At 45.8% G+C, this 70,927-nt stretch overlaps 4 protein-coding genes across 5 annotated transcripts in view; 2 read left to right on the top strand and 2 right to left on the bottom strand.

The window, feature by feature from the left end:
* LOC129157358 (spectrin alpha chain, non-erythrocytic 1-like) overlaps positions 1 to 1,452 on the top strand; it is a 1,547-nt gene extending 95 nt beyond the window's left edge. The window contains exons 1-4 of the mRNA XM_070551495.1: positions 1 to 560; positions 673 to 768; positions 849 to 1,113; positions 1,254 to 1,452. The exon at positions 1 to 560 is cut by the window's left edge and continues 95 nt beyond it. Of these exons, the coding sequence (XP_070407596.1) occupies positions 731 to 768; positions 849 to 1,113; positions 1,254 to 1,337 (387 nt within the window). The 5' untranslated portion in view covers positions 1 to 560; positions 673 to 730 and the 3' untranslated portion in view covers positions 1,338 to 1,452. The remainder of the gene's footprint in view (positions 561 to 672; positions 769 to 848; positions 1,114 to 1,253) is intronic.
* A 23,212-nt stretch (positions 1,453 to 24,664) lies between these two features.
* LOC107395922 (zinc finger protein 271) lies at positions 24,665 to 28,365 on the bottom strand. Its single transcript, XM_054736672.2, has 2 exons — positions 28,102 to 28,365; positions 24,665 to 27,194 (listed from the first exon to the last, which is right to left on the bottom strand). Exons 1-2 carry the CDS (start codon positions 28,262 to 28,264, stop codon positions 25,312 to 25,314), a joined length of 2,046 nt encoding a protein of 681 aa, XP_054592647.2. The 5' UTR covers positions 28,265 to 28,365; the 3' UTR covers positions 24,665 to 25,311.
* Positions 28,358 to 32,655, top strand: LOC107395925 (uncharacterized). Its single transcript, XM_070551492.1, has 8 exons — positions 28,358 to 29,341; positions 29,671 to 29,716; positions 30,418 to 31,103; positions 31,248 to 31,293; positions 31,373 to 31,464; positions 31,598 to 31,708; positions 31,821 to 32,094; positions 32,303 to 32,655. Exons 2-8 carry the CDS (start codon positions 29,705 to 29,707, stop codon positions 32,510 to 32,512), a joined length of 1,431 nt encoding a protein of 476 aa, XP_070407593.1. The 5' UTR covers positions 28,358 to 29,341; positions 29,671 to 29,704; the 3' UTR covers positions 32,513 to 32,655.
* Positions 32,648 to 67,483, bottom strand: LOC129157355 (G2/M phase-specific E3 ubiquitin-protein ligase). Of its 2 annotated transcripts, none has more exons than XM_070551493.1 (13): positions 67,129 to 67,483; positions 65,895 to 66,114; positions 65,701 to 65,776; positions 65,319 to 65,611; positions 43,465 to 43,563; positions 42,597 to 42,662; positions 42,036 to 42,241; positions 41,821 to 41,920; positions 41,568 to 41,724; positions 40,775 to 40,872; positions 39,870 to 40,014; positions 34,093 to 34,213; positions 32,648 to 33,112 (listed from the first exon to the last, which is right to left on the bottom strand). In XM_070551493.1, exons 5-13 carry the CDS (start codon positions 43,500 to 43,502, stop codon positions 32,829 to 32,831), a joined length of 1,215 nt encoding a protein of 404 aa, XP_070407594.1. In that variant the 5' UTR covers positions 43,503 to 43,563; positions 65,319 to 65,611; positions 65,701 to 65,776; positions 65,895 to 66,114; positions 67,129 to 67,483; the 3' UTR covers positions 32,648 to 32,828. The 2 variants fall into 2 exon arrangements, with proteins under 2 accessions (XP_070407594.1, XP_070407595.1); XM_070551494.1 differs by having other exon boundaries at positions 32,846 to 33,112; positions 34,139 to 34,213.
* Positions 67,484 to 70,927: the final 3,444 nt, after the last annotated feature.

The raw sequence follows: 70,927 nt of genomic DNA, 5'->3' as shown, positions 1-70,927 counted from the left end.
CGGCCCCGTGAGAAGTTATCACCTAGCTAGCGGTCTCTTTTGTTTTTCAGGTCTGTATTGGCGATTATAAAACGGACAGAACATAAAACAAACCATGTTGTAATTTTCTCCTGCTTGTTGTTGTGTTTACTGACAAAGTCACTCGTGTGACTTCGTGCTCGGTCGGTGACAGCTGCTCCCCTGCTGCTTCGCGTCTCGTGGGAAGGGCCAAGCAGCAGCTTACGCGAGCAAGACGTGCTGCTGCAGTAACGTGCTGCTGACGGCTCCCGTGGAAACCCGGGGTAAGACGGCGTCACCCTAGAAGGTGAGTTCATTCAGCTGATCAGAGGTCACCTCTGATGGCCGCAGTCACGGCCGACCGTGCTGACATCACACAGGAATTCAGGTGACCCGGCAGGCACCAGGTGCTGGTGAAAGTGGGGACATGTCAGCTGGTTGCCATGGCTACAGTTATCTTTATGCATCTGTATGACTGCTGACTGGTGTGTGTTTCCTGTGACCTTTGACCTCAGACCGTACGGTTGGGCGTTCAGACGACGGCTAACTTTAATTCCATCAAGGTAAGAGGAAGCTCTTCCCTTCCTGTCTGAGCGATCCGTCTCCAGGTTTCCTCGTCCGGCGTCCAGCCCGCTGGCGTCCACCTTCATCTCACTGGGTTTGGTTTCTCTCCAGGAGCTGAACAACCAACCGCTGGCGCTCGCTGCAGCAGCTGGCTGAAGACCGGAGCAACATGCTGGGCAGCGCCCATGAGGTGCAGCGCTTCCACAGGTACCCCGCACACTTATGCGCCGCTTACGGGTCAGTAGAGTTTGGACCCACACTCAGACGGAGTTCTGATGTCTTCTCAGAGACGCTGATGAGACCAAAGAGTGGATCGAGGAGAAGAACCAGGCCCTGAACACAGACAACTACGGCCACGACCTGGCCAGCGTTCAGGCTCTGCAGCGTGAACATGAAGGCTTTGAGCATGACCTGGCAGCTCTGGGTGATAAGGTCCGCTTCCTGATCGGTACCAGGACCCGGGTTGTCTCTGGAGACACGTTCTTCATGGTTCTGGTGACTCCACCCCAGCCGTTCCTGATCAGCGATCAGCGGGGTGCTTTCCTATTTAAGGTGGATGGAGGACACAATTTGACGCCAGAAGATTGCCTCAGTTTTGGTAGTAACCAGCCACTCGTGTTACCTCTAGTGTTCCTAGGATTAATGTTATGTCGCAGTGTTTTTGCTCTTATATTGGATTTACCATTCTTCAGGATTCCTGTCGACCTCATTGGATACTGACCTCTGCTCCAGGATTTGGATATTCAACACACGGACCTTATCACCACCCTCCATAACCCACCTCTCATCTCACCCAGTGCCCCATCCACCAGGACGCCCCGCTTCTCTCCACCTCTGCTCCCTCTCCTGCGCTTCCCCCGGCTCTCTACCTCTCCCTCCTCCAGCCAACATATACACGCCCCACAGTAAGTTCAGCTGAACACCTCTGCCTGCCTACATTGGATTTTGAAATCAGAACCTATGCTCACCTGTGTTCTCCCTCCTCCAGACGCTGAGCTGTTGTTGCAGTTCCAACCACAGACTTATCTGTGCACCTTAAGTTCCTCCTTATAAATAAATCATTTTTTCCATCAGTTTTTGGTCAGTGTTGTATTCTGCATGTCTTGGGTTAAGTACCTTCCTCCAAACATGACACTCCTCTTCAAAGAGCAAATCTGTTCAGCACATTCTGACAGACAGACCACCATTCTTCTGTCATGATGCTGTACAGGACATTTTTAGAGTTTTTCTTTTTAAAGATAAATAGGGTTACATTTAAAGAGCAATACTTGCACATTATCATTTTCCCACACTTCTGTATAACTGTATTTTGTTGTTTTTCAATAAAGAATGACAAATTATTTAAGTTTGGTTTGTGTTGCACACAAATATATATCTGTAAAAAATATCTAAAAAGCTAATGTTTACATAAGTATGATTGGGTTTTGCAATACGGCACTATTTTAGTAAGATTTTTAAACCAAGTAAAGTTAGTAAAGAACACATTTCTATTGTCTGCTAAGAAACTGTTGGGATTTAAAATGGGCCTGTTGTACAAATAACTTGTAAATGATTATTCCTCACTTTTGTCTTAACCAAAGAAATTCCAGTAATTGAGCAAAAACATTTATTTTTAACACTACAGTTTATAAAACAGGGCGCAAAGTGTCGGCACATGTATGTATGTCGATGGTCCACCCCAACCGAACCAGGAGACACAGACGTCAGGGAGGCCAAGGTTGTCTCCGGTCTCTGCAGCTCTCTGGGCACCACGCCTCACTCAGCTGTCTCCAATGATTCAAATGGCTGTGGAGAAAAAATAACAGGTTTGTCATAATTGTTTAAAGTACAAAACCATACATGAAGTGGTGAGACAGGTATGTGGAACTTACACTTGCTGCTTTGTGTAGCTGATGTTGGAGACACACAGGCTGCCATGGTGACATTTAAACAGATCTAAGAAAAAAATAAAAATGAAAATTAAAAACTCCCAGACCTCATGTCATATTTACTAATCAGCTATGGCTGATTTATTGTTTGGATCACAGTGAGTTACACTAATTCTAATATATTTTTATTTCTATTATACATACATACTTTTTAACTTATTTTCACATGACTGTTATCAGGCTCTCTTGTTCTGGTTCTGATGATAATTCCGTGTCTTCCAGTAAGTTATCTTGTGCTTACTTCATCTGTAGAATGTCTCTTTACTTTTGGTAAATTGTACTGAGTCCAGAATAAAGACTAGTTGGCTGTACAAGATACAAACAAGTATCACATTTTGGAAATATATGAAATGTATTTAGGCTGCATATTTAGCTCGAATACTAATAACTGCCATACTTTCCGGACTATAACTCGCACTTTTTTACATATTCTGGCTGGTCCTGCTACTTATACTCCAGAGCGACTTATATAACAAAATATGTAGGCTACGGCTACACCGCGATGCTGCGGGTCTGCTGCGGGCCGACTCCGACCCGCCCAAGAATGAGTTCACCTGTCCCGCTGGAAGGGTTTCAAACACCGCCAGCATCTGTTAGAGCCTGTGGCGGGGTGCTGAGGGCCGGCTCCAGCCCAGGAATGAGCTCTCCTCGCTGGCCGGGAGGGTTTGAAACACTGCCATCCTCTCCTCTGCTGGCTGTTGTTCATTCTGTTATGGTTACCGGTGCTTGTGTTGCAATGTGAAACGCTTGGTCTCAGATTTTGTAAGAAAGATAATAAAATGTCCCCCCAAAATACGACTTAAATATATTTTCTCTTCTTCATTATACATTTAATGGCTGGTGCGACTCAGGAGCGATAGCCCGGAAGATACGGTACTGAAAACTTGCTCACAGCAAAATGTTTTCATTACGGAAATAAATTATAAACTTACCGATTCAATACTTTTTTAATCAGGTACTTGTCACTAACAGGCGCCGAAAACCTCCACCTAAACTCCGTGTGAGGTTCAGGTCGATGGGTGTTCCAGTTAGCTCCGGTTGGGTTGAAGCTAGGTGGCTACATCCGTTAGCTCGGATCCCACCTCCGCGTTAGCTTTGGGTTAGCCAGGGTTAGCTTCAGGTTAGCTCGTAGCTAGTTCGCACGGGTGTCGTCACTCGAGCCCAGCCTTACAGCCCCACCCTCAGCTCCTCCTCTCTTCCCTTTTATGGAATTGTCTGGGCTGGACGGGACCTGTGACACGGTCAAAATGGCGGTGGTGGCCACCTCCCATTATAGACAAAAAACGTGTTATTGGAGTCTATCGAATCCGTTTGTCCAGTATGTACAGTCTATGGTATTAATACCTCCCCAGTGGACCAAAGCAGTGCATCTGAGTCTTTAAATGTGTTGGCTTTCCAGGCAGGAAAAGGTGATTTAAACCTCAATCAACAAGCCTGCATAAAACATATGCAACAAAATTATAATAATGTCACTGTCTGTTTTCTATTATCTTCCAAACTCACAAAATAACTATACTTGGAAAAGTAGATTTCAGTAACAAAATAAATATAAAAGCAAAACAAATCACCTTATCTTAACAGGAAATTTGTGTACAATTCATTTTCTCAACAGTTTAACACATCTACTCACAGAAACTGAGCCGCTGACGTCGTTAGGTCCGTTTTAGGGGGGCTTCAGCCCCCCTAAAATAATCACAAGCCCCCCTATCTTTGAGTTTTTTAGGGCTGGGACCTTAACGCGTTATTTTGATTAATTAGAAAAAAAAACGACACGCTAAAAAAATTTCACGCATTTAATCGCAGCTTGCATTTCGAGCACGACGGAACCTTTGTCATTGCACGACTTCCTCGTAGACAGAATATCACTGACGCACACAACAATGCACAGTGCTAATGGCTACTAAAATGGAATAGTTGCCTTGCTTGGACTGATGCAGGATTTAGGAAACACGTCCGCCTCTTTTCTTAACTTGAAAAAAACAACTTCCAGACAACAACGGAGTCCGTGTCGCGGACATTTTTCAGAGATTGTCTCTTCTTTGGCTGCCCGATGGCACAGGAAACTTTACAAAAGTTGCGGTAAGCTATATTTTTAACATTTACGTAACATCTGTGCAGCGCTGAAAGCACCAGACAGAATAATTCTGTGCCTTAACAGTAGTTCATGAAAGTAGTTAAACAAACGAGAGGCTGCCGCTGGGAGAACGCTCCGTGTTCTCACTACTCTAAACAATCACAAACAACGTGAAAGTTAAAGTTGAACACAGAAGTTTAAGTTAAAACAGAAACACTCTAAAACTTTTCTGATGATTTTCTAAACAATTGTGTCGGGGAGTTATACGTTTCTGAGACGAGTCTCTGTCTAAACATCACATGCATTACTATCATTAAGCAGCGAGGTGTGTTGAAGCTGTCATCAGCTAAGGGGCGGATGCTTGAGTGTATCAGGGGCAGAGAGGAACGAGGAAGTTGTGATCAGGCTGGAGATCACACCAGATTCGCTGCTGCAGGCGTGAATCTGCGGGTCTGCAGTATCCCCGTATTAACGTGACAGCAGAACTTCCCATGTAAGGAAGGTCCGCTCACCTGTTCGTCAGATCATTATTTCCTCGCCATGATCTTTTATCTTCCTATCATCCTCCAGTCATCCAACTGGAACCAGCTGGTGTTTCTGATCATTCTCAGAATATGTCATACCTGCTCTGGTGTTAAAAGTTAGCACATTTAAGTCCTAGTCAGGGGTGTCAAACATGTGGCCCGCGAGATGGTTGTGTAAACTTTATTTTCATACTTTACAGTGTAGAGTGAAAATAAACTTATCATTGTGTCACGAGCGTGTGGCGAGGTGAGCTGAGGTGAGGCAAGGATCCACACGCGGGGAGGAAAACAGGCAGGCAGGTGAGAACTTCTAACAATGATTTATTAGAGTCACACGCTGGAACACTGAAACAATGACACGACAGGGAACACAGAACAGAAGGGGTTTAAATACAAGAGGAGCGGGAGCTATGGTGATTGGGAAACAAGAGGCAGGTGGGAGCAATTAACGGAGAACAGACAAAACCTAAGAGTAGACAGGACAGGGCGTGACAGTACCCCCCCCTCAAAGGGCGGATCCCAGACGCCCACAGGAACAAGGAGCAGGGCGGGAGGAGGGGGACCCGGAGGGAGGGCCCAGAGGAACCGAGGGACCACAGGAGAGGCGGCAGGGATCAGCAGAGTCAGGAGGCCTGCGCCTGCTGCAGATGAGGAGGCGACGGGCCCTTGGAGGTCGGCGCCTGCTGCAGATGAGGAGGCGACGGGCCCTTGGAGGCCGGCGCCTGGGGCAGATGAGGAGGCGACGGGCCCTTGGAGGCCGGCGCCTGGGGCAGATGAGGAGACGAGGACGAACCCTAGGGGGCCTGCGTCTGGGGCAGATGAGGAGGCGACAGTCCCTTGGAGGCCGGCGCCTGGGGCAGATGAGGAGGCGAGGACAGGCCCTTGGAGGCCTGTGCCAGGGGCAGATGAGGAGATGGGGACGGACCCTTGGGGGCCTGCGCCTGGGGCAGAAGAGGAGGCGACGGGCCCTGGGAGGGCGGCGCCTGCGGTAGAGGAGCCCTGCAGGCTGGGCCGGGGACACAGGCAGGACCGGCGACAAAGTCCCTGCAGGCTGGACCGGAGCGACCTTCAGAGTCACCATCAGAACCGGACACGGAGGAGACGTCAGACCAGACGCGACGTCATCGGACGAGCCGACTTCAGGAGTGGAGGCGGCGACGTCATCGGACGAGCCGACTTCAGGAGTGGTGGCGGCGACGTCATCGGACGAGCCGACTTCAAGAGTGGAGGCGGCAACGTCATCAGACGAGCCGACTTCAGGAGTGGAGGCGGCGACGTCATCAGACGAGCCGACTTCAGGAGTGGAGGCGGCGACGTCATCAGACGAGCCAACTTCAGGAGTGGAGGCGGCGACGTCATCAGACGGGCCAACTTCAGGAGTGGAGGCGGCGACGTCATCAGACGAGCCAACTTCAGGAGTGGAGGCGGCGACATCATCAGACGAGCCAACTTCAGGAGTGGAGGCGGCGACGTCATCAGACGAGCCAACGACCCTTGGAATGGAGGCGTCGACCCTTGGAATGGAGGCGTCGACCCTTGGAATGGAGGCGTCGACCCTTGGAATGGAGGCGTCGACCCTTGGAATGGAGGCGTCGACCCTTGGAATGGAGGCGTCGACCCTTGAAATGGAGGCGTCGACCCTTGGAATGGAGGCGTCGACCCTTGGAATGGAGGCGTCGACCCTTGGAATGGAGGCGTCGACCCTTGGAATGGAGGCGGTGTTGACTTTCATCCGCTTCTGGTCCTCTGGCTTCTGGACCGCCGGTCCCCGATCCGCCGATCTCTGGGCTGGTAACGTCTGCTTCTGGGCCTGCACCGGACCCATCTGCTTCTGGGCTGGTACCGTCTGCTTCTGGGCCCGCATTGTCTGCTTCTGGGCCGGAACCGGAACCGTCTGCTTCTGGGCCTGCACCGTCTGCTTCTGGACCCCCCCTGGAACAGGCCTTGAGTGAACGAGCAGTGCTAGTGCTGAAGACAGGGAGCGCAGAGCGTCGAGTCGGAGCTGATTAGAATGGGCGCTCTGTTGAAGCCGGACCAGCTCAGCCCGTTGACTGGCCAGTTCAGTTGGCTGGATTGTGGGTGTGGCTCCACCTCCCACAGATGACAGATGAGCCGAGTGGACCGGAGGCGGGACAGCTGGTTCAGCCGGAGCCGCGAACAGTTCGTCCAGCTGGAGCTCAGCGAGCAGGTGGTCCAGCTGGAGCTCAGCGAGCAGATAGTCCAGCTGGAGCCCGCGGAGTTCAGCGAGCAGATCATCTAGCTGGAGGACTTGGAGTTCGATGGTCTGACGAACCTGGGCTGTTTCAACCTGTAGACTGGCGTGCTCCGCCCACAGGGCTGCGAGCGCAGCTCCTCCTCCTGCAGACGCCAATTCGGCCGGAGACGGGACAGCTGGTCTGACCGGGGGCGTGTCCGAACTGGCTCGCCGAGCACGGCCAGCGGTGGGCTCGCAGCTCCGTCCTGAAGCGCAGGGCTGCGGTGGATTCCGGCGTCTCTCCCCACACCGTGGACCAACCCCGGGGGAGCAGAAAGCCAGCCTCGTGCCCTCGAAGCTGGAGCGATCCCGGAGCATCTCTCCCTCCAACGTCCCGTCCGGTTCCGGAAGGGCGGCGAGGAACGCCGAGGCAGAAGGTCGGGGACGCCGTCTGCGGCGAGGCGGAGCTGGAGCTGGGGAAGGAGAAGCCGGTTGATAGTCGGCGGAGAAGAACTGGAATAAATACTTCCATGGGAGGATCTCCCCGCTGGACCCTTCAGGGGTTCGTGTCATTCTGTCACGAGCGTGTGGCGAGGTGAGCTGAGGTGAGGCAAGGATCCACACGCGGGGAGGAAAACAGGCAGGCAGGTGAGAACTTCTAACATTGATTTATTAGAGTCACACGCTGGAACACTGAAACAATGACACGACAGGGAACACAGAACAGAAGGGGTTTAAATACAAGAGGAGCGGGAGCTATGGTGATTGGGAAACAAGAGGCAGGTGGGAGCAATTAACGGAGAACAGACAAAACCTAAGAGTAGACAGGACAGGGCGTGACACATTGTGAGCAAGTTTTCTCTGTAATGAGTATAAATAAAACAAAGCTGCGCTCAAGGCTCACACAAGAACTTGAATCCCATCCTGAAGTTGGCCGCCACTCAGGATGTGACTTCTGATATTGATGTTCTGGTGAAAGCTAAAAGATGTAAAGTAAAATGAGTCAAATATACTTTAAGTGCTGCATGAAACTGATCTAGCCATGTGATCTGTAAGCTCTGTGAATCGCTAAGGAATGCTTTTTATTTTATTTACTTTTCAAATTTTCAAGTACACTTCAGGTGTTGTACTTGTAATATTTTGGATACACTGTCCTCAGGCTCCAACTTTGTTTTATATTGACTGTATTAAAACAAAGAAACCAATCTGAAGTTGTTTTTAATTTACCGGTCCAGCCAACTTGGGACTAGATTTCCCTCAATATGGCCCCTGAGCTAAAATGAGTTTGACACCCCTGTCCTAGATCATATTTGTGCCTGTTCTACTGTCATTTTGAAGGATTATTATTTATGTGTTTTTACTACATTATGAGTAGAAATGCTAATAAAAACTCCCAATTATACAAACAAGTAGAACTGGAAAAATTAGAATCTGGTGCAAAGTCAAATTTATTTCAGTAATTCAACTAGACAGAGAGACTATTTAAAGGCTCAGGAACCCTTTGCAGGCGTTTTCTATTTGTAATTATAAATTTTAGTTGATTTGGGTCTTGTTTCAAATCACACAGTGACATTTGATTAATTAAAATGCATTTTTTATTAAAAGCTTTAGTTTTACAGTAATAACTATGTCTAATGTTTAATTCTCTGTCTCGTAATTTTAATTAAGTTTTGCTTTGAGAGCACATTTTCCTGAACAATTAAAATGCAATTAATTTAGATTAATTAATTACAAAGCCTCTAATTAATTAGATTAAAAATTTTAATTAAGTCCCAGGCCTAATTTTTATATATACTGTTATTTTGTCTTGTAATTGTTAATTACATACTCCTTTATTCCATATCATATCAGTGTTATTCATATATTACAACTGTCAACTGCACACTCATTTGGCAGAATAAAAATTTGACAATTATTCATTTGTTCTTTGTCATATTTCAGTAACATTTATAATCAAGCAAGTTGTAATTAAACAAATTAAACAAATGACTGCAACATTTCCCCCTGTTAAGTGCAGTAGACTGAAATGAATAGCTTTATTTGGAAATATAACATATCTAATTTTTAATGGACTTATATAAAATCTTTCTTCAACATAGACCCCACTAATGAACTGATGAAGTGTTTTTTTATAAAAAGAAGAGAGAAAATGCACAAAGGTAGGAAAGGAAAAGAAAGTGGTAAAAAAGTAGGTTTTGTTAAATGTTCTTCATGTAATGAATTAATTGACAAAGTTTTTGCAGGGTGTGAAAAAAATGTTCAAGGTCAACCTCCTGGGGCTAAGCCCCCCCTATATCTCAATCCTAGTGACGTCCATGAACTGAGCTAACAGCTAGCCGGGTGGCTTGAAAATGTGGCTACACGAGACCGTCACAAATGCTCAAAAACATACATATATTTCACAGAACATAGCTTAGCATAGTTTACATCAACGTTTTTTTCTACTTTGTTTCACATCTACATATACATTCATGAAACATTAGATTAACTCACCAAAGGGTTTCTTCAAAAAACAAATCAAGGTCTACTTCTAACGGCTCCTCCTTCAGTAGCGAACATACTCTATAATCATAAAACACTTTTGTTTCAATAAAAACTTCTCACAAATGATCTTAAACCCTTCTTAAGTGATGAACCTTACATTTCTAGAAGCTTCCAGTCACCTATTACTTCGCTGACGGCAGTTAGCTGAACTTCTGCTCACCTGTTCAGCCTAATGGACAAAAACGTTTTTTTCTCCGGTGTGGGGAGGGCTGCGCAGCTCAGCTCCATGCTGCGTTCAAGTAACCCTCGTAATTTTTTATACTACCGAAAAATGGTTCCTAACAATGGAGAATTTTTTTAAAGGAATTTATGCTCAATAATCCTGGAAGATAACCTGGGTTACATTTACATCATTTCCGTGCTTGATTCTGTATGTCTTGGGTTAGACATCTTCCTCAAAACATGACAGAATCATCCGGCCAAAACGCTAACCCTACAGAATCAGCACTCATTAACATTTCACAGAAATTGACCCAACAGGAACAGACCCTTCCGCTATTAATGGAACAACTCTCAGCATCTAATCAACGCTATACACAGTTGGAAGCCCTGGTCTGCCAGATACATGAATCTCTTTCCCAGCCTCACCAACCACCTCCACCAGTAGGACCTTCTTCTGCCGTCTCGGAAGCCACTGGACCTCCGCGATCGGAGGGGGCTCCCCCCATGGAGAACACCCATTTCCGTGTCGCTCCTTCACCACCGTCTGTGACCTTTGGGGGTGAGTTCGAGGAATGTTATAGCTTCCTTTTGCAATGTAAATTGGCTTTCGAACGTTGCCCTGCAGCCTTCTCCTCAGATTCAGCCAAGATTTCATATGTTGTGGGTCTTCTGCGTGGAAGGGCTCTTAGGTGGGCTGAAGCAAGGAGCCATAATGACTTGTTCTTAAATGGGTCATTTAATGACTTCCTAACGGAACTAAAACTCACGTTTGGCTGTTATGAGTCCTCCTCGGATATCAATAAAAAACTTTTGAAGCTTTCTCAGGGAAGAAAAACAGTGGCGAACTTGGCGGTGGACTTCCGTATTTTGGCAGCCCGGACCACCTGGAATGATGACGCCCTCATTGGAGCCTTCACCGAGGCACTAAATGATAAGGTGAGGGACCAGTTGGCCTTATGTCCTGAACCTAGCTCTCTGGACGAACTCATCAGGCTGGCCATATCAATTGACAAACGCCAACGGGAGTTAAGGAGACATGAGCCCGAGCCCCCAGTCTTTCCTGCTCGAGAACGTCATTCTAAGACTTCTGGACGACCTGGTTCGGAACCCCCTTCCTCTGAGGAACCCATGCAGATGGGAAGGACACGTCTCACCCCAGAGGAGAGGGAGTACCGACAGAAGTCGGGTTTATGCATGTACTGTGGAACCGCTGGACATTTTGTCAATGGCTGTCCTGCTCTGTTAAAAGGCAGAGCCCGCCATTTACGATGGGACTAATGGTGGGCAGTAACTCTTCTATCGGTTCCCGATGTTTCTTTCCCTGTGTGTTATCTGTTCCTTCCAGACAGATTACCGTTGAGGCCCTGTTGGATTCTGGATGTGAACAATCTCCCCACCTCGTGGAACGATGGAAAATACCCACCACCAAGCTGTCTACACCTCTCTCAGTGTCTTCACTCGATAACCGTAATCTGTCCACTATCACCCACCAGACTGTTCCACTTCACCTGCGAGTTTCAGGTAACCACACAGAGACATTAACTTTTTATGTGTTCCCCTCTCCTCAGTCCCCCTTAGTATTGGGTCATTCCTGGTTGGTTCGTCATAATCCCACAATGGACTGGAAGGAGAACAAGATTCTTGGGTGGAGCCCGGAGTGTTCTCTACTCTGCCTGCGCTCGGCCTCACCTACCGCTCGTGATCACCCTCCTCCTCCCTTGGAAAATATAGACCTGTCTACGGTTCCACCGGTTTACCACGACCTTAAGCAGGTATTCAGTAAAGACCGTGCTTCTTCTCTGCCTCCCCATAGGCCATTCGACTGTGCAATATATCTCCTGCCTGGAGCTCCCTTACCATCAAGTCGTCTGTACCACCTGTCAAAACCTGAAAGTGAGAGTATGGAGCAGTACATACAAGACTGTCTAGCAGCAGGCACCATTCGTCCTTCTTCATCTCCTCTGGGTGCAGGGTTCTTCTTCGTTCCTAAAAAAGAAGGCACCCTCAGGCCATGCATTGATTACAGGGGTTTAAACCAGATCACAGTCCGTAATAAATATCCTCTGCCATTACTCTCCTCCACCTTTGAACCCATCCAGGACTCTACCATTTTCAGCTGTCTGGACCTCCGTAACGCCTATCACCTGGTGAGGATAAGAGAAGGAGATGAGTGGAAGACAGCATTCAAGACACCCCTTGGTCACTTCGAATATCTGGTAATGCCTTTTGGACTCACTAATGCCCCCGCTGTCTTCCAGTCCCTGGTGAACTCAGTACTTGGTGACTTTCTAAACCGGTTCGTGACAGTGTATCTAGATGATATATTTATCTTCTCTCAGAACCAGGATCAGCACATCCAACATGTGAGGGCTGTGTTACAACGATTGCTGGAGAACCGTCTCTACGTTAAGGCGGAAAAATGTGAGTTTCATGTCTTCACAGTAAAGTTCTTAGGATTCATTATTGAGAGCGGGCGGCTAAAGGCAGATCCAGAAAAGGTGCAGGCAGTCACCGAATGGCCCACACCCACCACCAGAAAGCAACTGCAGCGGTTCCTTGGTTTTTCTAATTTCTACCGTCGCTTTATCAAAAACTACAGTCAGACTGCAGCTCCTCTAACCAATCTGACCTCCATTAACAAACCCTTTGTGTGGTCCCCCAAGGCTGAGTCAGCATTCAAAGAACTCAAGAACAAATTCACTAACGCCCCTGTTCTACACCGTCCTGACCCGCAGCGCCAGTTCATTTTGGAAGTTGATGCCTCTGACACCGGGGTCGGGGCAGTTCTCTCACAAGTGGCGGAGGGAGATAAGAAGCTTCACCCTTGCGCCTACTTTTCCCGTCGTCTAACCCCGGCTGAGAGTAGATATGACGTTGGCGACCGCGAACTACTTGCAGTAAAACTAGCGATCGAAGAGTGGAGACATTGGTTGGAGGGAGCAGAGAAACCCTTTCTCATATGGACAGACCATAAGAACCTCATCTACCTGGAAGAGGCCAAACAGTTGAACCCCTGTCAGTACCGTTGGTCCCTTTTCTTCTCTCGCTTTAACTTCCAACTATCATACAGACCTGGTTCCAAAAACACCAAACCCGATGCCCTCTCCAGGCAATACGCTTCAGATCGAGAGGTTGAACCTGCCACTGTTCTTCCTCCAAACCGTATCATAGGTGGAGTCATGTGGGAGATACGCGATCAGGTCCTGGAGGCCCTCAAAACCGACCCTGGACCAAATACCGCCCCCCCAGGAAGATTGTACGTACCCCAACCACTCAGAGGCAAGGTAATCCACTGGGCGCATACAGGCAGGTTCTCCCTGCATCCAGGGGTGGGGAGGACGGTGGCCCTCATTAAGAGATTGTTCTGGTGGCCATCCATGTACAGAGATACTAAAGACTATGTTTCTGGATGTCATACCTGTTCTCAACAGAAGGGGGACCATCGTCCTCCGGCAGGGCTTTTGCAACCTCTGCCCATCCCTTCACGTCCCTGGTCCCACATCGCCCTGGATTTCATTTGTGGTCTTCCCAGTTCTCGTGGCTTCACGGTGGTTCTCACAATTATTGATCGTTTCTCCAAAGCATGTCACCTTGTACCACTTAAATCTCTCCCTTCCTCTGCAGACACAGCGCAGCTCCTGGTTAAACATGTCTTTCGCCTCCATGGAATTCCTGAAGAGATCCTGTCAGATCGTGGCCCGCAGTTTGTATCTCGTGTATGGAAGGAGTTCGCAGAGACCCTTGGAGCTCGGGTGGCGCTTACCTCTGGACACCACCCTCAAACAAATGGTCAATGCGAGCGCATGAACCAGGAGCTCGGTGCCATGCTGCTCTGTGTCTGCTCTACACACCCTTCCTCCTGGAGCACGCATCTGCCATGGGTCGAATACGCACACAACAGCCACGTTTCCACCGCTACAGGTCAGTCACCTTTTGAGTCTTCCCTTGGCTATCAACCCTCACTATTTCCCCAGCAGTCCCCGGTGTCCTCCTCTGTTCCCCATTTTCTTCGTGGGGCTCGTAGGGCCTGGGTCTCTACCAGAGCGGCTCTTGACCGCACGGCCAGACGCAACAAACAACTGGCGGATCGCCGGCGGCGTCCGGCACCCGTCTACCTGCCTGGTCAGTCTGTGTGGTTGTCCTCCAAGGACATACCTCTTAAAGCCTCTACCCGCAAGCTGTCTCCTCGATTCATAGAACCGTTTAAAATCCTCGACGTCCCTTCATCCACCACAGTTCGTCTGGACCTTCCCTCTTCTCTCCGTGTTCACACTGTGTTCCATGTTTCCATGGTGAAACCTGTTGTTTCCAGTCCCCTCTGTCCTTCTCCTCCCCCTCCTCCTCCTGCTCGCCTCTACAAGGGGGGCTTGGTTTACACAGTCCGCGAGATCCTGGCCTCTCGTCGTCGGGGGGCGTGGGATCCAGTACCTCATCGACTGGGAGGGGTACGGTCCGGAGGAGCGTTCCTGGGTGCCTGGTTCCTTCATTGAGGATCCTTCCCTCATCCGGGAGTTTGAGGCTGCCTCCGCTGGGCCGCCGGGTGGCGTCCGTTGAGGGGGGGGGTACTGTCATGAGCCGGGGTGAGTACTCTGCCCATCATCTCATCATCTCTGAGTTTTGCCTGCAGGAGAGGGAGCGCAGCTGATCCGCATCAGACTGATCAGTGGGGCGGCTTTAAAAGGAGGAGGAATATCCTCATTCGACGCCGGATGATTATCTACTGCCTGGTAGACTCTAGCCTCTCGTAGTTTTTGAACCACGTCTTATTTTTGAACCTTTGAGACTTTGGAACCCGTTTTAACCTGTGCTCGTTTTTTCTCTGCTTGGACATACACCTACAGACTTACCATCGCTGGATCCGTTCCCGTCTCCAAGCCATAGGATTATTCTCCGGTTCGCTGCCTGGATTACGACTCCACCCAGCCGCCCCGCTCTCCACCGATTACGCTCTCTCTCCTCTGCCTCATCTTCATCCACCTCGTCCGTTCCGCTCACCCACCCCGATATCACAAGTCTTCTCTGGATTTCACCCCGGCTCATCTCCCCTCTGCATTCGTCCTGAACTTCCTCATTGTAAGTTCCGCCCACAAACATTTCCTCAGAACTACAACTCCCATTACTCATCTCTGGTCTTCCCCCTAGTTACCGCTTCCGGACTCGTCCTCCCGTTGGATCTCCAGAACGCCTTCAGTTCACCTCCACATTTAAATAAATTATTGTTCTTCCTTTACATCATCTCCGTGCTTGATTCTGTATGTCTTGGGTTAGACATCTTCCTCAAAACATGACAGCGTCATATTTTAGCTACTCAACCACACATCTATGGGTGCACTAAGATTTGTCTCATGGAACGTACATGGAGCTGGCTCTAGAGAGAAAAGATTAAAGATTTTTGATCAGCTAAAAACAGTGCAAGCAGACGTAATATTGTTACAAGAGACTCATAGATTTGCCACATCCGCAGATGAACTTAAAACACCTGAGTTTCCCAGCATGTTCTCTGCCTGCTATAACTCTAGGCAAAGAGGTGTAGCTATTTTAATACACAAAAACATCAATTTCACAGTATTGGACACAGTCTCTGATCCAGAGGGTAGATTTATAATGTTAAAAATATCTGTACAGAACCAAAGCTTATGTATTGTCAGCATATACTGTCCAAATATTGATGACCCTCCATTCTTTCATAATTTTTTCTCTGTAATCTCCGAACACTTGGACTGTCCACTTATACTTGGAGGTGATTTTCATTTTTGGATGAATTCCTTAACAGACAGGCTCAGTACAGCTGGGACTCAGTGCAATTGGCAATCCACTAATATAGTTAAACAGTACATGAGTGATTATGGGCTTTGTGATGCATGGCGATCTCTTCATCCTAACCGTAGAGTATACTTTTTTCTCACACGTCCATCACTCTCATTCACATTTGGATTATTTTCTAGTCAGCAGCTCATTGTTGGCTGACATTTCAGACACTGAGATACACCCCATAGCTGTCAGCAACCATGCTCCGGTTTCATTAACTCTGGTAAATAAGAAGACAATCCCACCAAGCAAAAACTGGAGGTTTAATACATCACTGCTCAAAGACGAAGGTTTTATAGATTTTTTTAAAAAGGAGTGGGCTTTATATTTAGAACATAATGACCTGCCTGGAACATCAGCATCTATTCTCTGGAAGGCAGGAAAGGCAGTGATGGAAGGTAAAATAATCTCTTTCTCATCACATAAGAAAAAAACGGAAAACAAACATATTCAGGAGTTAGAAGAAATCATTAAGTCTTTAGAGGCATCCACAGAAGAAGAGTTAATGAGCTAATTACGTAAAGCTAAATTAGAACTTAATGGAATTATTGACAAAAAGACACAATTTTTAGCACAAAGACTACGAATAGAAAACTTTGCAAGAGGACAGGAAAATAGTTAAATAAAAACTAGAAAACAAAACAAAACACATCAGGTAAATTTTTGGCTAGCCAGTTAAAAATTAATAAAGAGAAAACTACCATATCTGCTGTTAAAGACTCAACCGGGAATATAGTTTATGACCCTGAAAGCATAAACAACACTTTCAGAGACTTTTACCAAACTTTGTACTCACCACAGATAAACCCATCAGATAACGAGATCAATGAGTTCCTTGACAGGATAAAACTTCCTAAATTATCAGACAGCCAAGTTACAGTCCTGGACTCGCCACTAACATCAACAGAGCTCCAGGAAGTCCTTAAATCCATGACGAATAGGAAAGCTCCAGGCCCAGACGGGTTCCCAGTAGAGTTCTACAAAGAATTCTGGATCATTCTGGCTCCAATATTTTTCAGAATGGTGAGGGAAATCGAAGAAAGCGGCAGATTACAGCCAAACATGAACTCAGCCAATATTAGTCTCTTGTTAAAACCAGGCAAACACCCTGCATTTCCTACCAGCTATCGCCCAATTTCCCTTATTAATGTTGATCTCAAAATAATTTGTAAAGCCCTGGCAAAAAGATTAGAGAAGGTAACCCCCTTCATAATACACCCTGACCAAACTGGTTTCATTAAGGGTAGACAGTCATCCACAAACTCACGTAGATTACTTAATTTGATAGATTTCTCTTACAGTAGAAACATAGAAACTAGTATATTATCTTTAGATGCAGAAAAGGCCTTTGATAGAGTTAACTGGAAGTTCTTATTTGCAACTTTACATAAACTTGGCTTTGGGAACTTCTTCATAAACTGGCTACAAACATTATACAGTTCGCCAACTGCACGTGTCAGGGCGAACGACCAAAGGACTGGATTTACGCAACTTTTATTATTATTTCTTAGCCAACAGGCTGCAATATATACCAAGATCGTTGCAAGATAACCCACTAGATGAGTCCTGGTTAGATATAGAACAGACACTTTGCAATACGATAGAGCTTTCAGACTTACCATTTATTAGCTCAAGCATAAGGAAACATGAAGGCTTCAAAAGTATTAGTAACAGCACCTCTCTGACAGCATGGTGGGAGTATCTTAAAATGACAGAGTCTTCACTAGTACCATGCAGATGCACACCTATCTGGAATAATCCTGATATTTTGCAAAAGAATAAAATGATGAACCTTCCGGACTGGAAAAATAAAGGAATCCTATACCTGGAACACATATATGAAGGATTGGACTTCATCCCATTTAATAGAATAGTCTCCCAATTTGGAATAGACAAGAATAGCTTTTTAGAATACCACCAAATTAAATCTGTAGTAAAACAAAAATTTAAGCTCAATAAAATAGAATTACAAACACCACCAAGGGTATTAGACTTCTATAATCTCAACCCCCCCCCCCCCCCGAAACTACTGTCTAAAGTATATAAGACACTGTCCAAAATAGACGATAGAATAGTAATCCCTATTGAAAAATGGGAGGTGGATCTATCAGTCAGCTTTGACCAGAACTTCTGGTCCCAAACTTGTTTAAAACGTTTAAAATGATCAGACACTCCAATTTACAATTAATTCATGACAAAATTCTACACAGAGTACACTATACAGGTCATCGGATGTTCAAGATGGGGTTTGTGTCATCTGACAACTGTACACACAGCACAAACAACGTTCCTGACAATTGCATTCATGCACTGTGGTCCTGTCCACCTGTCCAGGAATTTTGGGGTAGAGTGTGTGAAGACCTGTCAAAGTATCTGAAATGTCATATCCCAACCACCCCCTCTCTTTGTTTACTGGGAAACCTGGATGATGTCCCGATTGAAACATCTGTGGTTCACGTGGTTCTGACTGCCATATGCATCGCTAAGAAAACTATCCTCTTGAATTGGAAAAATAGAGAAACTCTCTGCATTAACCAGTATAGAAATCTTTTGTTAGATCATATTGCACTTGATATAGCCTCTGATTCCACTTCAGATGAATCTCTCTGGGCTCCTTTGATCGGTTCCATTACATAGCGAGGGTGGGGGGCCATTGATGTTGTCCTGCGGGATGGTGTGGGGGGGGGGGGGTCTGAGTTTGGAGTATCCGGATGTTCCCTGGAGGTGGGTTCACTGGGGGTGTCTGGGACTGGGGGGCCGTTGCCCCCCTCTGGAGGTGCTTGGGTTGCCTCGGGGGGTGGATTGCTGGCGGTTGTGAGTGGGGCCCCTCGGGGGTCTTGGCAGCGGCCATGGGTCACTGCCTGGCAGCTGCAATGGGTGGGGGCCTGGGGGTGGCCAGCCCCGTGTGGGGATCTGGGCGGGGCCTTGGGGGTCGGGTCCTGACATGTATGCTGCCGGGAAGAAGGCAGGAACACGCAGCAGTGCCTGGCCCGGGTTCAGGGGCCTCAGGTAGACCTTAGCTCCTCTGCCATTCCATCACAGGGGAGGGGGAGGTCCAGGAGGGGGAGGACCCAACCCTACCTGGATGTCCCATGTCTTATATATTCTGGAAGTTGTGCAAATGCAGGGATGGGCATAGATATTCTGCTGGGGTGGGGCTGGGTTGGTGCCCTCGGACTCCGTAGGGCTCTGTAATGCTGCTGCTTTGGGCCCTGGCAGGATGGGCTGGGGTCTCCATGCCCTGGGTGGCAGTTTGACAACGGAGGTGCCTATTGGGGACAGTAGGGGAGGTGGCTCCCTGGAGGGCTAAGCCCAACCAGCCATTCCTCCCCATCCCCGCATATTTCTCTCCTCCTGCTCCCTCACATCATCACACAAACATACATATAGGACCTTGGGGGGTGGGCAAGTCAGGGAGTGCGGGTATGGACCCCATTTCCGCATTCCTGTGGCAATCTGCCCCCCAATTTTATTTGCACCTTATACACTTCCACTGACGACATTCCACACAAACACACACTTAGGGCCTTGGGAGTGAGCACATTCAACAGCATTTGGCAGGGGGATATCTCAGCCTCCTCCTGGGTGCCGGTGCCCACTTCCAATTTTAAACCGCACTTAGACACTGATGGCTGAGGGTGTAAGTGGGGTGGGGTGGTTGGCATCAGCTGGCATAGGCCGGATGATGCCCGCACTGCCCACTCACCACAGCCATGGAATACACCTCATGATCACACAACACTATATTGGAGCAGGCGGAGGGAGACTAGGGGTTTTAGCCACCTCTGTTGTTAATTGGCTTCCTGGGACTGGAGACTAGGAGGGAGATCTGGCCGTCTGGTTGGGGTCTGGGGTGGTAGGTTGCTGTGCTTAGTGTTGGGCGGGGAAGCCTGCTCATCAGCACCCCAGCAGAAAGGGTCAAACTCTGGTTACCGGTGATGGTTGTACCCAATGTGCAGCAGTACCGAGACCAGAGTGAATAGGGTGTGTATGGGGAGCATGAGTCGGTGTCCGGCGTGCATTTTTGTAAGTCTTGGGTTGTATGTGCATGTGTGAGCATGAGGGAGGGAGTGTGTGACTGTGTTTGTGTATGACTGTATATGTCAGGTGGGGCCTTTGACTCCTCCCCTCTCCTGGAACTTCTCTTGATGATATAGATCTTCGTCCCCCCTCCCCCTGCCACACCTGGTGTGAGGGGTTGTGCCTTGGTCTGCCTGAGTGTTCGTGGCAACCGGGTCTGGGGGTTTAAGATTTTGGCATCTGCCTGATAGATCCCGGTGGCTGCCTGGTGGGGTCTGGGTCCCTGGACTCTGCTGGGTCCCCGGCAGGGGTGGTCGCCCCTGGGTCCCGGGTCGCTGGATCCCGGGCTCGGCTGGCTAGGGGGTGGGAGGTTGCGGGCGGGCCTGTGGGCTTGCCGCTGATGTCTCCCGGGACTCTGCCGGCTGCTGGTTGTGGCCCCCCGGGGCGATCCTCTGTGCCTCTCGAGGGGGGCGGGGGCCTTTCTGGTTGCAGTCTCCTTGGGGTTCCTGTGTTCTGGGGCAGCGCCTGGATCTCTGGGACTTGGAGCTCCCCCCGTCTCCTGCGCATCTTTGGGGGGCGGATCTGTGGTCCCTCACACTCTCTGTTGGACGCTCCTATAGAGAAACCTTAAATAAACAAGCGCGTGTACTAGGGCTGCAACAAACGATTATTTGGATAATCGATTAATCGGATGGGGTCTCGACACGATTAATCGATTAATCGGATTACATGGGGAAATTTTTAAAAACTGCTAGGGAAACGTTATTTCTCTCCTTCCTTCACTTTATTTAACATAACATTATTAGAAAACAGTTCAATAGCAGAAAAACAGCATGCCATCACCTAAATTGACTTATAAGGTGTATAGACAGAGACCCTAAGCTACATCTATCTGTGACCTAAATTGCTTGGTCCAAGTTAAACAGCTTAAGGGCAATTCTCATCTGTTTTGTTTGATCTCATCTGTTGACATTTATTTTAAATGTAATTAAACATAGGCTGTGAATTAATCAAAATTGATCACTATTTCCAAAACTGACTGAAAAAATACCAAATAAAACAAAAGTAAATGAATGCCATCCTCCTTGCGATGATGCCCTGGGCAACTGCCATAAAGTCACATCAAGAAATGCTGCTGATCATTCCAATGATCCCAAATAGACTCACATTAGGCCACATGAAAGCAACTGAACCCAAAAATATATTAACCAGTATATAACTGCACTCTCACACAACACGCCTGCAGCAACAGTTAGGACTCCTCCCTCCCTTTTAAAAGCGTTTTTGCTTCTGAGGACATTGTGGTTGTAAAACCACATGCTAGTAGTCTGGCCCCGGTGTGATCAACCAGTTTCTGCGGGAATGTGACGGCGGAACCAGGGCCAGATTAACACTTTGTTGTACCCTGGGCAACAATATTCAAGGGCTCCATCATCACGACCCAAGGATCACCATAATGTGGTCACATACAGAATATTTTACTGTAATATGCAGTAAATATACTCAATACTTGAATGCCTGACAACACGTAACCCGCCCAGAGTAACCTTTGACCCACCTCGTGTGGACTGACCAATGAGGAGAGGGTCTTAACTTGAGGCCCTCTCTTCATTGGTCAGTCTGCATGAGACTGACTCTCAACTGACATTCAGTCGTAGGCAGCGAAGCGTCTCTGTGCAGCGCAAAAGCCCGGGTGGACAGTTTGTTTAATATAGGGTGACCATATTTCCATTTCCAAACAAGAGGACAGGGGATCTGTGCCTATGACGTCACACTATGGCAACGCCACACAAACCATGTTGGGACCCATTTTTTGTAAGAACTAAATTAATATCAGATTCTGCCAATTAAAGGGCTCTAAAACAATTCATATGTAAATATTTTGCATATTTAATGCAAAATCTCATTTTTATGCTTTAGTGCTGCAACAAGGTTTTAGTAATAATAAATTATTATACCTTTTGTTTTACTACAGCATCGGTAAGCTTCCTGTGCACAGATTATTAAGGATGCTTGTTTCAGCTGTGAGATTAGACGATAGGATCAATGAAAAAATAAGTTGTCACACACTCCATGGAAACTTTCTGAGAATCCACAAATAGTGGCTTTCAAATAGTTTTGTTACGTTTTGCAAGTTTTTAAAAGAAGCAGATGAGACAGCATGTCTGATAATTTAGTTTTTCATCTGATCATATTAGAACATGTCAGTAATGTCTGAGGGGCTTTTATAAACACTGTATAACTAACACTCCTGGAGAGGGCATGAATTACACAGAGGCTTCTGGGGAGCCCAGTTATGGGGGGGGGGGGGGCGGCATTTTGCCTTGGCCCCAAAATGTCTTGAAACGGCCCTGGGTGTGTGACTGAGTTTTGAAGGTGATCTGAATTGTATCAGATGTATAAATATGACATGTGTATAACTTATTGTTTTTTACTGGTAAAAACGTGTAGTGGAGATAAATCTACCTACATTTGACTTTTCAACACTTTGTTTTGTTTTCTTGTTTTTATTGAACTATTTTCCTGTCCTGTCTGTCTCTCATCTTCCTGCATCTCCTCATAATTCTCCAGAAAATCTGTTGCCTGGATTCTTACCTTTTCACCTCATCAGTTACTTTTGAGCAGATCAAAGATCTCCTGACCGAAAAGCGCAGAGCGCGTTTTCGATGCTGCGTGAGGTGAAATCACCACAGCACAGGTGATGAGCTCCGCAGTAGCGAGCTTCAGGCACAAATAAGACAGAAAATAGAGAACATGTGCGGACATGAACGATCGTGTGCTAATTATAGTTTTTTGGTTGCGCCACTTTGAGAATGGACCGTGCGCTGGAAGCAGCTGCCTGGATCGCTGCGCGACAATGCGGAACCGGTTCGCAGCAGCGCAAGTCTGCCGGCTCTCCCTCGCGCTGATCTGCCGGTACCGGCTCTCCCTCGCGCTGATCTGCGGCTCTCCCTCGCGCTGATCTGCCGGCTCTCCCTCGCGCTGATCTGCGGCTCTCCCTCACGCTGATCTGCGGCTCTACCTCGCGCTGATCTGACTTGCTCTGGTCTGCGCGCAACGGCGGGCGGGGGGGGGGGGGGGGGGGGGGCGCTTTTGGAAGAGTTGTGCGACACAACGAATGGATGACGCAATTCGTTGCCAACGCTTTTAGTAATCGATTTTCATCGAATTTATCGATTCGTTGTTGCAGCCCTAGCGTGTACACACACAGGTGCTCACATGGTGCTCTCAAAAGTATGGGCTTGGGCACGTTAAACACAGGTCTTAAGACTATGGTGGGCACTTAATGCACTGTGATTTATTATCGTGATTCTTCAGTTAAGCAATATTGATTATATATTTTTTCATCAAGTTGACGCAGTGATAGCTAGATCTTGTTGTATTGTTGTTGTGTCCCTTTATTTTTTTTGTCCTTCTGCTTTTTTTTGTTTTTTCTCTGCAGGTCTAGAAGCAGACTCTTGTTCATTGTTTATTTTTGTGGACCCCCCCTCCCCACCTTTTCTTTTCCTTTCTGTTTCACCTCTGTCTCCGTGTCTGGTCGCAAAGCATTCAACAACAATAACAATAAAGTTTTAAGTATCAGGCGTGACATTAAAAGCAGACGCTTTGATGCTCCACCTGAGAGTAAATCTGTAAGGCTTGTCATCAGCATTCAGACATCAATTCTGCTTGCTTCACAGCCAGACAGGACACGGTAAAAAAAAAAAAAGTTAAATATTGATGTTTTAATTTCATGTCATTTCAGAGGGAGATTTTTAACATGTAGAGAGTGCATTTCATATTACAAACATAAATTTAATACACTTTTTTTTTGACATTTTGCGCCCTAATCCATCAGATGGCGCCCCAGGCGGCCGCCTGTGTCGCCTGTCGGCAAAGCCGGCCCTGTGTGACGTCATAGGCACAGATCCCCTGTCCTCGTTTGGAAATGGAAATATGATCACCCTATATTAAACAAACTGTCCACCCGGGCTTTTGCACTGCACAGAGACGCTTCGCTGCCTATGACTTTGAATGTCGGTTGAGAGTCAGTCTCATGCAGACTGACAAATGAAGAGAGGGCCTCAAGTTAAGACCCTCTCCTCATTGGTCAGTCCACACGAGGTGGGTCAAAGGTTACCCTGAGCGGGTTACGTGATGTCAGGCATTCAAGTATTGAGTATTTACTGCATATTACAGTAAAATATTCTGTATGTGACCATATTATGGTGATCCTTGGGTCGTGATGATGGGGTCCTTGAATATTGTTGCCCAGGGTACAACAAAGTGTTAATCTGGCCCTGCCACTTGGGTGTTTAGTTCAAGAATCCATCTTTGATCTGATCAATATTCAGGATTCCTATAGATGCATAAAGTCATATTTCAGAATCACTTTATTGATCCTGGAGGATTTAAAATAGAAGTGCTTGAATTTTTATAAATCTACAGCTGACATCGATCGTAGCACAAACACTTTCACTTATTTGGGTCAAGGAAGTGAAAGAATCATATTGAGCTTTTATTAGCTGTTTGTGTAAGGAAATAATCGCCAATGTAAGGTCCTGGATTATCTTGAAAGCGTCCCTTGAAAGTAGCTACTTCAATTTGATTTATGGAAGTGTGTAATGATCCTGAATATTAAACAAAAAATAATCAATTTTAGCAAACATTTTAATAACCTTTCACACTTGAAACATTTAGATTTTTCAGCGGGGTTTGCCTCTAAAACTAAAATATTCCAGCAAAAAAGCCATAACCAATCAGACAGGCTTTCACGTGATTCATTTTCTTTTTCTTCATTTGTATTTTGTCTTTGAATTTTTTTACTTTCATTTTTATTATCTTTTGAATAAAAAAAAAAGCATTGTGCTTGTGATTTTTATCCTGAAATAAGAAAACATTTCAGAACTGATTTATTTCTTCCACATGGATTAACGATACATAAAGCATTTTGCGTTGACATTGTTTTCTTATACGTTTATCAGAAAAGTTAACGGGCACACCATGAGTCAAAAACAACGATGATCTCTTAAAAACACATTTCTAGACTAAATAATGCAATGGTACGCCATAAAAATGAGGAATTAGGTTCACTATTTAGAAAAGCACCTATTCTGGTTTTGGGGGGCCAATACAGATTTCTGAGTACTAATTTGACTTGCAGATTTGACAAATTCAAACTTTTCCACAAAGAACTAATAACAAATTACATTTTTTTATTACCTAAAAAAATTATTTTGGGAAATAAAGACTGCTATTGCTAGCATGATTTAGCAGTGCATTAGCAACGGTGCATTCAAAGACCAGGACACACAACTTCTTCATTTTAAGTTTCAGATCAGCCAATCACGGATTTGAGTTAGTAGCCAATGTTTGGTGCATCACTGATGTCTTATAGTTTCATATTTACAAAAAATATATATTAAAGCTAATCAGTGTAGTTATGGGATAATGCTGTTAAAACTTCTCCCAGTTTCAGACATCACACTGTTTAATTTTCCAGACTCTTTAAAGTAATCATTTCTTCGTGGTGTGGATCTTCATGTGAAGCCTGACGTACGTCTTCCGATGGAATACTTTACCGCACACCTCACAGCGATGGCGTTTCTCTCCGGTGTGCATGCTGCGGTGCTGCTTCATTGAGCCGAGGTCGCTGAAGGCGCGTCCACAGATGGCGCATTGGTACGGCTTCTCACCTGTGTGCACCCTGACGTGTCTCTTCATGTTGGCTTGGAACCTGAAGGACTTCCCGCAGAAGCTGCAGACAAAAGGCTTCTCGCCCGTGTGGATTCTCATGTGTGAATTCAGGTTTGCCTGATAGTCAAAACTCTTCCCACACACATCGCACACTTTGCCATTTTTGTGAGTTTTGAGGTGACGTTTGAGGTTTTCCACTGAATCAAACTGAGTTCCACAGATGTTGCAGAGGTCCGTGGTGTGAGTTTTAGCGTGGTTCACCAGTGAGAACGTGGAGCGGAACACCACCCCACACACCTCACACACAACATGTGACTGTTTGCCAGGGGAATTCTTCTTCTTTTCAACGCTTTTATTTGCAGACGGGTTTTGTGGACTGAAGCTCTTCTTACCTGTGTGAATCAGCTGGTGGCGTTTGTGAGTGGAGTAGTCACTGAAACATTTGCCACAGACCGAGCAGGTATACGGCTTCTCACCAGTGTGGATCCTGACATGTCGCATCATGTTGGCTTGGGTGTTGAAGGACTTGCCACACTCGCTGCAGGGAAACGGCTTTTCACCTGTGTGGATCCTCTTATGTATCTCCAGGTGTCCCTGACTGTCAAAACACTTCCCGCACACCTCGCACGCCTTCCCATTTTTATGCATTTTTAAATGAATTTTTAGGCTTTCTTCTGAGTCAAAGTGTGTCCCACAAATGCCACAAAGGTCTGTAGCGTGGCTTTTGGTGTGATTTATCAGAGAAACCACAGAGCAACATATCTTTCCACACACCACACATACAGCCTGTGCCCTTTTTGCCGACAAACTCTTCTTGCTGCCTTTTTCATTTTCAGATGCGTTGTCTGTACTGCTGTTCTTCTTGCCTGTATGAAGCAGCAGGTGGCGTTTCAGGGTGGTGTAATCATTGAAGCATTTCCCACAGACCGTGCACAAATACGGTTTTTCGTCCGTGTGGATCCTGATGTGTCGTACCAGGTTGGGTCGACTTTTGAATGATTTCCCACACTCGCTGCAAGCGAATGGCTTCTCTCCTGTATGGATCCTCATATGTATCTCCAAAGCGCTGGTGGTCCCAAAGCATTTGCCACAAAAGCTGCAGGTTTCTGCTTTCACGTGCGTTTTCAGGTGAACGTCAAAGCTTTCTTTGCTGTCAAAGCGTTCTCCGCACACGCCGCAGACATCCTTTGGGTGAGCTTGCGTGTGATTCACCAATGGAATGCGAGTGTGGAAGGATTTCCCACAGACTTTGCAGCAGATCAGAGGCTTGTTCTTTTTGGTTGGGAACAGTTTTGGAGCCAGTGGTAGACGAGGTCCCTTCTTCCTCTTTTTCTTCTTCTGTGACTTCTTTCCATTGTCAGCACTCCACTCTTCTTCACTGTCAGCTTTGGAACAGCTGGTGGAAGTCCCATCATCACCTTTTGTCCAATCCTGTTGCTTGGAAGTGCTTGGCTGAGGATCTCCTTCCTCCTCTTCAGCCTTTGGTTCATTAGACTGGTTGTCCTTGCCATGTGACGGCATGAAAATGAATTTAATGGTACTGCTCTCCTCCAGTTCCTCATGCTGCTCCTTCAGGCTGCTCATTGTTTGCTTTGGAGGATCCTGATGGATCTTTGAGCTCCAGACTGGCTCACTCTGCTCCTCTTCTTGTTGGTGATCAGAGAACTCTTCATCCCAAACAGACAAGGCCAAGTGAACTTGTTCTGGAGAAAAAAACAGGAATATTAGACAGAACATAACTACCACTGTTGTAACAAAGACCTGTGTTGTGTCTTAAATCTAACTGAAACCAAATTTAAAATATAAAAAACCTTTAATAATTATTTAGCCACATTTGGCATTAAGAATTTAGAACAAGGGCGTCCTTGGCGATTTTCAAGAAACTCCAGAAGACCCAGCTCTTCAGAGCATCTTCAAAACTAGCACCCTCCCAGCACCCGTCCCCCACTCTACTGCACACTCCATGTTCACTTCCCTCTATGATTTATTATGCTGCCTCACTGCCACCTAGGATGGACTGTGGTTAAGCCTCAAGGGCAACCTGCTGGCTTGATTATCTCTTGTAAGTCGCTTTGGACAAAAGTACATAAACTAAAACATGAAATTGATTTTATTTAAATATTTTTGGAAGACAAAAAAAATCTGAGATTAACTTTTGACTGTTAACTTACATTTAATACAAGACATAAGACAACAGAAATACAGAAAGTTTAAATCTTACACAAAACACCTTTTTAAACTCACATTTTGGAACAAATAATCCTAAATGAATCAACAGTAGTTAGAAAAAAGTCGGTCAAATAAGCATAATTGTTTAGTTGGAGGCGTGTGAGTCCTTACATGTTGCTTGTTACAGTAAACAGCGCGCTCAGTCTCATTCTTGCAGCTTAAAGTAATGTATTATTCATTTGATCAGTTAGATTACACAACTCTAGTAAATCGATGTTGTGTTGAATTTGCTCAGCGGAGTAAGTTTGCAATCCGGTGGGGTGTGTCTGCGCACGCGCGACTCTTATCGGGCACTGACCGTCAACAAGACCGTAGCGATCCAGGGGATAGTCGGAACCGGAAGTACAATATAAAAATGAAAGACGCCAACAGCCCACACACCTGAGTGATCGTCCTGGTTGGAGATTTTCTGCAGCATCCTTCGTTGTCGTTGGATCTCCTCATCATAGCCTGTTAAGGTTCTTTTCACGGCCTCGAAGATCTCCTCTGCGGCTGCGGAGAGCCGCTCGTTAACGAGCACCTTGAGGAGCTGAATGCTGGACATGGTCCAGGCTTCCAGTGGATCAGCAAACCTAACGCGTGGCCTTTAGACTAACGGCGATTTTAATGGCTGTAAAACCAAAACACGTGACGTTGATGCTTCGAGTCCAGTGTGCGCATGCGCTCAGTGGACATTAACTGCATCCGTCACGTTTATTTTCCAAAATAAAAGCTCAAATTTAAAACAGGCAAAATGGCAACAAATGATCATTTCCCTTGCCAAAAATTGATCACAGTGTCCTGGTCACGTGTAAAGGGTTAAATTTACCTAAATATTACTTTATTTATTATCTCTTGATGTTATTAGTCCCATCACAGGATGCTGGGTGTCTTTCACATTCATAAACACCTCAAAAATGGTGTTGTACCATAAATCGACTGGCTGCCAAAAAATGATTAGCCACCGCGGGATCGCGCACGGTTAGGGTAACTGCATTTCTAGACGAAATTCCCCGGGATTTCACCTTAAAACTCAGCAATCTAGCAATATGTACATTGAGAAAGCAGAGATAACCTCGTCCGGTACGTAAACAGATATTTATCGCGTATATTTGTTTTTTCCAGTTCGGAAGTTGTTTTAAGTGTTGCTATTTTATGGGACTAGATTTGGGCCAATAATTTCAAGAAAAACTCTTAGAAGGTCAAACAAAAATTAAGAATGTGCGAGAAAAAAAATAAATTGCAAAAAAAAAGTAGTTTCACAAGTGAACCTTACTATACAAATCAACTTATTAAAATGAGTAATAAAAGTATTTGTATTTATTATGTTTGACTCCACGTATTTTTCTTTTCATTTTCCTTTGTTTCATTCTCACTGCTCAGATTTTTGCTCTCGCTACCAGATTTGCAGTTTCACTTCTCGGCTTTCTCCTTTTCGCTGCGTGAGGTTTTGATTGCAATTCTGGCCCAACCCTCTCGGGTGGGTGGGACATAAGAGAAGTGCTCTCCCATTGGACAGTGTGATCCTGAATGACAGTTTGTGACCCGGAACCAGAAGTGACGCTGTCCCGCGATTTTACTTGTTCCTCACGGGTCTTAGCGCCACCCACGTTCATGTTTCCCCTGTGTACTGTGGATCAAAGTGAGTATTGATCGTTTATTTGATATTTTCTTGGAAACCCTGAGTTAAAACCCTTAAGTAAAGCCAAGTCAGGCATTAACCAGACGTTAGATCGCTAGCTACCTAGCCAAAGTGCTAGCCAGTACCCGAATGCTCTAGCAGGGCTTTGCTTGGTCACCTGCCAGTCTAAGCGAGGAACGGTATCATAACTAAACCAGCGCATATCACCCACCCCCACCCCTGCGTGTGCAGCCTACATTAATAATCTTGTTGATTAGCCATAGGAATCAGTGCAAAGTCAGAGAGTTTGTAGCTACTGGAGCTAACCTGTGTTTTAACTCTGCCAACAGAGGGTGTTATATGTGTTAGCAGGACTCTGCTGACATGCAATCACAGGTAAGAGTTAATTTTTATTTTTTTATCAGAATCTAAATCAAACTTTCTGAACTGTGGCAGGGGTGGTGGTGAATGGATTTTCAAGTTGCATAATTTTGTGTCAAACTGCAGATTTTTAATGGAATAACTCAGACAAAATCAACATAAGATATTATGGGAAGACACTTAAACTACACTTACAACTTTTACCTAGTAACAGATGTCACATAAGCACCAGAGGTCTCATTTATAAAGCTTGCTTACGCACAAAACGGAAAACTGCATAAGCAACTTTCCACACAAACTTTGGGATTTATAAAAGAAAGCGTAGCAGAAAAATGTGCACAACTTTAAGTTGACTAAGGACCTGGCTTACGCACATTTTTGACATGAAGAGCACCTGCAGTGCTGCTGAGAAGGATAAAATTATGAAGTCCAGCAGCATTGTCGCTTGTACCGCTTCATGCGCACACAGGACAAGCCCCCCAAAGCATTGACAGCTTCAGCAATGCTGTGCCACTCCATGGATTTTCGCTTATTTGTTAAGCAAAATCGCACGCCAGCTCATTTATTGACTTTGCTGAAACTTGATAGTTGACCATTAATTTGTGTTGTGTGTTGAATATGGAAACATCTGAAACATATTGAGAATTGTTTTCCCAGGATCATTAAGCAGTGTATTAGTGTTTATTTTGTTTACTTTGCCATGTTTGTGCCTGCAGGAGCAAGTGCGAGAGGAACTCCTCCAGAGGATTCGGACAAGATTTAGCTTGGTTCTCAGAAACGAATCTCTCGATTTGGATTACCTTTTGGATGTTACTCAGCAAGAGTATTCTTTGGCGTCAATGGCATCTCATCATCTCAATATCCCAACAGAACTTTTGAACGGTCTCTGGGACTTGATCAACATTCTCAGCTTGCCTGTTCAATCATTGGGAGGAGACTCAACTAATGCATTGGACATTGTTTCTGTTGCTGTGGGAAATCTGGGACGCCCTCGTCTTGAAATACAGTCTGATGATCTTAAACATCTACTTTCCACTGCACTTCCTTTAGAACATTTGGCCCAATTGTATGGTGTTTCAAGAAGAACACTTAACAGGCGGATGAAAGAGCATGGCCTGTCTGTTCATGGGTGCTATTCCAAAATATCTGACGATGAACTTGATGTTCTTGTGAGGTCCATAAAAAGTAGAATGCCTCATGCTGGGTTTAGGCTGATGAAAGGTGAGCTGTTAGCCAGAGGACACCGGGTGCAGTGGCATAGGGTTCAGGCTGTGATGCACCGGGTAGATGGAGCTGGAATTTTGGCTAGAATGATACAACTTGGATTTGTAGCTCGTAGAAGTTACTGTGTTCCTGCGCCATTGTCCTTGGTTCACATTGATACCAACCACAAATTAATCAGGTGAGTGTTTCATTGTCTATTTTCTTCAGGACTTTTCTCTCTTAACATAGAAAAAAAAAACAATAGATTCTTGATCCAAGTGATTCAGCATTTTCAAACCTAACAACAAGACAGATTTAATTTTTATTTGTCCTGTGTTTGCAGATATAACATTGTGATATTTGGTGGGATTGACGACTTCTCAAGAAAAGTATGAGTTCTGTTGAATGATAATTTAAACAGCTATTGAATTAAAATAAACTATTCTGCCTCTACCATCCTTTTTACAGATCATGTATCTCAATGCTGCCGCAGACAACAAAGCCTCAACTGCTTTTTCTTTCTTCTTGGATGGTGTTGGAAAACATGGATGGCCCTCGAGGTACAATGCATATTGTCATATTACTGTTAAATGTTCTATATTCTTTCAGTGTACTGTAGACCGTTCCACATATCGACTTTCGTCATATGTAGTCAAATGATAACACAATACATAAAAAAACAAATACTTTCAGAGTTCGAGGCGATCAGGGGGTGGAAAATGTGGACATTGCCCGATGCATGTTTTCTGTTCGAGGCTTTGGGCGTGGCAGCTTCATTGCTGGCAAAAGTGTCCACAATCAAAGGTAAAGGACAACGAATTGAGTGAGCAGAAAGTGAAATAACACTGTAGGGAGAATATGTATTTGTTTTTTATTCAATTTATTTCCTCAAATCTTTGTTTATTCATATTTCCAGGATCGAGAGGCTGTGGCGTGATGTGTGGTCAGCTGTCACCTGCAAATACTACAATGTACTGCACACAATGGAAGAAGGGCAACTGATTGATCTATCAGACGAGATACACCATTTTTGTATCCATTATGTGTTCCTGCCACGGCTGAAATCCGACTTACAGTGCTTCCTGCACAGCTGGAACTTCCACCCTATCAAAACTGAAGGCAACCTTTCTCCAGAGCAGCTGTGGCACATTGGGATGCTCCAAACGCCTGTTGAGGAGCCAAATGTAGAGGTGCACTTCACTTTCTTTATGAAGCACTGTTCTGTTTTCATCGTTAGCATAATTCTAATAACATTTAGTCCATCAAAAAAACACAGATAAGCCACTGTTGGCTTAAAATAATTCTGGATAAAAAGGGGAGCAGGAAAAATGAAACCTGCAGTTTTGGGTTGTCAATATAAGGCTTGGATGTTTATCAAAGCCAACTTCTGTCTTTCAGGCAGTGGAGCATCTTTTCCAGGATTACAGCTTTTATGCTGACCTAGTGGATGGAGGGGTTGTGGTGTCAGAGATCCCTTCTCCTCTCTCAGAAGAGAACCTTGCTGTCCTTCAGGGATTAGTAAATCCAACCACATCTCCTCTGAGTGACCAAGAGCTTTATGTCCAGACACTTCAACTGGTGCAAATTCTGCATTCAGTAAATAGATAATAAGTCCTTCATAATGTTTGATTCCACTAAAATGCTGTTAGAATATTGGATTAATTGTTGTTGGCTTGTATTTTGTGTTTTTAATTAACTGAGCTGTTCAAACATAATGACTGCGCATTAAATGTGAAAATACCATTGAAAAATGTAAACCTTTATTTCTTATTTCAACTTTGAAACTGTAACATTGTAAACGTAACGAAGGTATTCTTTTCACAGTTAATCTAAAATAAAATGTTTCAGTGGATGGGTTTACATTAACGGATGAGAAAACAGACCTACATAAGTAGAGTAACAACAGTAGTAATGGAATCTTATGTTAGATCAAGTGGAAGCCTGCACCGCTCTTGACTGCCATTTCCATTTTTTCCTTAAAGTCATTCTTATTGACGAAATGCACACTTGGAAATGTTATTGTTTGTGTGCACGCACTAACAACTGGGTAGCAGGTGGTGTGCTGTGGAATTTGCTCCATGCATGTGTGGTCAAAATTGACATGTATCTTAAAAGTTTCTCTCTCTGAGAGTAGCAAACGCCGGTGCGCCTGGCCAGTTAACCACTGCATCACATCTGGAACTGACAGTCCATCTTCTGCAGAACCATCTGGGGAAACATTAAAATGAAGAAATTAACTCCTGAACAGCAAGATCTTCACATTTACTATTCAAATTCTGTGTTATTTTACATAAATTGAAATGAGTAACAAGAAAAGCTTCGAAATATATTGGTAGTTTATTTACGAAATCGCATGCAAACTCTGCAATAAAACATACATAGGAGAAACCGGACGCCGACTCAACACACGAACAATAGAACACAGAAAGGAGTGCGAGAAAGAGGCAAGTCGAAAACACACAAGAGCAGCAAAACATGAAGCAGAAAGTACAATAAAGAAGTCTGCCGTAACAGATCAGTGCACAAGAGAAAACCATATAATGGACTGGGACAACACAAGGATCATAAACACTGAACAACAAAAATACAAAAGATGGATAAAAGAAGCAATTGAGATAAGGAGACGTGGATGTGGGACCATGAACAGAGACGATGGATTTACTCGGATCGTGCATGGGACTGCATCATCGGAGAGGGGAGAGCGGGCATCATCAGGCTGACGCCACCATCAGCGTCAGCCTGATGATGTTTGCAGCCGCAAACGAAATGTTGCAGGTAAATAAACCTTTTCTGTGTTTTAAAAAGAACTGAAAGATGGAATTTGAAACTAAACACAGCAAGAACACACCAAAGACGTGAACTAAAAAGGTTTGGAAAATTGTTACTGTCAACTATCAAAGAAGAGGAAAAAAAATTTAAATGTCTAATTATGTCTTATGGACAATAATTTGTTATAAGAAATTAATACTGTTGTTAACTAAAGGTAGACCAAATCACCTTATGTATGAAATGCGATACAAAAAATACATCATGAAAAACATGATCTAGGAAACAAACATTTGTGCATTTTCTTAGAAAGTCTAATAAACATCTCAGTTCCCAAAAATTAGAATTTTCTGTATTTTTGGGATGGGTTGGGTCTTACAGGGCGAAAGCTTATTACTACTTAAAATTAATCTATAACTTGCCTTCAAGCTCCTGCAGGAAGTCTTGGAAATTATTAAGGATTTGTACCTCTGTTGCATGTCTTTGTGTTCCTTTTTCACTCATCTTTGGGCACAGATGTGACACAATGTAAAACGAGTCAACCTAAAGAAAAGCAAAAAATGTTAAATTTCTTTGACAAAGATTATATTTTGAGACTTTTACCAAACAATTCTCAGTTAACATATATCTACTATTGAACTGTTTATATATATCAAGATTCCTATCCACAAAACAATGATGAACAAGTTCTGAAAGTAAAAGTGAAATCTTCACAATTTCTATGTGACTTAATGAAGAGAGAACAGTGTGTGTTTAGTAGGAGGCTTCCATTGCAAGACAGAAAAGTAACACTAATCAATCCTGCGAACAGCCATCATCCTCCACAAAATTTTATTATGTTACATGCGCTTCCCCTTTTCAGCCACAAGATGGCCTCAGCAGCAACATCCTCACCTGGCTCCATCCTCCAGTTGCCCAGCTGTGTAAGGTCTAACTCAGACCTGGGCATTTTACGGCCCACGGGCCACATCCGGCCCTTTGGTTGACTTTGACCGGCCCGCGTAAGGTTAATTGGAAATTACAAAATAAATGTATTTTCTCATTTTACCTCATGCATGGGCTAAGGCTGCATTGCTTTTATTTTGAAGTTGTTTTTTACGTGCACAATGATGCAATACGTATAGCAACAGGTGCCCGCGGTTGACATGGTGATTGTAGCCTGAGAAATGTCCGCTCATGCAAAAAAAAAGAAAGATGCCGAATGCAGGATTTTCAACAAAAATTGGACTGCTAAGTATTTTTTTTACTGAAGTCGGAGGTAAAGCCGTGTGTTTGGTTTGCGGGGAGGAGATTGCCGTGTTTAAGGACTACAATTTGAGTCGGCATTACGACAAGAAACACTCGGAAAAATACAAGAACTTGTCTGATGCTGAGAGGGCACGGACATCCGAAGCTTTGCTAGCAAAGTTGCAAAAGCAGCAAGGCTTTTTTTTAAATAAGCTTCACACATCCAGGGATGCAGCAACCAGGACCAGCTTTGTGATATCCCACAAAACAGCTAAAAACAGCAAGCCGTTTTCGGAGGGAGAGTTTGTCAAAGAGTGCATGGTGGACTCTGCCGCACTAATATGCCCTGAAAAAAAGGCGCATTTGAGCAAATCCCGCTGTCCAGGCGAACCGTGACCAGGAGGATCGAGGACATTGCGGGGAACCTGGAGCTCCAGCTGCAACGTGAAGTGGCAAGTTTTGACTTTTTCTCATTAGACGGGAGCTGTGATGTCCGGGACACAGCCCAGCTGCTCGTATTTGTCCGGGGATAACGGACTTCAAGCTCAGAGGAGCGGGCAGCAATGCGGTCGATGAAAGGGACAACGACAGGGAGTGATCTTTTTACAGAGGTAAATGCGTGCACGGACACTCTGGGATTGAAATGGGAGAGACTGTCAGGTGTCACAACAGACGGTTGTCCAAATCTTAAGCCGGGCGTACACTGTGCGACTTTTTCACTTTTTTGAGCCGATTTTCCAGTCGTGCGAGAAGCCACGACATCGGGGCGAGTTTTGCGCCGAGCGGTCGTGTAGTGTACAGGGGGTTACGAGAGGCGATTAACACCACGTGACCAGCCGCCGATCAGCAGTCGTGAGGTCGCACGGACTTCTGGTGTGTTTCGCTCGTCCCTCGTGAGGGTATCGCACTGATGAAGCGGCGCTGCGAGCAGCTGCGACCCAAAAAGTATCAGAACCGCTCACGGCGCATGCGCGCGCAATCCTGCATCAACGCCGGTCGCTCGCTATTTCCCTAATAACACACGCTGTTCGTTTTTGTTTCTACACGTTTTTTTTACTCACAAAGATTGTCAAGAAAGCGTGTTTGTCGTGTTCATGTCAAATTAAACTGATCACAAAACACAGATTTACTGTCTTTATTTCGTTTTCCTCATCCAACCCCCATAAATCCCTGTGTGTCCTGCAGCACTCCCGAAGGACAACAGGCAAGACAAGACAAAAAAGTCTGACGTGTTGAGTAAAAACTGCTATTTTTAGCACATTTTTAGGGCCGACGTGTTGCTACCAGACGTACAGTGTGAGCAGTCAGGTCGCATACGAGAACTGGGTCGTACAGTGTGAGCGCATGACTCGTGAGATCTGCTCTGCGAGGAAGTCGTACAGTTTGAGCTGAAGCTGAGTGCTGCGAGTGAAAAAGTCGCACAGTGTACGCCCGGCTTTACAGGGAAAAATGTCGGACTTTTGAAACGCATGCAAGATAAAGTGACAGAAATCGATGCAGATCAAAAATGGGTGTTTTTGCATTGAATTATACACCAACATGTGTTGTGCAAGTCAGTGCTAAAAAAATCAACCATGTTACTGATGTTGTTACTAAAATAATAAACTTCATCAGGGCGCGGGCGATGAATCACAGACAGTTTGTGGCTCTTTTGGAGGACTCCACACAGCTGTCAGATGGCTCAGCCTGGGGAAAGTGCTGAAGAGGGTTTGGGACTTGAAAGCAGAGATTCAGGATCCCTGCTGGATTTCTACTCTTCTCTTAAGGAGGACTTTCCAAACCTGAGGAGACATGCTCAGAAGATGTTGGTTATCTTCAGCTCTACCTACATTTGTGAACAAACATTTTCAATGATGAAGTTTACAAAATCCAGGTATAGATCCTCTCTTACTGATGATCATTTGTCAGCTGTGCTTCGCTTCTCCACCTCAGACATTCAACCTGACTTTGATGCACTCGTTAAAGCCCAGCAGAGACTAGATTTCTCTCACTGAATAAGAAAAAAATTGCTTAAAAACACAAAATAAGGTGTTTGGACCACAAATATAGGCAACTAGCAGTGAACTGGGACACTTTTTTTAAACCTCTTTCTCAAGATCACAGTTCAGTGATTTTATTTTACAGACGATACTGTGTCTGTAGAATGCTAAGAACCTCTTTCCAACAATATTTGAAACTCAGAATGTGTTTTGGAGTGAATGTGACTGAAAATGTTAACTAATATAAGTCACAAATGCTTAACAAAAACCAAATGTGCACATTTTGTTTACCATTGCCTTGGGAAATTTGAATAAATCACATTTTTGTAAGACAACCTCACTTTTTCCTTTTTGCTCATTTATAACATATAGTCTACTCTTACCAGCTTGAAGAAACAATGGTATTTACTGCTTTTTATAAAGAAATACCATTAATATTATGCATAATTGACTTCAGCCTTTTGGCCTGGCCCTCCACAATATTTTCTATTTCTCATGTGTCCCCATGGAAAAAATAATTGCCCACCCCTGGTCTAACTGTAGCCCCGGCCAAACACGCCCCCCGTCCAAACACGCCCCTATGTACAAAACACGCGTGCATGTACGAAGACGAGAACTTGCATGCGTGTTGCAAGAGATGGAAATGACGGTTCAGGTAAAGATAGATTTATATTTTTACAACTTGCGAAGATTTTGTACTAGAAATTTGAACGTTTAAGACATAGTTTGATAGATAGCGCAATCGTAATTTTTTTCTGAAACACTTTTATATAAAATTAAGCATTATTGGCAGTGGGGGAAGACGTCATGGACGCAAATTTTTTAATATAATTTTTAATTTTATTGCATTTAAAATAAACACTTGCACATACATAACTCACCTGCTAACTTCAGTAAGCATAGGTATGTTGTGCCTATTGTCCGGCAACTGATTATTTGTTGGTGGTATCTGTGTTTTATAATCTCACTGGGGATGGCCATAAAGTGTGTAAGCAAGAAACAAAAATAATCTCACTGGGGATGGCCAAAAAATCCATACATTCATATTTAAACCTGGAGTCCTGTCTGTTTAATTACATTATTACTATTTCTTTATTTATTTTCTTTCAATTGTGTTGTTCGCTGGGAGGGCCGCCGTTATTGAGCTCGGGGATAGCTCAACGGGGGGCGTGTTTTGTCGGGGGGTGGGGGGTGTTTGGCCGGGGCTACATCCGCAGCTAGGTATTATTGAGCTGTGATTCCAATCACACCACTGCTGGTAAAAGGCTGTCACTGACACATAATCGGGGAGAAGGTTCAGGATAGATTGGACACGGAGGTGTTCAGTCTGTTCTCTTCTCCTCGCGTGCTTAGCACTTGTTAGCTTTGTATATAGACTCATCTTCAGAGATTACCTCGTACCGTAAATCCTCTAATATTGGCCTGTATTCAATTAACTGCCGGGTATCATATTTTGGCCGGTGTCGGCGGAGGTGAATAATGGCCGGTATTTTATTGTGGCCGGGTGGAATGTGGTAATAAGCAAGTACGGGGGGCGGTTGTGTCATCCGTCTCACTTTTGATTTGCCAGTGATAGACGGCAAGGGTAACTTTAACCGTGCAGAGACGAAGAGGAGGCGAAAATTTGATATCAAAGTCAAAGAGAACGTGCTGATTATGCTGCAGAACACTGGGGAGCAGTAGCAGGGATTGCATGAACTAGTCGACTTCACTATAGTGACTTTTTATGCCTGTCATCTACTAGTCGCTGTCACGTGATAATGACCGGCAAGATGCAGCCCTCGGAAAAGGCAGCAGCCTGCTGTCAGCAGGTGACAAGCTCCTGCGCTCGGGGGGGCAACGCGCTGTGCCAGAGCGTAGGTACTGACACGCGATCGTTCATGTTGGTTCATTTCCTTTAATGTTTTCTGTCTTTTATTTGCGCCTGATGTGTTTCGCTGCTGTGGAGCGGGGCGCATCACCTTGTCCTCCGGTGACGCACCAATCACTGATGCGGCCAGCAAGCAGCGCGCACCCCGCTGTTTTAGCGGTGGGTAGATCTTTTAGAACTGCAGTTCAAAGGTAACTCATAAGGTGAATATATATGAACCCAGGTAGCAGTTTTTCTTTAGGATTGAGAGGAGATGCAGGAAGATAATAACCAGACAGGACAGAAAAATAGTCAAATAAAAACAAGTTAGTTTTTGTACCTGCTGGTTGCAACAAACAGACACCATTGAAGGTAATCAGAAGTGAGGAACAGAAAATGAAATAATTATTTTAATGTTTAGAGCAGCAGGAACTCCGAGAGGCTGCAGGCGCATCAGTGAGTTTGCGGCCGCTGCACTGGGGGAGGGGGGAGAGGGCTGAAGCAGAAACTACCGTTGTTAAAAGAAATGTGTTTAACTTAGAAAATGTGGGCGCAATTTTAATTGTCAAAAACTCCAACGAACCATTAGTTCATTTTGCTCAAATAGAAATAGAGGCCTGCCTCTAATACTGACCCGCCTTTACCTCTAATACTGACCCTCCTTCCAATAAAGGCCTGGAGCTTGATGAGCTTGGGTCAAATACAGGCCCGGGCCTGTATTAGAGGATTTACGGTATTTGACAAACCAGCAAACTGACTTTAGATTGGTATAGGACTTCGACTTAGAAAGAGCGACTCTATTAATCAGGACTGCTCCCATTTTGTGTTTTGGTTAAGACTATTTCAGCTTGTATCCCAGCGGGGGGCTGTACTTTATGTTAAACCATTTTCCTTTATAGATTGCTCCTTTCGGTCCTCCTTTGTTTGTTTAATAAAGCCCTTTGTTTGAGCGACACCTTCCTCAATTATTATTAACCACACACACCTTTTCCTTACTCCCTCCACCACATCTCTCCTAGCGGGCTGAGGGACGTAAGAGATGTAGTAATTTAGAAGAAAAAATACTACAACAATCTAATTTCCTCATTGTCAGAGCTACAGATAAGCTAACAATTCTCTTGTCCAAAAAATCTTTCTAGTTTACCTCATCGCTGTTCCCAGCAACAAACAAGTCCCGGCAAAGTTGTCTGTTTTTTTCCATGACTCCCATCAGGCCATAAAGCTGTAATCCCTCACGGAGCTGGCGAAGCATTAAAGTTCGTCTTGCAGCTGAGTGCAGCATAATTGCCCTAAATGTAACAGATAACAAAAGCAAATAATGACTTACATTCACATACACAGATCCGTATATGATAAATGGCGTGTATTTAAATAGCCCTTTTGTGACTCTGAGGACTTCAGAACCCTTTACCTAACCACTCATTCATCCATTCACACAATGATGGTGATGAGCTACATTGTAGCCAAAGCTGCTCTGGGGCACACTGACAGAGAGGCTGTCGAGCACAGGTACCATCAGTCCATCAGACAGCCACCAGCAGGCAAAATTAGTGAAGTGTCTTGTCACAACAGCTGACACTAACACCGCTTGTGTTCAAACCGGCAACCTACCAGCCACAAGGTGAAGTCCTAAACCCTGAGACACCTTCAGCTTTCACGCACACAAAAATTTTACTTGTTATGATTGTGTCTAAAATTTTGAAAGATGTATCCTCTGTATATTCCATTTCAATTATTTCTGCAGAAAACCCTTTTAGTTAAATAAGTGATGCAAATATGAGGTTAGAAGATGGCTAGAGCGGAAAGGTCACAATATAATCAACATTTTCATTTTGGGGGACCATAAAGTTTCTCACATATAGAAAAAATTCATTATACTTATTCAGCACAGCATGTTGCTGTACAGAGAACTTGTGTCCAAAGTGTACCATTTGGGATATTAGTGGCAACTCGGCTGATGCCACAACTATATCCTTAAATCAACCTCCACACATGATAAGAAACACAACATATGCCCTTTAAATTATGATGTACAAGGAATTAATATACCTCTTTATTTTGTCTTTGTTGTCCTTATTAATTGGTCCCGTGTAACCACAGTTGATGATTTGCTCGGTGCAAGATGATAAATCCTCCACTTCTTCAACCTGGAGTTAAGGGCAGTAATAAATACAGAATTATACATAATTATACCAAATTCCATAATTTTTTATATCTAATCTGTTTGCACTGTGCATATATTAACAGACTTGTCAACTTTATCCCCTTTAAGTGTAAAGTCCCAGCAGTTGTGACACACACTGTTGTGTGGTGAAATAACATATCCGCATTGTAACCATCCTTTGAGAGCGGTGAGCTGCAGACACAGGCACCGTGCTCTAGAACTATTTAGTTGTTTACCCACCCAGTCAAACTCCTTAATGCTTCAAACGGGGACGTATTGGGTTCCATTTTGAGTCTTTGGTATGACCTGACTGTGGATTTGAACTCACAATCTCCCAGTCTCAGGGCAGACACTCATACCACTAGGCCACTGCGCTACTTATATTTCTCTAATCATTCATGTTGGACTTTAAAAAAATAATTATCATTAGATCATAGAATTAGTCACCTGGGTGTGATACAAATGGCAGCCCTTACGAAAAGATGGGACAAATACTAAGAAAAAAATATTTCAAAGGGGATACAAAAAGTTTAAGTATAATGTTATAGTATTAAAAGTGTAAGTATAGTAATACAAGTGATTTCTTAATTATTGTTAAAGTAAACATAAACCAAAACCAGCTTTTAATCTACCTACAGCATCATTTTCTAAAATAAATGCATTTCTTGTGCAACACACCATCTGGATTAATGAAGACAACTCTTGGTCATGCACATCCTTCACATCAACTGTTTCCAGATTTCCAGTTAAAAGGAAATCATAGCACCATTCTTGTAAGATCTTTGGTGCTGGGCCACCTTGAGCTAAGCTCACAGCAAATATTTCACCAGCAGCACTGAAAAGACAAGAAATGCACTAGTTTGAGTACAGTGCGATTTAAAAGCATGTCTGTAGATGGTGCACTGTGTAATAGTATGATACTGAGTTGTACCGGAACAGCCCATTATCCAGGTCATTGATGGAGTATTTGGGCATTTTGCCTTTTCCATCTTCACCTTCAAATAGTCTGGTTTCAATACCAGCAATCATTTCTAGGAAATTGATTAAATAAAGATAGGTTAGGAAGCCACTGTCAACACTCAGTGAAGATGTTGCTGAAAACATGAATTACTTTCATGTTGACTATGGACAAATATATTAACTAACCTGTAAGAAATTCTTTCCGCAGAGCACCTGTGTCTACCCCTGCCTCTCCCATGAAAGTTACCTTCAAAACATTTTGTGGTGAACTGTGCTTCTGGCGCTGCCAAAGCATTAGTCCACGCTCTATGAGATTAGTTCTGGACACACAAAGGCAGAACTCTTTGCTCGCATCAACCTGAGCTGCCAGCCATCGTAGCACATCCTCTTCACTGTTAAGACAACAAGAACATTTTTTCAGGACAATTAAACAATAATTCTGACAAGTTTATGAACAAAAGAACAATTACATACATTTGAGGTTCTTGCACACAAACCATATTATACTGCAGTGGCAGAAAAAAGTAACACAGCCAAACTCCTCGTAAGACCGTACCCTTTTTAACCCTGCTGCCGATGATCTCAAAAAGAGAACTTGTGGGGAATTGCAATGTGTTGATATAAACTAATCCAGCATACGGAAAGAAGTACAATATACTGACAAAAATATTTCAACAAAGATTTTTGTCAGTAGCAGCTGTAAGATCTCTTTTCCATAATCAAAAGTAGGGTGAAAATATCATGTACCAGGACATTTCTTCATTCTGAAGCGGTTGTAACCCAACTGGACTGGCAGAGTCATAGGAGGCAGGACTGTAAAAAGAAAAATAAAGATAGAAGAACATAGTTAAGAAAGCTGATACGTTATTTAAATAATATGAATTACCCAAATCCTAGTTTTACTTAACCGAAAATATAATGTACTGGAGAATATAAATGGGCATGCATTTCTAACTCACTTTTAAGGGTTGGGACCATAGACTGTATATAGAAGACAGACTAATACACACTGCCACCTGTAGAGGTTTCTGAAGAGCTGAAGCCCAGTGGGTGACTCCCATTATCACCATTTTGGCTATATCACACGTCTTTTCTCTCACAGAAAATACATAAATGGAGCCGAGAGTGAGGCTGTGAGGCAGAAGATTGAAACCAACAAAGTTTTAGCTTATGTAGCTACAAGTTAACTAAAGAGAACCGAGGTTGGCGGGCACTTCTAACAAGAAAACAGTAACTGGGAGACTCGGCTACCCTCTGTAACATTGTCGATATGGGGCAAAGGCTGAGGTCTTCCCTGGAAGAAGCAGGAGGGAAACTGTTAACACTGATGACTCTTCTGCTACCTGTAAATCAAATAATTACTCCTAATTTTAAGCTTTAATTACATTGAAATGGATGACTTACAAAAAAATTCACCTCCCTCATGCCTAATAATCCTAAAATGTTATTTTTTACCAGGCTGTAAACATGTTTATTTATGATATGAAGTTGGCATTTTTAACATTGGATCAGGGGAGGACTGCAGTTTTTGTCACTTCAGTGTAAGCTGTACATTTTGCAGCTGTAATTTGCACCTTGGTTTGGTTGGAACACATCTACACATAAAGTCATTCACCTGTCCAAGTGACTTCCAACGTCGCCAGACACTAGCATGTATCTCCAAATCCCTGGTTGGGAAAACCACTTGGCACAAAGGACATGTTCCTTCTTTTGGCTAAAACAGAGAAATTCGATTACAGAATATTAGAAGACAGTCTGAAAGATTATATATATATATATGTAAGGCAGTGACTGGAATAAGTCACAAGGTGTCGCTGTTGAGCTGGATATATATTGTAGATTTTAGCAATTTTGACCATTTGTCCTCTGCAGGACACCGTAGTTCAGTTTTATCGTTCGCGCGGGCGCCATTTTGGGTTCAGTGTTTACTGTGATTTGTAAAGGTAAGCACTATCTGTGGTGTACTGCAATGGTTTTGTTTAAAATAAGTGTTCCACTGTGTAAAATGGCAGTTTGCTAAGCATATAGTGTGTTTGTTGGGAGGTTCATGTGTTGTCTGATGACAGTATGAGTAGTTTGTGTGCACGTTTCGTTCTGTAATATAAGCGGCAATTTTGGGTTACATCCCCGCTAGTTAGCATAGCCCCCATTTGGGCAAAGTAATGCATTAGCTGTTCAGTTACGGTTTGCTGATAATCCTGCAAACTGTGTTTTGGGTCATACTAATTTCTGAGACCGAAGAATTGTGTAAAGATGCCTTGACTACATGATTATTTCTTGTTTAATGTGTTTTATTTTATATTTGTTGTTGGCTTACGCTGTGATTTGATAATGATGCAGTGTTTACTGTGATTTGTAAAGGCCAGCAGCGGAGTCGGAGTGGTGTTTGCCCCATCATCTAAATAAAGAAAAAGACGGCGCGGTCCGAGCCACAAATTGAACGCCTGTGTCCGACTGGTCTCTCTATTGTGCACCCCCATCCAACACAAAATTACACAACGCAGAGTCCGGGGTGTAGGGAGGCCCCTGCACGGGTTGGGTTACATCTTTGGTGCCGTGACCCGGATTTGTGGCCCCTCGAGACCGAAGAGAAACCAAGGCCGTCACCCTCCCAGCTACGTCGCTACAGTAAGAGGTGTTGCCACCTGATGGGGTACTGAACTATGTTATAACTGCCTGTGCAGCTGTATTACTGGGACTTTCACCTCCTTTGAAAGTGAAATCTTGGGGCGGTTTTACTTGAGGGTTTTCTGTCATAGAAAAAAAAACTCAGAGACTTGAATTGAAGCAAGGATGTTAAATGATGTTCCCTGTCTATAATGACAATCATTGAATATGGTTAAGCACTTGCTGCTAATTTGTGTCATTTACAACCTCGGGGCTGAATATAGTTGTATAACTGCACTCTGAGTTTGACGCTGTTTTTCTGTGTGAATTATTATTATTTTTTTATTTTTTTTGCGTTATGAGATGATAGTTGTCATACATCTGTGTTGTGTTCTATTTTACTAGAAATATATTGTACTTGTTCCCAGTGAAGCCTATTACAAGTAACCCACACTTAATTTTCTGTGCAGCTAAATTAGAGATACAGGACAGTAAAAATGATGAGGGACTATGCAGACACTCCAAAGAGGGATCAGCCTCACTTTTTGAACAAAGGGGCAACAGCTAGCACCAGTACAGTGGACCAACAGTCATCAGTGAAGTCGAAGCTGGTCACCCAGTTCCCCAGTTTCACTGGCCAGCAGTTACAGCACCACACCCCAATCAGGGACCTCACCGACTCTGGGCCGACCACACAACAGACCCCACCACCACCCGTGCTTTCACCTCAGACTGATAGTGGTGTGGCTCCGGCTCGTGCGCCACCACTGCCCGGCTATGGAGGCCAAATGCAGGTGCCCCCACACCCATCTGAAATTCGCCCATGGTCAGTGCCAACCAATCAGACAAGCCAGTCCAACCACAGCCCCATAACTACAGCCCCTCCAGTGTTGCAGCCAGATGTACAGATAACCATGCCCCCTGCGTTTTCCCCTCAGCACAGTGGCCATGGTCCCACTGCTACACCGGCTCCCCATGTTGCCTCATATCCCAACTACCCAATGATGACTGTCCCATTCAGCTCCCAAGCATACACCAGCCATCTGTATTCCACACCGGCCCCCCAAGCCACCATGCCAAGGCCCCTAACACTGCAGGCAGTGGGCTTAATGAACAATCCCTCTGCAGCCAAGCTGAACCTTGAAAGTTCAAAGCATGGGCGGACCCCCTGTGTGCCCCATATGCCACTAGCTGCTGTACACGACACTCAAGCTCCCCTCCCCTCACCTGCTGTAAGCCCCGACACTGTCATGCCCCCTATCGTGAACATGACCCAGGGAGGTTTTATAGCTCCACCCGGGACCCATGCCTCAATGCACGTACCACCCACTGCTTCAGACCCCCAAGTTAGTGGACACCCTGGCATACCCCCCCAGCAGGTACATACTTTGTTAAGTACTCCTGGCGGGGCTGCAGCCAACGTTTACTCCCCACTAGCTGCCTACGGTGGTTTTATACAGACTCGCCAAGTGAAAAATGTCCAAGTCTTCACCGGCAGTGCTGACAGTAAGGTGCTCGTAGAAGACTGGATTCGTGACATGCAGTATCTTCTAGAGGCAATAGAGCTCCCCGTCCACCTCCGCTTTTCCACGGTGGTGCGTCACCTAACTGGTGAAGCCCGAAAGCTGGTTTTGAATCTACCTCTCCATGACCAAACACCCGAAAGAGCATTCGAAGATCTGAGAGCAGAGTACGGCGACACACAGAGCTCCTCAGATCTGCTAGCTGACTTCTATGAGCGTGTTCAGAGGTCAGGGGAGTCTGCCTGCTCATATGCTATAGCACTGGAGGCAACACTGCGAGCCGTGGAGGAAAACCAAAGAGGAGGCAAGCCTTTCCCTGACCGTGACAGTAAACTCACCCGACAGTTCATACGGGGAATTAATGATGAGGATGTATATGCGAGAATCTCGCCGATGAAGCCCCGGCTTTTGAGTTTCCGTGAGCTGCAGACTGAGCTTCGAAATTTAGCAAAAGAAACTAAGAGATTCCAGCCTCAAAACAAGTCAAAGAAGACTTATGCTCAGGTACAAGTGGCATCGGAGTGTAGTGTGAATGGGAAGGCAGAGAAGGCCAAACATTCCTCAGAGTGGTCTGAGCTAGCGGAGATGGTCAAGAAATTAGCATTGAGCCAGGAGGAGCAGATGGCCAAGTTGACCCACCTTGAATCGAGAATTAATGCTCCATCCTCTGCCACTCGACTGAGAGTCCGACCACCTCCTGGGGCTACAACACCAACACCGGTGGTCACATGCTACCGGTGTGGGAAGCAAGGACATATAGCACGGGTTTGCAGAGCAGTGCTCCCAGGGCCTGACCAGACATGGCCACATGATCCTCAGCCGGTGACTCCCATGGAGGGAAACACTTACTCAGCTCAGCCTTTAAACAGATAAAGCCCATGGTCGCTGGGGCAACCATGGGCGAGCAGCAAGTCCTCACACTGCAGGTGAACAAAGGTGACGGAGGAGAAGGCACTCCCCTAGTTGGTCCCAGGAATGAGGGGGAGGTGGAAGTCAACGGGATGAAGTGCAGGGCACTCATCGACTCTGGCTCCCAGATAACCAGTATTACGCATCAGTACTGGCGCAGCCACCCCACCCTCCATAAACAAAAACTACAGCCCTCTAAGATACCCATAGAAGGTGCAGGGGGCCAGAGTGTCACCTACCATGGTGTGCTACGCATTAACCTAAAATTGTTGGGGAGAGAGTTTAAGGGTGTACCGGCTTTTGTTGTCCCTAACACAGAGTACCGCTCCTCGGTTCCTCTGCTTGTGGGAACTAATGTCCTCCGTGCCTCCAGAAGCCACCTCCAGGCCACCTATGGCCAGCAGTTCCTTCTCCAGGTCAAGGAGACTCATCCGGAGTGGTACACCTCCCTGCTAGAAATTGGGAACACTGAACAGTGTGATGTGGATGACACAGTGGGCCCCGTCGTTTACACTGGCCGTAAGGTACACATTCAAGCAGGGAAAGAGATGGATTTAAGGTGCAAAATAAAAGCTAGACCACAAAGAAAGACATATACAGCCCTAATTGAAGGCCACCCCTCCCTGCGGCTCAGCCAAGACATGCTGGTCGCCAGAGTTCTGGCTGATGTAAAGAAAGGATGTGCCCCAGTAAGGGTGATGAACCTCTCCGAGCATGCTATCACTATCAAGCCTCACACACATCTGGCCAAGGCATCACTGGTGGGAAGTATTGTGGACTTTTCAGACAGGATGCAGGGCAGTCATCATATTAGCGGAGGTGGAGAAGCATGTCTGGGTATGGGCCATGTGGTGGCAAGCCAAGAAGTGGATTTAAGTGGAGCAGACGTCGAGAACGAGCACCAGCGCTCCCTTCTTAAAGAGCTTGTGGAAAGGAACGTGGGTGTGTTCTCACAACACCCCATGGATTATGGTCATACAAAGACTGTGCAACATGAAATCCCTCTGGTTGACTCTAAGCCATTCCGACTGCCTTACCGTAAGATCCCCCCATCACAGTGGCAGGATGTGAGAAGGTTGCTGACAGAAATGGAGGCAGCAGGAGTTATCAGGCACAGCAAAAGCCCATACGCTTCACCTGTTGTGATCGTAACCAAGAAAGATGGATCACTAAGGCTGTGTATTGACTACAGGAAACTGAACTCCTGTAGCACGAGAGATGCTTTTCCTCTTCCCAGAATAGAGGAAGCCCTGGAGGCTCTAGGCCAGGCAAGATACTTCTCCACCCTTGACCTCACTTCTGGTTATTGGCAGGTGGAGGTGGCGGAGCATGACAAACACAAGACGGCATTCAGCACCCCCATGGGGCTGTTTGAAGCAAATCGTATGCCTTTTGGACTGCAGAATGCTCCCTCCACCTTCCAGAGACTCATGACCTGCTGCTTTGGCGATCTGAACTTCACCCACCTCCTAATCTATCTTGATGACCTCATCATATTCTCCAAAACCTTTGATGAGCATCTGGAAAGACTGCAGCTGGTGTTCGATCGGCTTCGGGAGCATGGCTTGAAGTTAAAGCCTTCTAAATGCCAGCTAGTGAGAAAGGAGGTTCAGTATCTGGGCCACTTGGTGTCTGCTGAGGGGATCCGGACAGACCCAGAGAAGATCAACAAGGTGAAAAACTGGGTGAGGCCCACAAATCGCAAAGAAGTGTTGCAATTTCTGGGGTTTGCTGGATACTATAGGCGGTATGTAAGTGGGTACTCTACCCTAGCTGCTCCCCTGTACCGCCTAACCGCGGGTGACCCCAGAAAGAAAAAGAGAGGGGGAAAGAACAGTCTGGCCACCATTCCACCCTTTTTGTGGACATATGAGTGTGAGAAGGCATTTCAGACCCTAAAAGAAAGACTGACAAGCGCTCCAGTGCTAGGATATCCTGACTATAGCTTGCCTTTTGTTCTGCAGACGGACGCCTCAGGGGAGGGTCTGGGCGCCGTTCTGGCTCAGGTCCAAGGGGGAGTTGAGAGGGTCATAGCCTTCGCCAGCAGAGGTTTGAGCCCAGCAGAGACAAGGTATCCTGCACACAAACTCGAGTTTCTTGCTCTCAAAAGGGCGGTCACAGATAAATTCTACGACCACCTCTATGGGCGTAGGTTCTCGGTACAGACAGACAATAACCCTCTCAAGTATGTTATGTCCTCAGCGAAGCTGGATGCCACAGGCCAGCGGTGGGTGTCGAGGCTGGCTTCTTTCGATTTTGATGTCCGGTATCGGAGGGGACAGAGCAACACAAACGCTGACGCCCTCTCTCGCATGTCTAACCAGGAGGTCATGCACATCCTGCAGACATTCCCTCAGTGGGTGGGTGTCGACGAACAGGGGCAGGGTGTGACACAGGCTACCCAGGAGACTCAAAGCCCCTCTGGCCATGGCGCGCACCCAGGGGAGGAACTAGAACTCGGGCCCCCTACATCCACTGAGCCTTACAGGGATGTGGGGATGGAATCCCTGCCCACCATGACCAAACAGGAGATTCGTGCTGTTGAGGGTCTGACCTCATGAGGAAATTACTATGCAGTGATTTTCTCCAAAATGACTGTGCTTAAATTGCTCTGAAAAGCAAATAATCACATCAGCGCCAAGAAACTTCATTTCCCATGATGCTTTGCACACGGAAGCATTGTGATGACGTCACCGCCTAGTACCAGAAACACGTTCTGCGCATGTGCGGGAAGCCGTGGAGCTTTTCCCACGAACTAAGACCATAAATCTTCAGCAGAGACAAAGAATCCTCGTTCTTTTGCCCAGGATACCTGGCGGTAAGGACACGCTTGTCAACGCTCCGTCAACTTGAGCACGCGGAAGCTCTAAGTGCCAAGTTGAGCCCACGGAACTGCTGGAAACTAAACTGCAAGCCCATCAGATCTGCTCGTTTCTGCTCCCCTCCAGCTGATGTTTGAGGACACACAACTGCGGAGGAAAGCAACAACTCCATCAAGCACGCTGTAAGTTATAACTCAGCACAGAAAGAAACTTTGCTGTCTCTGTCCAGCCCGTGGAGAAACACTCGTGAACGCCAAACAACGGAGAAAGCATCAAACCGACGGACGACGCCGAAAGCTGCGGAGAAACACGGAGAACCGTCAAATCAAAGAGGGAGGGACGCCTCGCTCTTCTGGTGATCAGCAACTCATCTCTTTCTCTCTCTCCTTCTTCTTCCGTTAACTCTATAGTCCAGAATAAGCAATAAAACCGCGCTATTGCTTAAAAAGTAGCTTCGTGTTTTCCTCTTTCGTCCCAAACACGTCCGTCGGGTCATTTTGAAAGAATAAACTGCTTATTGATCATTGTTTGGTATCTTAAAATGGTTTCTGTCATGGCCAGGCTGAAACTAAAAGATATTAATTTGTGATTAATCTTTTGTGTTGTTTCATGATCTTTTGAAATGTTTTGAGTGATTTAAGGTTAAGTTACTACTGATTCTAAGTGCTTTGGAAGTTAAAGTGCAAGTTGCCACCCACACTTTAGCCAGACAAAGGGGTCAGCCATCTTGTATTCAAGACTCTATTTTGAATCCATACACACGCACACACACACACACACACACACACACACACTACTCCTTTGTGAGAACAAAGGACCCCATTCATACATCCTCCATCACATGCAAACACATCCATCTTCAATCATATCACACGGTTATTATTCATCTATTCCACTGTTTATTCATTTGACAAATTGTTAATTAAATGTTATAAAATTCAGATTTTTGTGTCCAGTAGCTTTGTTGTGTCGAAGAGAAGTCTCTGCTCCGAGGATTCTACGAACTTCAAGAAAGACTGATAAGAGTTTTGGATTCATTTCCCTTTCTAATTAAAGGGTGGTGCCCCGAAGATATCTAAGAATATCTTAATTAATTAATAAATCAGTAAATAGTTCCATATTTACAGAATTTATTGAAGAATCCAAAAGTAAGTTAAAGCTTACGAATTGTTCGCTCCTAATAACCCCAACATTTTATTGGTGCCCCGTGTGAGGCTTGGATACACAGAGATTTCTATCCGGCACAAACAAACAAATAAATCCAAAGAGCTTGAATTAAAAATAATCCGTTGTTCAGCCTTGAACCAGCAACAGAGTGGTGCTGATTTCGCTGAGCAGGAAGCTGCATCGAACTCTCACCAGTAACTCAGTGCTTCTTTAAAGGTGCAACGTGTAAATTAATTCTGGTTGACCTTTTAGGTTAAAAATTCAGTTTTCCTTAAAGGTGCAACGTGTAATTAATTCTGGCTAACCTTTTAGGTTAAAATTCAGCTTTTCCTTAAAGGTGCAACGTGTAATTAATTCTGGCTAACCTTTTAGGTTAAAATTCAGTTTTTCCTTAAAGGTGCAACGTGTAATTAATTCTGGCTAACCTTTTAGGTTAAAATTCAGTTCCTCATTAAAGGTGCAGCGTGTAAGTAATTCTGACTAACCCTTTTAGGCTAAAATTAACTGCTAATTTAGCGACTTTAACTCACAGTGGCTATTATAACTAACTGAAACCTTCACTCAAAGACTGATAACACCCTGTTTGCTAATATTCTGAAGGAATAACTAGCATATTTAACACTGCAAGTGTTGTAAGACGTTGCTACGGCAACGCACCAGCTTTTGCTAAAATACTGAAAGGAATAGTATTTTAAGCGTCAGTCACGGCATTCCGTGCAATCTTAAAACGCTAAAACCTGTGCGCACAAAGGTTAATTTAGTGTTTTTCTGCTACAAAGCTAGCAGTTTGCTGCCAAAAGGTGCAGTTTGAGCTATCTGCAGAAGCTCTACTAGGCTATTTTTGGTTCGGTTGTTAAAAATGGAGGGACAGAGTAGTGAACTGACCAACTCCCAGCAACCAGGTGGCGCTGCGGCCCACGACTATGAACCTGGCCTACTTTCTGGACAAATATTGTCCAAACTGGTCGCGGTTGCTCGAGAACCCGACTACCCTTCTAGGGATTTCACTGAAGAACAGCGTAGCGACGAGCTAGAAGCTGTAATTGATCAAATAGAAAACCCGGATGGTACAAAACCAATCCAGGTTCACTTAGCTAAGTTAGCCCTGATCCTCTATCAGAGAGAACTCCAACATGATCGAGAGATCATGAAGCTCCAGAGCATGCTAGCTGAAAGGCAGCAAAATGGAAGGCAGAAGGATGACGAGGAGGAAGCCAGCACCGATTCTGGGGAAGATGGGGAGAAGACCCCGCCCCCTTCTGCTGATGACAACAGACAGTGGGAAGGGGGGGAACACCGTGACTCTGAGGCTGAGCCAGAGTGCTCTCCCACACCGGTACGAAAGCAAGCCGGCAAAGCCAACCAGGGTCCGCCCAGGACGATCGCCAAAGACCAATTGGTTTCCTCCACCCAAGGTAGCGAGGGACCGCCGTCCCGCCGTAAAGGTAGGCTACCTCCTGATACGGCTCCATACGATAATCAACAGTATGTGGTGTGGGACTCTCTGGACGGACGCACGCCGCAGGGGAGAGATGAAGCTTATCTGTCCCAACCTTCGGCCCCGTTCCCTACACACACTATAGGGCATTCAGGACCACCTAGGGGCCGAGAGCAGTTCACCCTCGAATCCCAGGTTGGACCCTCATCTTCACGGCCTTCTCAATCAGTGAGAAGTCGACCAGCTGAGCGGCACCTCTATTTAGACCGCTCCCCCAGTCCACAAAGGGTGCAAGGTGCCGATTGGGGTTATGCACCCCAAGCTGCACCTCAACCATCCACCCATCCTAGCTACTCCGGTATTCGGCATGCCGGTAACCAGCTGCAGGACAAAGCATCATACGCCAGTCCGTATCCGGACAAAGTGTATTACGCAGAAGCCCCAGTTGAAAGACGCAGGCTGCACTACGCAGACGTGCCCCTGGAGGAGGACCTCCCAAGACACCCACGTGACGTGCCAGCAGCCCGCCACAGCATGCCGAACCCCGATTTGGGCCCCAGGAGTCAACAGTGGGAGCCCAGAGCACACCAGCGATATCCAGCACCCTCTGAGACAGACCGTGGGTCAGAGTCAGAGGATGATGCGCCGTACCATGAGTCAGGGCTCCGTGTACGTCAAATTGAATCGCTAGCTAAAGATATAGAACGCTTTGATCCTAACACCAATGAATCCAACGTCGACGATTATCTCAGGGAGATAGAACGTTGTCTGCTTGATCTTCCAGCACCTTCTTCAAGGGAAAAGCTCAAGCTAATTTGGAAAACCACATCTAGAACGGTGCACGGTTTCATGGAAACTCTACCACCTGACATTCGAGATCGGTACTCCTCGCTCTGCCGAGCGTTGAGAGATGAATACGCCACGTATGCAGACTCTGCGTCAGCTACAATGGGGGCCTTCTCCATCAAACACGGGAGAAACGAACCCCCCAGAGAGTATTATCGCCGACTCAAAAGTGCTTATTTCCAAGGTCGAAACGGCCCTGGGCTCGAGGAAGACCCTGCCTTCAGATCCCTGTTCATTCACAACCTGCACGAGTGTGTTCGCTCCGAAGTCTCAATGTATTGTCGGATGAAAAAACTGACAACTCAGGAGATTAGGAGATACGCTCAACAGGCTTGGGAAGCCGGCGGAAAGCCCCAAAAGCCTGACGCACATCACCGCGTCATGCACCTAGCTCCCGACACCGAGCCGCGTTTGGAGCTCGAAGGCACAGAAGCTCCACCCACTAAGCCAAAATCTGCTAAACCTAGACCTGTTAAACCGCGAGAGCAGTCCCAATCTCCTCAACAGGGGAAGGGGGGTGCTGATTGGCCGCCTAGGTCTGGACAATCAGACAGGAAGTGGCCCAACCAAAACCAACGGCAGGCAGGTTGGAACAGTGGAAGGTTTAAGGAGCGCCGCCAACAGGTAAGTCCCGAACGCAAGTCCGCAGGTGAGTACTTGACCAAAGCCGACCTCCAGGAGATGTTTCAGCAGTTCCTAGCTAAACAGAAGGAACAGCTGAGATCTGCAGGAGAGACCCCTGCACCAAAGTCTTCTTCTAAGAAGCCAGACCCAGAGCCAACGTCCGCATGACTAGGCGTGGCTCAACCTCCCAGCGTGGCCAGGACCTACCTGATCAGCTGGGGAAACACTACTGGTAGATCACAGGAGTCTCCTGAAATCTACCCCCCAGAGAAACCTGATACTAAATTTCTGAAGTTCCTTGGTGACTTAACAAACCATGATCATGCTCGCCGTTTGTACTGTAGCACCAAGGTAGGTGGATGCATACAGGTTGATGCTCTGCTGGATACCGGCTCAGAAATCACCCTGATGTGCTCCACACTGTTCCATCGCGTGTCTGACACCATGCGGTCGCTCGGGAAACCAGTCCAGGTAGAACCCTGTGACCTGAAAATCACCAGCTACACCCAGACCCGGGAGTGTATCACTCACCGGGCGTGGCTGGACATCACCTTCCAAGACATGACTCTGGTTCACCCGTTTTATGTCTGCCAGCTAGACACTGAACCACTTCTCATTGGTCAGGACCTGCTTGAACGTCTAGCTCCCCTCATCGACTGCCAGAAGGGTCAACTGTGGGCCCAGGTGGACACACCTAAGCCCTGGAACCCGGATAGCAGCCGACCATCCTCCATTCTTGAAGTCAGCATAAGTGAGCAGCAAAACCCTTGTTCCAAGGTCATGCCCCTCCCTACAGCTCCCACAGACGATGTCCGCCTGCAAAGGCATGAAACCGCTCCTGGAACTCCGTTCCGCACACATTCATCTTTTCTCTGCTCGCTGAAGAACGTCAGCCTGCAGCCATATGCACCACACATAGTTGGTGGTCTTACCATCAACTGCACCCACATCTCAGATGCTCGCCTTGCTCTTTGGTCTGAAAAGTCAGCCATCAGCCAGCAGACGTTTGAACACCTGCGTCAGAAGGACCCCCTTCTGGTCAGCGTGACACGTAGCCATCGGCTCTTGTCACCTACTTGGCCGCAGAGGCTCCTGAAAGCGCCAGAGGTCTGCTCTCTGACTATCCAACTTGGAGCAAGACAGGTCACACATACATTCAGCATCATACCACAGCTTGATCCACCTGCACTCATTGGAGCAGATCTGCTGGTTCGACTCGGTGCCCAGCTGGACACTTGCAATCAAGTCCTTTGGGCCCGAGCCACACCTTCCTCTGAGCCTCGCTCAGAAGGCCGTGAACACTTGCTGTCCGGTCAGACCATTCCACAGGCCTGCCGTGCAGTGGTTGAGGCCAGCACGGTTCTGCCCCCACTGGTCAAAGGAGTGCCTGTTCGTCTGACTCTGATGAAGCATCAGAAGCTGCCAGGCACACAGGCCTTCTTCCAGCCATCACCACACTTCTTGGAGCTCAACTTAGCCGTCTGTGGCACGCCACTCTTGGAGCTGAACAATCGTTCTGCGTACTTGTTGGTCGAAAATCCGACCCAGAGTCCTATCCACATGCCGGCAGGAAAGCCCTTGGGCATGCTGATAGATAGCTCATTCCATGACTTCGAACTTTCAGTCCCCGTGATCGGACAACTTCCGTTGTTCTTGAACGACAGACAGGTTGGTGCAGACACATTCAGTACTTTCCCTTCACAAATGATTACCATCAAGCGGCATGAAGCCCTTCCTAAGGAACCCATTTGCAGTGCAACCTTAGATACTGACAGCGGTCAGTGTCTAATGGTTTTTGCAATAAATACTCAACCCTCTGAGTCACCGGTTGAAAGCCCGGAACACCAGAGACCCTCCTCCTCTGAACCTTATGACGGCTTCGAGGCCGAAGTCAGCCAGCAGCTTGACAAAGCGGATGCGCTGGAGTCAGAGGAGCAGAGAGCAGAGCTTAGAAGCCTGTTCTATGAGTTTCAGTCCGTCTTATCCAGGGACTCCCTGGACTGTGGACTCACAAACCTGCACACGGTTCGCATTCCGACGAACCCGAATGCCCCTCCTACTTTTGTACGTCAGTACAAGATTCCCCTCGCTGCTTATGAGTCGATCCAAGAGATCCTCGATCAGCTGAAGGAGAAAAACATCATCAGAGAGTGTAACTCCACTTACAACTCTCCCATCTGGCCGGTTCTGAAACTGACTGGGAAATGGCGTCTCACCATAGACTATCGTGCACTGAACAAACAAGTACCTCTCTCCAGGTGGCCTATGATCCATTTAGATCAGGAGCTAGCCAGAGTCAGAGATGCTCGTTTCTTCTCTACGGTTGACGTAGCCAACGGCTTCTGGACCATGAAGGTTGAGCCGGCGGACCAGTATAAACTGGCTTTCTCCTTTGGAAATCGCCAATATACTTGGAACCGCTGCCCCTTTGGCTACTCTAACTCACCTGCCGAGTTCAACATCTTCCTCCACAAAGCCATGTCAGATGCTGCTTCCAGAGGGAACCTCATATATGTCGATGACATCTTGATGAGGAGTCGAACCTTCGAGGAGCACCTGGTTGAGCTCCGTCATGTGCTGCAACAGCTCGCTGACGCCGGAGCTAAATTGGCGATTCTCAAGGGACAGTGGTGTCGAACCAAAGTGGAGTATGTTGGACTGCTGGTTGGCCCTAATGGAGTCGAGCCCCAAGCGGGACGCATTAGAGCCATTCAGGACATCAAAGCCCCAGCTAATCTGACTGAACTCAGGAGCTTCCTCGGAGTCTGCAACTACTCCAGACAGTTCATTGAGGAGTACGCTGAAACAGCGAGGCCCCTCACTGAGCTGCTTCGGAACGACACACCTTTCGTGTGGGACAGACCCCAAGAACTCTCCTTCCAGTTCCTAAAACAGAAGTTGGCGTCCGCACCCTGTCTGGCTTACCCAGACAAGGATAAAGAGTTCTACATAGAGGCTACTTTCTCCTCTCACTGCCTGAGCGCTGCTTTGAAGCAGAAACACGATCAGGACATGAGAGTTGTGGCATACGCCAGCAAGCCTCTGAGCAAGGTGGAACTCCAGTTCTCAGACTGCGAGAGAGCTCTCCTCTCTACAGTCTGGGCCGTCGAACACTTTCGTAGTTACATCGGTGGACAGAAAGTGATCATTGAAACGTGTCATCAGCCCGTCACCTTCCTAAACAGCCAGCGTCTGCGCGAAGGAAGAGTGTCAAACAGCCGCATTGCGACGTGGATGATGGTGCTCCAAGGATACAACATTGAGGTCAAGTATGGTCAGAACACCAAGCTAGCGCTAGGACAAGGGCTAGCAGGCTGCCAGCACTGTGACTCTGACTCCGTCATGGGCCCCCTGGACACACCTGCCGCAGTCTACCCAACCGCATACAATCATCGCTACTTTGATGAGAATGTTTGCCAAGGGCTTCCGAAAGTTTACACTGATGGATGCTCCTACCTTCACGAAGGCCAGCTCCGTGCTGGGGTTGGAGTCGTTTGGGTGGACTGTGACACTAAGCAACCAAATCACTACCGGTTGGGCCAAAAGTCTAGTCAGTATGCCGAAATTGCTGCAGTGTTGATAACCCTCCAGCAGGCGGCAGCCTTGGACATCACTCAAATCGTCCTTTGCTCTGATTCAAACTACGCTAGACACAGCTTCATCTCTCACTTCCCCATGTGGAAGGAGAATCACATGAAAAACGCCAGGAACAGAGACGTGAAACACTCGGAGTTATTCCTAGCGTGTGATCTGCTCACCACTGAGAAAGGCATAATGGTCTACTGGAAAAAGGTCAAAGGTCACTCCAGGACCATAGGTCCGGAGAAAGATGGTAATGACGAAGCTGACCGCCTTGCTAAGCTCGGTGCTGACCAGGGAACCTGTTGGGAATTCAAAGACGAGTGGCTTCCTCCCAAGGCCGTTCACGAGGTCTGTGCGATTACTCGTCGCCATGCTAAACAGGCAGACGAACCTCAGAACATTGGGGTACCCGTGTTTCTAGGCAGACAACCACAGGACGCGGACCTAGTCACCATGCAGGAACAAGATCCTGACCTGAAGCTCATCCGCGAGCTTCTCCAAAAGGGCCCGATGTCTAAACAACCGTCCCCACCTACTGGCGCAAGTCAAGATTTGGTAAACCTGCATCGTCAACTCAAGCACCTGAAACTACAAAACGATTTGTTAGTTTACATGCGTGACGACCACAGCCCGCCGCGCTGGGTTGTTCCACTCGACCACAGAGGAGTGATGCTTGCCTACGCCCACGACACTCCGGTTGGAGGTCACCGCGGAGCAAAAGCTACCCTCGCGTCACTGACAGAAGTAGCATATTGGCCGTCGATGTCCAAGGACGTACACAGCTATGTCCAAGGCTGCCTCATCTGTGCCCAGTTTCAACCCTCCCAGCCGCTTGCTAGAGCACCACTGCAACGCAGGGGAATAACCTTCCCTTGGTCCCACCTGCAGATCGACTGGGTTGGACCGGTTCCCAAATCGGCAAGAGGAAACAAATACATGCTAACTGTAACTTGCAGTTTCACAAAGTGGGTGGAATGCCTTCCAGCGCCAAACGATACAGCCGTCACAACCGCTGTACTGCTGATTAACCACGTTTTTAGTCGATGGGGACTTCCACTCTGCATTGACTCTGACCCAGGAACTCATTTCACATCCAGTGTAATGACGTCCCTGTTTGAACTTTTGGGAGTGGAAGTGAGATTCCACCTCCCCTATCACCCACAGTCATCCGGACAGGTCGAACGGATGAACCGCACGGTCGTCTCTATGCTCAAAAAGTACGTCTGCTCCACTGGGAAGGACTGGGACGTCAAGCTCCCTCTGGTCCTGATGGCCATACGGTCCACTCCACAGCGATCCACGGGGGTTACGCCCTTTGAGATGATGACCGGCAGACTGATGACTCTACCACTGCACCTCCTGTATCACCCAGAGGATGTCAGTGTTGCCACTGCTTATACCGCTCATCAGTATGTGGCAGACTTGAAAACACACCTCAGAGCTACGTTCGCGCACGCTCAGAAGAAACTGGAGACCAACGTAGAAGGCGCTAAGGCCTACTACGACCAAAAGACAACCAGCCGCGAATACGAGGTGGGTGACAAAGTATTCTACTTTTGGTTCGCCCAACCGGCACGCAAAGCTAAGAAGTTCCTGCCCTGCTGGTCAGGACCATTTGAGATCGTGGCAAAACTCTCTCCAGTTGCATACAGGTTACGCATCACCAAAGCGAGACAGGAGCCTGTCTACAAATGGGTGCATGCAAACCAAATCAAACCCTACGTCAAACCATCCCCGCGGGTACAGAGACCAGACTCCCCGCAGGAGGTAGACGTAGTCGCTACATAGTTCTATGCATGGAAATGGAAAGGGGGGAAAGTGCACGTTTAACCCACTAACATGTACTAACCGACAAAGAACCAGGTCGTCCCCCCCCCCCCCCCCCCCCCACCGTCACTTTCACTAACCAAGAGAAACTCCTTCCTAGACCGCTAACAGGATGTACCTACTAAAACCTTACAGGGTGCTCTGGTACCTATTCTAGGCTCTGATTAATGAATCTCTACGTGCAATCAAGACTTTGTCTGAAACCATACCTCAGGATATTGTGTACACACGAGTGGTGAGAGATTTGATGTAGGACCTGCTCAGGGAAGTAAGTTCCACGCTGGACAGCTTGGTTGAAAGTCGTATTTCCCCGTACTTGGTACCACTGGACCTGCTCAAAGTTAGCTTGACAGCTGCTACCCCTCTACTGTGCACCTTTCACAAATCCACCTAGCGTACAGCCTAAGTAGTGCAATGCCCATTCACGTTGAAAAAAAAAATTAGAACTCGGTTTCCTGTTAAACGTTCCCATAATTGTGACACCTCACATCTATAGGTTTAGGTCGATGCTGAACATTGGTATTTGAAAGGACGGTAGGCATTTCCACTTTGAACTAGAAACCTGACACTCCATCACCTCAACCTCGAACAGCATGACTCAGAGATTGAGGTCATGGACGCTTTCCAGGGTTATAACTTTGCCTTCGATTTAGAAATTGACCAACAATTACTGATTGAAGGAACCAAATTTGCTAAGTTCACACAAAACCCGCGTGAACTTACTTTGACGCCCAAGACGCTACATTGACACAGATTATACAACCTTAATCTGCACATTGGTCGCCCTGGGGATGGGATGGCTCATCACGGCCGTGATTGCTTATTCCGCCTACAGGCGTGTTAAGAAACTCCAAGATAAGATGCACTTGCTCACCTACGGTGTGCCTCGTGACCGCGTTCGGGGAGACTCCAAGCGCGAATGTACCACACCTGTCTAAAGGGGGTGAGCAACATTTTCTTTGTTATTCTGTAACCCTAAGAGTAGTTCTCACTTTAGTCTACCTCACATTTTTTATCTGAGTGTTGCATTATGTCACATTCTTTATAAGCTACACACTGAATGTATGACCTAAGAATGTATTTTATGAGACCTCAAGGTTGCTATGAATTTTCTTGGATGTTATATGTTATATGTTTGTTTTTTTTGGGTTTTCTGTATTTTTTTGTTTCTTACTTGGTCACATATTAACTAGTGGTTATGTGCCGGCCCAGCTCAGTCTGTCAATGACTCTGTCTGACGCACCAGCACATTGTAGTACCTCTTAGTTTTATGGTCCTTGTTTTAGCCCAAAGACTGTCCTGATCCACCCTTTGGACCAAAAAGGGGGGAATCTTGGGACCACATAGGTCAATGCGCGTTTGCGAACTATGGACCTCGTACATCACCGCGTGCTCCATAAACTGAACTGTATGGCCGGCGGTGAGATGCCTTTGTGTCCCCTCGTGGAGTTAACCGCCCACCGACCTTCCTCCTTCTACACTACTACCTCTCGCATGGACGACATCATCATTGCGTACCACCTGCGTGAGTGGCTTCTTCTCGTTATGCGCGTTGGGGACTATCCCGTTTCCTATCCTCTTTGTGCCTGACCAGGATCAAAGACCAAAGGCGCCAGGATCCAAGACAAAGACCAAAGACAAAGGCGTCCAAGGAGACCAACGTCCTAAGGGACAAACCCACCTGTGCTTCCGACAATCAAGTCGACCTACGTTCATGAGGAACAAACCCATCTGTGCTTCCGACGATCGAGCTTTGGGCGCGATCCCCGAAACCAAAAGGGGGAATGTTGAGGGTCTGACCTCATGAGGAAATTACTATGCAGTGATTTTCTCCAAAATGACTGTGCTTAAATTGCTCTGAAAAGCAAATAATCACATCAGCGCCAAGAAACTTCATTTCCCATGATGCTTTGCACACGGAAGCATTGTGATGACGTCACCGCCTAGTACCAGAAACACGTTCTGCGCATGTGCGGGAAGCCGTGGAGCTTTTCCCGCGAACTAAGACCATAAATCTTCAGCAGAGACAAAGAATCCTCGTTCTTTTGCCCAGGATACCTGGCGGTAAGGACACGCTTGTCAACGCTCCGTCAACTTGAGCACGCGGAAGCTCTAAGTGCCAAGTTGAGCCCACGGAACTGCTGGAAACTAAACTGCAAGCCCATCAGATCTGCTCGTTTCTGCTCCCCTCCAGCTGATGTTTGAGGACACACAACTGCGGAGGAAAGCAACAACTCCATCAAGCACGCTGTAAGTTATAACTCAGCACAGAAAGAAACTTTGCTGTCTCTGTCCAGCCCGTGGAGAAACACTCGTGAACGCCAAACAACGGAGAAAGCATCAAACCGACGGACGACGCCGAAAGCTGCGGAGAAACACGGAGAACCGTCAAATCAAAGAGGGAGGGACGCCTCGCTCTTCTGGTGATCAGCAACTCATCTCTTTCTCTCTCTCCTTCTTCTTCCGTTAACTCTATAGTCCAGAATAAGCAATAAAACCGCGCTATTGCTTAAAAAGTAGCTTCGTGTTTTCCTCTTTCGTCCCAAACACGTCCGTCGGGTCATTTTGAAAGAATAAACTGCTTATTGATCATTGTTTGGTATCTTAAAATGGTTTCTGTCATGGCCAGGCTGAAACTAAAAGATATTAATTTGTGATTAATCTTTTGTGTTGTTTCATGATCTTTTGAAATGTTTTGAGTGATTTAAGGTTAAGTTACTACTGATTCTAAGTGCTTTGGAAGTTAAAGTGCAAGTTGCCACCCACACTTTAGCCAGACAAAGGGGTCAGCCATCTTGTATTCAAGACTCCATTTTGAATCCATACACACGCACACACACACACACACACACACACTACTCCTTTGTGAGAACAAAGGACCCCATTCATACATCCTCCATCACATGCAAACACATCCATCTTCAATCATATCACACGGTTATTATTCATCTATTCCACTGTTTATTCATTTGACAAATTGTTAATTAAATGTTATAAAATTCAGATTTTTGTGTCCAGTAGCTTTGTTGTGTCGAAGAGAAGTCTCTGCTCCGAGGATTCTACGAACTTCAAGAAAGACTGATAAGAGTTTTGGATTCATTTCCCTTTCTAATTAAAGGGTGGTGCCCCGAAGATATCTAAGAATATCTTAATTAATTAATAAATCAGTAAATAGTTCCATATTTACAGAATTTATTGAAGAATCCAAAAGTAAGTTAAAGCTTACGAATTGTTCGCTCCTAATAACCCCAACAGTGCAGGGCAGAAAAAAGACCTTGTTATTGGCCCTGTCTTGCACTATAAGAGTATGAACCAGAGACCACACCGCAGTGAGCGAAGGAGTGGTCAAGCACACGTGCGCCTTCTCTTAAAGGAGTGGAGAAGGTTAGTGGTAAGGGATGGCATCCTGTACCGCTGCGTCCAAGACAGCCAAAGGGGAGTAGTTGAGCAATTGGTGCTACCAGAGGATTTGCGTTTATCAGTTAAGACTGCTCTCCACGATGACTCAGGCCATCTTGGTTTTGAGAGGACATTGCACATGATAAGGGAGAGATTTTTTTGGCCACAGATGTTTCAGGAAATCAAGGCTTGGTGCGAGCAATGTGAGAGGTGCTGCCTTAGAAAAACTCCAACTGCAGGAGTCAGGGCCCCCCTGGTCAGTATCCACAGCAGTGCCCCCTTGGAGCTAGTTTGTGTGGATTTTTTGACTCTGGAGAAATCAAAAGGTGTTATCGAAAATGTCCTCGTGGTCACTGACCACTTCTCACGCTATGCGCAAGCATACCCCACTAAAGACCAAAGAGCCAGCACAGTGGCTAAGGTGCTGTATAGAAACTTTTTCTGTCGGTTTGGCTTCCCAGCAAAATTGCACGCAGACCAAGGGCGCAATTTTGAAAGTGCTGTGGTAAAGGAGCTTTGTAAATGCACCGGCATCACTAAAACCCGCACTATGCCTTATCACCCACAGGGCAATGGCACGACCGAATGGTTTAACCGCACCCTCATGAACATGCTGGGGACACTAGAACCTCACCTGAAGCCCCGGTGGCACGAATATGTGGATGCAATGACACACGCCTACAACTGCACCCGCCATGATTCGACAGGGTACACACCATACTACTTGATGTTTGGCAGGCACCCACGGCTCCCTGTCGATTTGGTGTTTGGACTATCAACCACTAATGGGTCGGGGGGATATAGCGAGTATGTTCAGACCCTGCATGACTGCTTGTCACGGGCTTATGCACAGGCTAATCAGGCCTCTCGCCAGGCTAAGGGCCATCAGAAAAGATACTATGACCGACACGCAACCAGTCACAGCTTCAGTCCAGGTGACAGAGTCCTGGTTAAAGTGTGTCATGTGGAGGGGCGAAGCAAACTCGGAGACAAGTGGGAGTCACGTCCATACATTGTGGTGAAGAAACAGCCAGACATGCCGGTGTATGTGGTGCGATCAGAGAATGGCGATACAGAGAGAGTGGTCCACCGCAACCTACTCACACAGTGTATGTTTCTTCCTGTGGAGCAGGTGGGAGAGGAGGCAAGGGAGGAAATGGAGCTTGACGTGGAGGAGGTTCATGGAGGAGAGGTTGAGGACACACAGGACAGTGGAGAGCAGGCTGGTGAAGAAATCAGACAGGAGGAAGAGTCAGACACAATCAAGGACGGGGAGGCAGATAGCCTGGAAGGGGGTGTGGAGGGAGTTTCACCTGAAGCATCAAATACATCTCTTGCCCTCACAGGACCAGAGGAAAGGGACACAGGGGCTGGACAAGGGAGTGAAGAGGGGAGGGGGAATGAAACTGCCAGGGGCACCCCCTCATCTCCCAGACCAAGTGAACCAAGGAGGAACTTGCCGAGGAGTCGGCATCCCCCAAAGAAACTGACTTATGGGTTAAGAGTTATTGAACCAGGGGAGGATCAGAAGAAGATAGAAAGGGGATGGAAGCTGTGGCAGAGGGCAAAAGCAAAGAGGGCTGCAAGAAACATGTAGGATAATACAGCCAGTGTACCCATACTAATAGGATACACAAATAGACATTGTTGCATTATACTGCGCATCCTCCACCACCGCTATTCTTATATACATTTTGAGACTGTTCTGTTTTGTTTTGTTTGATGACCGGGACGCCATCACTTAAAGGAGGGGCGGATGTAAGGCAGTGACTGGAATAAGTCACAAGGTGTCGCTGTTGAGCTGGATATATATTGTAGATTTTAGCAATTTTGACCATTTGTCCTCTGCAGGACACCGTAGTTCAGTTTTATCGTTCGCGCGGGCGCCATTTTGGGTTCAGTGTTTACTGTGATTTGTAAAGGTAAGCACTATCCGTGGTGTACTGCAATGGTTTTGTTTAAAATAAGTGTTCCACTGTGTAAAATGGCGGTTTGCTAAGCATATAGTGTGTTTGTTGGGAGGTTCATGTGTTGTCTGATGACAGTATGAGTAGTTTGTGTGCACGTTTCGTTCTGTAATATAAGCGGCAATTTTGGGTTACATCCCCGCTAGTTAGCATAGCCCCCATTCGGGCAAAGTAATGCATTAGCTGTTCAGTTACGGTTTGCTGATAATCCTGCAAACTGTGTTTTGGGTCATACTAATTTCTGAGACCGAAGAATTGTGTAAAGATGCCTTGACTACATGATTATTTCTTGTTTAATGTGTTTTATTTTATATTTGTTGTTGGCTTACGCTGTGATTTGATAATGATGCAGTGTTTACTGTGATTTGTAAAGGCCAGCAGCGGAGTCGGAGTGGTGTTTGCCCCATCATCTAAATAAAGAAAAAGACGGCGCGGTCCGAGCCACAAATTGAACGCCTGTGTCCGACTGGTCTCTCTATTGTGCACCCCCATCCAACACAAAATTACACAACGCAGAGTCCGGGGTGTAGGGAGGCCCCTGCATGGGTTGGGTTACATATATATATATATATATATATATATATATATATATATATATATATATATATATATATATATACATTTATAAAATGACTTATTTTCATAATGACAGGGTATCTCAACAACCTAAAGTAGACCAACAAAATTTATTATTTATAAGGTTGCTTGACATCTAAAATCCCTAAAAGTAATTACACATATAATTTGCATTTACTTACCTCTGGTTCCGAATCTAGTTCTGAATCAGAAACTGTGTCTGGGGCACTGCACTGTTTTACATGTAGGGCAAGAAGCTGCAAAGGCATGATTTTAAGGCAAGTCTTGCATTCAGCCTTTGGCATGAGGCCAAATTCTTGTGCATCGTGAGGTAGAGGTGTCAGATCAAATTCTTCCTGTAAAGGAACAATGTACAGCATGGTTTTCCCCCCTGCAGATGCACTTCTTATTGTACTTCCAGTGTATCCCTCTGATTCTGGAGGAACAACAGATAAATGGCGCCGTCCATTTCCTCCTGCCAAAATTTAGAAAAAGTCAGAGGAGCTCAGCAGTGAGTAACTACACCAGCTCAATCACAAGATACAGATGAGTTATTTGTAATACCAGCTGCTTTGTACAAAAGCCATCCACCACTGATTGTTTTCATCTTTGGATATGTACTCTGAAACAAGCTGGAGACCTAAAATACAAGACAAGCACAAATTTATGTTTTTCTTAATTTACAACTAATACATATTGCTGCCTGTTGATAGTGATTGTCAACACAAATAAAATTACATTTTTATGAAAATAAGTACCTCTGCATGAGTAAAGCCTTTTGGCATCAAAAGAGTTCTTTTTCCCAGACCTGCCTGCATGTGCTGCAAGTCTTGAACAGGTGAAGGAGTTGTGTCAAAATTTTTGCACAGAAGAAAAACTGTAAAGTTGAATGAGCTCCAGTGTTTGGCAATCTTTGTTGGCCTGTACATGCATGGTCAATTTCGCTTTGTCCCCCGCCTAAACAGTCCAGGAAAAGACCTGTAATTGACAGGATTTGTAAATAATAAACAGTCACTTTGACTGATGTAAACATAAGTAAAAAAAAGTATATATATATATATATATATAAAGTTGATTCAAATAAAGCACTGCTCATAACATGGTAGAAGAATATTTATTTTTAAACATGATTAAACTTAGACCTGGCCATTTCTTCATCCATGCTCTGCGGCTGCCTTGAGTTCTGTCCCTGACTGTTATCTGTTCTGCTGTTGCCCAATGACTGGTTCAAAACTGACAGAATATTCTGGACAGCCTCTGTGGCCGCCTCAGCAACTTGGGGAGATCTTTGCTATTGAGTGAAGTTGTAATGGTTAAGTACTGCATCTTATACATACGTAGGTAATAGCCCCAATATATATAGCCTCTAATGTTGGACTTTCTGTGTTCAGAAACATTATAAAAAGCTCAATTCAAACAATTATTTCTCAAATTTGTATGCTGTTGGCAAGACAAATCTTTGGCCAAGAGGAGAGACTGATATTTACCTGACTAATACTATCACCTAGGATTAACTGTGTTATATAGCCCAACATAAGAAAACTTCAGTTCAATTTGAACATACGCTTCAGTATACATTTAACATATACCTGAGTCCTTCTGCCTTGTTTATTTGGTTCTTTATCGGAAGCAATGCTGTTGCATTACTCTAAAGTGAAAAAAAATATGACTTCAGTTAAAACACAGGTTAGCTCCAGTAGCTACAAACTCTCTGACTTTGCACTGATTCCTATGGCTAATCAACAAGATTATTAATGTAGGCTGCACACGCAGGGGTGGGGGTGGGTGATATGCGCTGGTTTAGTTATGATACCGTTCCTCGCTTAGACTGGCAGGTGACCAAGCAAAGCCCTGCTAAAGCATTCGGGTACTGGCTAGCACTTTGGCTAGGTAGCTAGCGATCTAACGTCTGGTTAATGCCTGACTTGGCTTTACTTAAGGGTTTTAACTCAGGGTTTCCAAGAAAATATCAAATAAACGATCAATACTCACTTTGATCCACAGTACACAGGGGAAACATGAACGTGGGTGGCGCTAAGACCCGTGAGGAACAAGTAAAATCGCGGGACAGCGTCACTTCTGGTTCCGGGTCACAAACTGTCATTCAGGATCACACTGTCCAATGGGAGAGCACTTCTCTTATGTCCCACCCACCCGAGAGGGTTGGGCCAGAATTGCAATCAAAACCTCACGCAGCGAAAAGGAGAAAGCCGAGAAGTGAAACTGCTAATCTGGTAGCGAGAGCAAAAATCTGAGCAGTGAGAATGAAACAAAGGAAAATGAAAAGAAAAATACGTGGAGTCAAACATAATAAATACAAATACTTTTATTACTCATTTTAATAAGTTGATTCGTATAGTAAGTTTCACTTTTGAAACGATTTTTTTTTTTGCAATTTATTTTCTTTCTCGCACATTCTTAATTTTTGTTTGACCTTCTAAGAGTTTTTCTTGAAATTATTGGCCCAAATCTAGTCCCACACTATTTGTCTTAAACGTTCACAATGAGGATATATTAATCCTTTTTGCAATATTTGCGATTGAAAGATGGTTTGTGGTAAGAACGGGCTTTCTTTATGTTACAGCCTCGATACTAAAAAATAAATAAACAATGTAAAATTGCACCCTGTATTGAATGTAAAGTCAAACGTTGAATAAATGGAAATAAACAATTCTCCAGCGATTTGATTTTTTCCCCTTCCTTTCTTTAGTCCACTTGACATGGAGCCACAGTTAACTAGTTTGGGGCACATTTTTACTTGAAAAATAGTAGCTAAAATGTTATAGTCTTTATTGAGGAGTCTAATTGGCCGCCAATTGTCAACAAGTGAGATATCCTTCTTAGGTTTAGGGATCAGGGTTATGAGGCCCTGTGTTAGAGTTGGAGGGCGAAAAACCTTTGGAAATACTCTCATTAAAGATGCCTAATAAAAATGAGAAGAAGAAGAAGAAAATATCATTTTTATAGCACCTCTCAAGATAAAAATCACGAGGCGCTTCACAAAAACAAAAAATAAAAAAATTGTAAAAATATAAAAAAGCATTTCAAAAATGTTTAAAATATATTTAAAATGAGCAAAAATAAGCAATTGCGATTTAAAAGAAAAAATGTTAAGAAAGAGAGAGAGTGAACAGGAAAGAGGGAAATCAGTGGATCCTGAGGAAGGTGGAATAGGTAGGGAGAGCAGAATAAAGAGAGAGTGGTGAAGAAGGTCATCCAAAGCCAGCTTGAACAAGTGAGTTTTCAGCTGCTTTTTGAAGGAGATCACTGAGTCCACTGATCTCAGGCTCAGGGGGAGAGAGTTCCAAAGTCTCGGGGCCACAGCAGCAAATGATCTGTCACCTTTGGTCTTTAGCCTGGTGCGCTGCACAACCAGTACGCTTTGATCACTGGACCTCAGGGACCTGCTGGGGGTGTAGGGACTAAGAAGATCACCAATGTAAGATGGTGCTTGTCCATGTAAGGCCCTATAGACCAGAACCAGGATCTTGAAATGAACCCTGAAGTTGACAGGCAGCCAGTGAAGCTGGAGGAGAAGCGGGGTGATGTGGGTGTATTTGGAGGACTTGGTCAAAAGCCGAGCACAAGCATTCTGAACCACCTGTAGACGGTTCAGGGAGGTTCTGCTCAGACACGTGAAAAGAGAGTTACAGTAGTCTAAGCGTGAGGAGATGAAGGTGTGGAGAACTGTCTCAAGTTCAGAGCGGGACAGAATGGGACTCAGCTTAGCAACATTCCTGAGATGGAAGAAGGAAGAGCGAACAAGAGAACTGACATGAGAATCCAGGGTGAGAGCTGGGTCAAAGGTCACGCCAAGATTCCTGACGGAAGGTTTGGTGTGGGAAGCAAGCTGACCAAGAGAGTCTCTGACTTTGGGAACCAGCTTGTCTGGGGCACAGATGAGGATCTAAGTCTTATCTTCATTCAGCTGAAGAAAGCTCCCAGCCATCCAGGCTTTGATAGAGTCTAAGCAGGTGTGTAACATTTGCAGCTTAGACATCTCATGGGCCTTGAAGGAGATGTACAGTTGGATGTCATCTGCGTAAAGATGGTAGGAGATTCCCTTGAAGGAGCTCAGGATGTGCTGAAGAGGAAGCAGATAGAGGAGGAAAAGCAGAGGCCCCAGCACAGAACCTTGTGGGACACCATGGGTAAGAGAGGTGGTGGAGGACCTAAACTTGGAGACGGCCACAGAAAAGGAGCGCTCAGAAAGATAAGAGGAGAACCACTCCAGAGCAGATCCTGATAGGCCGACCCAGTCTTTCAGCCTCTCCAGTAGCAGGTGATGGTCAACAGTGTCAAAGGCTGCAGTCAGGTCCAGCAGGACCAGAACAGAACAGTCCCCAGCATCACTGTGAGTCAGAAGGTCATTAGAGACCCTAAGAAGAGCTGTTTCAGTAGAATGAGCTCTACGAAAACCTGATTGGAAGCTATCATAGATGTTATGTTCATCAAGAGCAGCTGTGAGTTGTTTAGCCACAAACTTTTCCAAGATCTTGGAGATGACGGAAGTTTAGAGATGGGTCTGAAGCTGCTATGGAGAGAGGGGTCGAGACTCTGTTTTTTAAGAAGTGGGTGGATTACAGCATTCTTAAAGTAAGCAGGGACCTGACCAGAAACCAGAGAAGCATTAATTATAGAGAGCACGCTGGGACCGATGGACTGAAAAGCACTTTTAAACAAAGATGAGGGTAAGATGTCAAGGGGGCATGCAGAGGTCTTCATAGAGTTAACTAGTTTGGTTAACTCAGGCAAAGAAACAGGAGCAAAGCTATCTAGGATGATGGGCCTGGTTGGAGTCGGGAGAGGCAGCGATAAGGCTGAAGGACAGATGCTAGATCTAACCTTATTGACTTTGTCCACAAAGAAAGACAGAAAGTTCTCACAGTCTGTAACAGAGTGGATGGAGGCTGTAGGAGAGGCAGGAGAGACGATGCTGCTGATGGTGTTAAACAGCACCTTGGGGTTCCCTTTGCTCTGGGACACCAGGTTGGAGAAATAGGAAACCCTTGCATCTCTGACTGCTGAGTTAAAGGATGTCAGAAGATCCTTTAGGTGCAGCAGATGGACGTGGAGATGGGTTTTCTTCCACAAACGCTCAATTTTTCTGTATTGGCGCTTCAGGCTGCGAAGGCTGTCATTAAACCAGGGAGTAAGGTTCACTGCAGGAACTGATCTGGTTCTGACAGGACAGATGTTGTCCAGAATGGAGAGGCAGTGCTTGTTGAACTGAGAAGTTAAGGAATCTGGGTCGTTATCAGAAGAACAGGGTGGATAAAAAGCAGCAGAAAAATTGCTAGCTGTGCTCTCATTAAGAAAACGAGAACTAACCATACGGCGAGCAGGAGGTGGGGACGCAGAAACTGACAAGTTAAAGAAAATGCAATGATGATCTGAAATATAAACATCCTCAGGACAAACACTGTCAGCATTTAAACTCAGGGTAAAAACAAGGTCTAGAGTGTGCCCCCTGGTGTGTGTGGGGCCAGAAACATGCTGGGTAAAGCCGAAGGTGTCCATGAGGCTGGAGAAATTCATGGCAAAGAGATCGGAGGGATCATCAACGTGGATGAGCTAGCTCTTAAGAGAAGGATACGTAAAATTCAGAAGTGAGTCCATCCACCCCAGGAGATTTGTTGTTCTTTAAACTTTTGATTGACTCTAGTATTTCTTTTAAGGTGATTGGACTATTGCAGAACATTTGATCTGCCGTACTAATTGGAGCAATATTCGTTAAAGAGTCCAAAAAATGGACAGCACTGTCATCACAATAACGAGAGCTATATAGCCC

Source organism: Nothobranchius furzeri, chromosome 5, assembly GCF_043380555.1.
Source record: "Nothobranchius furzeri strain GRZ-AD chromosome 5, NfurGRZ-RIMD1, whole genome shotgun sequence".
NCBI classification, from domain to species: Eukaryota; Metazoa; Chordata; class Actinopteri; order Cyprinodontiformes; family Nothobranchiidae; genus Nothobranchius; species Nothobranchius furzeri.
The sequence above is the reverse complement of the archived record's forward strand: the minus strand, read 5'-3'. Positions and strand labels throughout refer to the sequence as shown.

Coding starts and splice junctions, on each gene's coding strand:
- LOC107395922 (XM_054736672.2), bottom strand. CDS start 28,264: ATGTCCAGCATTCAGCTCCTCAAGGTGCTCGTTAACGAGCGGCTCTCC. Junction 27,195..28,101: donor CAACCAGGACGATCACTCAG/GTGTGTGGGCTG, acceptor TTTTTTCTCCAG/AACAAGTTCACTTGGCCTTG.
- LOC107395925 (XM_070551492.1), top strand. Junction 31,465..31,597: donor AAACATGGATGGCCCTCGAG/GTACAATGCATA, acceptor AAATACTTTCAG/AGTTCGAGGCGATCAGGGGG. Junction 31,709..31,820: donor AAAAGTGTCCACAATCAAAG/GTAAAGGACAAC, acceptor TCATATTTCCAG/GATCGAGAGGCTGTGGCGTG.
- LOC129157355 (XM_070551493.1), bottom strand. CDS start 43,502: ATGCTAGTGTCTGGCGACGTTGGAAGTCACTTGGACAG. Junction 34,214..39,869: donor TTGCTGGGAACAGCGATGAG/GTAAACTAGAAA, acceptor GCTTTTCTTTAG/GTTGACTCGTTTTACATTGT. Junction 33,113..34,092: donor CTTCCTGCAGGAGCTTGAAG/GCAAGTTATAGA, acceptor ATGTTTCCCCAG/ATGGTTCTGCAGAAGATGGA.